This window comes from Zingiber officinale, chromosome 5A (genome assembly GCF_018446385.1).
Source record: "Zingiber officinale cultivar Zhangliang chromosome 5A, Zo_v1.1, whole genome shotgun sequence".
NCBI classification, from domain to species: domain Eukaryota; kingdom Viridiplantae; phylum Streptophyta; class Magnoliopsida; order Zingiberales; family Zingiberaceae; genus Zingiber; species Zingiber officinale.
Genome location: NC_055994.1, coordinates 75,320,885 through 75,392,973, shown reverse-complemented (window position 1 = coordinate 75,392,973; position 72,089 = coordinate 75,320,885). Strand labels below are relative to the sequence as shown.

The window sequence follows — 72,089 nt, the reverse complement described above, 5'->3', positions numbered from 1 at the left end:
ATTAAATTAAAATCACTTTAACATTTAAATTACATTAAAATTAACAACCTAAATAATAAAATAAAATTTGAACTAGCTAGATAAAATTGAGTTAACAACTCTAATTAGACCTAACTTAAGCTTAATCATAATTCAAAATTAATAATGACTCATACTTTTTGTAGGAATCCAAGTGGATATTAAATAGTAGTTGTTCCAAACACATGATTGAGGATCATACCAAATTTACTCAATTAAAATTCAAAAGCTTAGGAACTGTTACCTTTGGAAACAACGACAAACTTAAGGTAATTGGGACAAGTAATATTGAACTTAAATATGATTTTGTTATCAAGAAGGTATTACTTGTTGATGATTTTAAATTTAACTTAATGAGCATTAGTCAATTGTATGATTCTGGTATAAGGTTAAGTTCTTATCCTCTGAATGCCTGATTAAGCACACAGACAATCCTAATATAAGACTTAAAGGGTTTAGAAAGGATAATATCTATACAATCAACTTAACCAACTTTTCACTTAAGTGTCATTTGACACAAAAAGAGGAAATCTAGTTATGGTATAGGAAATTGTCCAACACTCACTTTAGAAACTTCACCAAACTAAATAACTTAGTTAAAGGCCTATCAAAATTATCTAATTTAAATGCAATAATTTGTAATGCTTGTCAACAAGGAAAACAGTCTAATTCAACCCATGAATTGACAATCAAACTCAAACCAACTTTATACTAGAGTTATTACATTTAGACTTATTTGACTCATATAAAGTGAACTCAATTAATGGTAGCCTATATTGCCTAGTAATAATCGATGATTATTCAAGATTCATTTGGATAAAATTCTTAAGAAACAAAAATGAAATCTTTAAAATATTCAGTAATTTTTGTAAATAAACTAAAAATGAAAAAAAAATAAAAATCAAAAGAATTAGGAGCGATAATGGTGATAAATTTAAAAATCATAAGTTTATGAAATTTTGTCTAGAAAATGACTATCACCAAAAATTTCATGCCCTAAAACACCCCAATAAAATGGAGTAGTGGAAAGAAAATATAGGATCCTATAAGAAGCCACTAGGATAATGATTAATGAATATCAACTAGCTAAATACCTTTGGGTTGAAGCTGTAAGTATAACCTGTTATATCCAGAATAGAACAATAATTCATAAAATACATAATAAAACTTCCTATGAAATTTATAATAATAAAAAACCTAACATTAATTATTTTAAAGTATTTGGATGTAATGTCTACATCTTAAATATAAGAGAACATTTAAGAAAATTTATATCAAAAATTGAAACTAGGATATTTATAGGGTACTCACTAAATAGTTGAGTCTACCGATTTTGCAACAAAAGTACCTTAAAAATTAAAGAAACAATAAATGTAAAATTTAATAAAACTAATAATTCTAAAGAATCTAACCAAACTTAAACCTAGTTTGAACCAATCGACTTTGTTAGATCTAGCTCTGATCAAGGGGGAGATAGTGAAACCCAAAACCAATTAGAAGAACAAGAAAATGAACCAACTCACCCAGAAGAATACCAACCAACACAAACTAAGTCTAGAACAATTAGAATTAGCTTAGATCATCCGGTGGACAAAATAATAGGAGACCCAGATCTAAGGATTCAAATTAGGTCAGCCTTTAGAAATCGAAGTCAAATTTCCTTAATTTCTAACATTGAACCCAAAACTATTGAAGAATCCTTACTTAACCCAGATTATATCTTAGCTATCCAAGAAGACTTGACTCAATTTGAAGGAAGTGAAGTCTGAGACTTAGTTCCATTATCCAAAGGTAAAAAGTCTATAGAAACAAAATGAGCTTTTAGAAACAAACTAAATGAAAAAGGAGAAATTGTAAGGAATAAAGCTATGTTAGTAACTAAAGGGTTTAGTCAAGTAGAAGGACTCAACTATGATGAAACATATGCCCCGATAGCTAGACTTGAGTCTATCATAATGCTACTAAGTTATGCAGCTCATAAAAGATTTAAACTTTATCAAATGGATATAAAATTCGCCTTTTTAAATGGGCAAATCAAGGAAGAAGCCTACATAGATCAACCACCGGGGTTTAAAAATTTAGATCATCCTGACCATGTGTTTAAGCTAAAGAAAGCACTATATGGTCTCAAACAAACTCCTAGGGCCTAATATGAATGATTATCCAACTACTTAATCTCTAAGGGTTTTAATCAAGGTCGAGTTGACTCAATCCTATTTGTAAAAACTCTTAAAATAGACATTTTTATAGCCCAAATATATGTAGATGATATAACTTTTGGATCAATAAATTTTGAATTTCTACAATAATTTATTACCTCAATAGAATAAAAATTTGACATGAGTCTAGTAGGTAAACTAACCTATTTCTTAGGTCTACAAGTTAAACAAACAAATGAAGAAAATTACATCTATCGACAAAAATACACAAATGAATTACTTAAAAAGTTTGGAATGAAAAATTCTAAAGAAATAAAAATATCAATGGCCACTAACATAACTCTATATAGTGATCTAAATACAAAAACAGTAGATCCAAAATATTATAGAAGTGTCATAGGTAGTCTATTATACTTAACTACAAGTCAACCTGATATTTTATTTAAAATTAATATGCTAGATTCCAAACCTATGCTAAGGAGTCTCACCTATGGTAAAAAGAATCTTTAGATACTTAAAAGGTGTACCCAATATAGGAATTTGATACCTAGAACAACTAGTTTTGAACTTATAGGCTACTCTGACACAGATTATGTCGGTTGTAAATTAGATAAAAAAAAAAATACAAATGGTGGATGTCAACTACTTGAACCATCACTTGTCAGCCAATTTGGTAGAAAATAACATTATATTGCTCTATCTACTACTGAAGTAGAGTATATAACCATGGGGAACGTGTAGCATAGTTTTTATAGATGATGCACATTTTAAAAGATTTTAGCCTAAACTATAAAAATGTAAAAATATTTATTGATAACATCAGCTCAATCAATTTAACAAAAAAATTAGTGCATCATTCAAGAACCAAATATATTGAAATCAAACACCACTTTATCAAGGATCATGTAGCTAAAGGGGATATTGAACTCAACTACGTTGATTCCAAGTCAAATCTATTTGACATCTTCACCAAACCTCTCCCTAAATCAGAATTTAGTAACTTATGTCGACAGTTAGGAATGTGCATTATAGGTTAGGACTCAAACTCTTATTTTGCTCTTTAATTGCATGCAACCTTCAACTTCTAGGTCACTCCTATTTTTACTTTTCTAAAATCCCCATTTTCTAGTATTTCAAAATCTGTTATGGACTTAGCCTTGGTTTTCCCTTAGACAATATGTTCCTATAGCTTTAGCAGCCAACATCTCACAAGCACATTATGTTTACTTTGCTTGTGTATTCAAAAACATAGAATGGTGTGAGATGCTTAGAACTTTACTTGGACTTCAGATGCTTATTGTTAGGGTCAATTTGTAGCTAGAGGGGGGAGGGGTGAATAGCTTGTCACATTCATTTTCTTGATGCTTCGTGATGATGTGCAGTGGAAAAGAAACACGAAACACACTTACAACGTTAACATGAAGGATTTACTTGGTATCCACCTCAAGATGAGGAGACTAATCCAAGGATTCACACACGCAAGCACTCTCTACTAATAAAGAAATACTCCTTCTCGGTAACTACCAGAGGTAGAGAAACCTCGTACAATACTTACACAACATATAACACAACGCGAGAAAAAAAATACAAGTACATAAAGGAAAAACTTCTTGCTTGACCTTGTTGTAGTTAATCGCCTCTTGAATCTTGGAAGTGCAATAGCACCTGTCCCCAAGAGCTTCCAAGAACTGGCGGTGAGTGTCGGAGAAGATCACGTGAACTGGAGAAGAAAGGTTTTTGTGTTTGAACGCTTCATCGCCTTTATATCCACGCTTCTAGGACTTCCAATCGATTGGGGCTCCTCCCAATCGATTGTCATGTCAGATCCCAGCGATCTCGGCCGTCCAAAACCTATATCATGTGCAACGGTTGTATTCTAATTGATTAAGTAATCAATTAGGGAAGCTTGAATCGATCGGCTAATCGATTCAGAGTGTCTCTGTGCTCTTTGCTGGAAAAGCCTGAATCGATTGACGGATTGATTCAGCTTTCTTGCGTCACACATGATTTCCAGCCCCCAATCGATCGGTTGATCGATTGACAGTGCCCAATCGATCGGATGATCGATTGGGGAGGCTTCTATTTGCACGATAAACATCCCCAATCGATCGACTGGTCGATTGGGCTGCTGTTTATCGCAACACTCTCCCAATCGATCATCTAATCGATTGGGCTTTGGTCGAATCGAAAGCCCAATCGATCGGCTGATCAATTGACCACCCTTGACTTGCTTAACTCAAGCTCAAGGGTCTCCAAATCCAACATCCGGTCAACCGTGACCTATTGGAACTCCTAGTGCCTAACATCCGATCAACCTTGACTTGTTGGGACTTCTTCACCAAGTGTTTGGTCAATCCTCTGACCCACTTAGACTTTTCTCCTTGTGCCAAGTGTCTGGTCAACCTTGACCCACTTGGACTTACCGTCTCATACTGAATGTCCGATCCTCCATGACCCACTTGAACTTTCACCAAATGTCCGGTCACCCTTGACCCATCTGAATTTCCTCATGCCTGGCTTCACTCACCAGGTCTTTCCATCTGCCTAGCTTCACTCACTAGGACTTTCCTCCTGGCTTCACTCACCGGGACTTTCCATCTACCTGGCTTCACTCACCAGGACTTTCACCTAGCTTCACTCACTAGGATTTTCTCACTGCCTAGCTTCACTCACCAGGATTTTCACCTACCTAGCTTCACTCACTAGGTCTTTCACCTGGCTTCACTCACCAGGATTTTCAACTGTTTGGCTTCACTCACCAGGACTTCCCCTTGCCTAATCTCCAGTTAGGACTTTCCCAGTCAAGTATCCAATCAACCCTTTAACCTACTTGACTCTTCTTCACATTAGATTGGTCAAACCTTGACCAGAGGTAAATTGCTCTAACAATCTCTCCAATCGGATAATTGCTCCTACAATCTCCATGTATTGTCAAACATCAAAACTCAAGCTTGAGCCAATTCAAGCTCAGTCAACCTGGTCAACCTTGACCCAGGGATATTGCACCAACAATCTCCCCCTTTTTGATGTTTGACAATACCTTTAAGTTAGGCTAATCCCGTAGCCTCAACTTTTTCTTTATGCCAATGAATGAATGAGGGTTTTCTTCATTCTCTCCCTTTCCAAGAGGTCAAACTCCCCCGTTGGATAATGAAGTCATAATTTAGACCCTACATTCTCACCCAAACTTTCCTAGAGGGATAAAGGCCTAACTTAAATCCTACATTCTCCCCCTATTGGCACACATAAAAAACTCTCCCCCTAAAGAGTTACTCATACGTTGTTCACAACTTTACTCGTTGTTCACAACACCACAATGAAGATCTCATACCCTTCATTGTATCCAATACTCACCCTTGAGCATTAAACTTATTCACAATATTCATCCTAGAGCATTCATCATTCCAATAATGAAGGTCTCATACCCTTCATTGTAGCCAATGCTCACCCTTAAGCATTCACAACTTAACAACGAAGATATCCACTCTCCATTATTTTTCAATGCTCAACCTTAAGCATTTACTCTAAAGAAGGTTAACCACCTTCCAAGGTGTTTAAAAAATAATTTTTATGTCCTTAAAGAGTAACTCCCCCTAAAGACATGCTCCAAAATTCTGTCATTGCACCAACAATAATTTGGAATCCCTAAACCTTTAGGAGACCTAAAAACTTGAAGTTTTGAGGTTTAAGTATCAATATTTGAATATAAACCTCAACCTAACTTCAATCTAGTGGTCCTTAACCATTTATCCTTGTTTTCATCATGAAAACTACCCTTAAATTTATATAAATATATTCCAAGGAGTTTAGAAGTGGTTAAAGGGACTAAAATTGGCTTAAAGTGCTGAAATCAGGATTTCCCAGCTAAAATCAGCCTTTTCAATCGACTGGGTTGGGACTCAATCGATTAGCACCATTTCAATCGATCCACTGATCGATTCCACGAACTTCTGTTCGCTGAGAAAATACTTGAATCGATCCACTGATCGATCCAAGCAGAAATGAATCGATCGGTTGATCAATTCAGTGAGCTTCAACTCATGGGAAACTCATCTCAATCGATCGGCTAATCAATTGGGTTTCTAAATTTCTGAAATCCAATTTCAGCTGAAATTCAAAAATATCCTAAAAATTCTATAAAATTTTAAAAATTATAAAAATTCTTGTAGATATTATTTAGGGTATATACTATCATGAAAAAATAGTTTTCTAAGAAAATACTTCATATTTTCAAATATTGACACAAAATTGGAAACTTGTAAAAACTTTAATGTTTCTTCCAAGTTTGTGTTTAACTTTTCAATGATGATTACTATCAAAAGATAGTATTCACTAAGATTTTTTAAAGTATATTTAAAATATTTTTCAAAATTAATTTCCAACCATGTTCTTTAGGATCAATGCACATGACTTGTACATTAGCTTTCCCAATGATTGGAGTACACATAACTATGTGTTTTGATGAAATAAAAACTCAAATAGATACACTAAATCAACATCTTGAGTCTTGTTTATTATCATATCATCTCACTTATATCTAATATGTACTAAAACACATACAAGTCACCTTATAGTCTTTGTGAGATGTAGATTTTGGTTTTGCCCTAAACTAGGAATCATGCATATCTATCTAGGCATTTTAGAAATTATGAACATCCACATAGGATATTACTTGTTAGTAAATGTCATTGTCTTTAATTACAAGAAAATTAAAATAATGTATGATGAGTTATGGCATACATCAAAAGAAATAATTTTCAAAAGAAAATATACTATAGCTATATGATGTATGTATGACATGACATAATATTTTTATTTATTTTTCATAATAAACATGAATGTAAAATATGATATCATGACATATGATGGGCAAACAATCATGGCAAATTAGCATAAATAAAATATACCTAGATAATCTATCTAAGTATCCTTAATCCTTGCTAAATCTAAAATTGATCCTAGATTTGCCCTCATTTTCTCAAGAAAATGCCAAAACCTAACTTGGCATTCTTTTTACTCTTGATTTGTTGTGCCAAATAAAATTAAGTCCAATTCCTCAAATTTTGGCATATTTTACTCTTCCAAAGAGTAATCAATATATCCTTTTCATTTTCAAATATTAATAAAAACCTTGAAAATGTCTTTAAGTGATAACTTTATCAAGGTTGGGTTAACCACCCTTCCTATTTGGAGTTGACGCTCTCTAAACCCATCTAGGGTGTAGAAAATATGCTCCTCAGAACCCAAAATCTATTGGTGTTTCCTATCAAACTATTGCACAAATAACCATTACCTTTAGTTAAGTATTTGTCCTAGGTATTAAGATGTTCGGCTGGGGGGAGTCACTGAGGTTATCTTCACATGTTATTTGTCTGGGCTAACGGGTCATATCATCATATTGATACATACCCTATTTTCATTCATTTCAATTCAAGGACTTCACTCATAAATCTTTAGATATGCATTTATTGTCAATATCTATGAGTTGCTGTTAAGTTGGATATCACTGACCTTGCAGATTTGAATTGATCCTCAGAAAAGTTTTGTTCCTTAAATCATATTGTGTGCAGTACATGGTTATCTCCTTGCTCTTTCTAAAACTATTACACTATGCTAAGCATTTGTGTATTACATACATGTCTGAAGCATTCTTGATTTATAGCTTGTTAAACCTATAATTGGAGTTTGCTAGGTGGATTAGGTACGGATTTTCATTTAGGTAGTATGTTACATCAATAATGTATTTTTTTTTTAGGAATTCATGGATAATTATTGTTAGCATGCTTGATTAAGTATAATTTCAATTGTTTCCTTAGAATGTTCAGACTGTGATGGTCCAAATGAATTCATTACATGTAGGTCGGGTTAATGGTATCATGATCAAATTGGTTTGCCTGATATCATAATTTCATGAGTAGTATTAGGTGTTTATTACGGTGATTCAGGGAAGTCCCAGATTTAGTTCTATGTTTTAGCTATTACTTGCTGTAAATTTCTGTTGTCCTGCACATAAGTGACATAGAGTAACTTGCCTCAAGGAATGATTAAGGTTTTGGATTTCTTCATTATGGGCTTAGCTGTAGTCTTACCTGATATTTGTTGTTATATGTTGTTGACTTGTCAATTGTTGTTCTGTTATTATTTGTTATTTGTTTTAAGTGCAGTTACACATACTGGAATGCCAATTCAAATGAGTCTAATCAAGTTGTGTTTCCAATTGTGACGCTTTAAATGTGTATAGCTTAGTATAACTAAGTGAGATTGGTAATAAAATCATCATGCGTAAATAATTGTTTAGTTAGAAGTTGCTTATGCATCTCCAGCTGTAGTAAATGGTTGATACAAAATTTTAGTGCAATGTTCCAATCAGTGATGCTTAAAATTTGATTACGAATGATTTATGCTTTCATGTACCCATCTGTACGAACTACTATGAGTGAATTAGGTCATGGTATATGTATTTGTCCTAAATGCTATAATAGAATCATGCTACCATATTTAGACTGAGTAAAAGGTTATGAATGATAGGCTTGAATGGTGATAGAACTGAAATATTATAAATATGTTTTGAAAATTTTCCTAAGTAAGGGTAACTAGATGAATGTGGGGTTAAGTGGTTACCATTTTTGACAACTAAATATGGTCTTAGTAACAGATGCAATTAGGAAAGGTTGCCTGAGATAACATATACACGTTCAAAGGATATTTTATGGAATGATTGGAAGGGTATGATTTAATGATTAATAGCGTGAAAAGGAAACAGTGGCTTAGGAAGACTGGCAAGAAGATTCAAATCACCTTAATTTTAAGTATGGTAGGGAAAGATTTATTTAGCTTACTCCAAATAAGCGAGACGTTTCGTTAGTTGCGACTATCGTTGACGATGGGAGTGTGCATCTTTCTTGATAGAAGAAAGTGACGAATCCCACCTGAGTGATGTTGGGGTTTGATCTCAAGTGGTTGTGTCGCAATACCGAGACCCTTATCTATTGAATTAATTGGCATCTTCATGAAGTAGCAATATACTCTTGTTTCACCTCCTTGTAGAGTAGAGGTTCACATTGCGACATTGTAGCAAATAAAGCAGACATAGGTTCTTATCAGGTGTTTTACCCATGTTCAAGTTTGTGTACGATGCAAAATCCTCTATGTGGGGTAATATATATATATATATATATATATATATATATATATATATATATATATATATATATATATATATATAAAATAATGATATGTTGCATAATTTTTTCATACACTCCTTGCGCAACTGCCACTATGACAATCCCAATCAGCATTTTTATTTTTTTATCATCTTTTTTATTTTTTATTTTTTACCATCTTCTTTTAATTTTTTTTCCCAAACAGCCTCTTCTCGTTTTCTTTCCTCTCTCGACGCAGCCGCCGCCATCCTTCTGGTTGCGGCCATCCTTCGGCGCTACTTGCCCAGAAGTGACCCAGAACTAGGTTTTCAACGCCATCCTTCTTCGTTGCTGTCGTCGTCCTGGAGCAACTAGCGTACTAAGATTTCCTTAAGACGTCGTCCAACTCTGTCCCTGTGAGATCTTTCAAATTAAGGTACGAGGAAAGCTTGCTCATGGAAATTGGAATGAACACTTTATTGTAACCTATATATTTATATGTACACTTTATTTTAATCTAACGAAACAGCATGCTCATGTAAATTGGAATGGACCAAGAATAACAACAATACGACGAATTTTGTAGAGAATTTAGTAACGAAACAACGGCTATTGTTTGTGTTTTGAGGTATTACTAACTTATACTAATGATTGACACTGTTTACTAGAATGAACAATAAGTCAATTATAACTATTTTGTTTCTTTGCTCATATTTTCCTTGAGACAACAGATTACTTATGTTTCATACAATATAAATCATGAAGTATGTCAACCATTTTTGGGGTTCTGTAATTTGGACCATTCAGATAACAACCATAATCTCATCTATGGTGAACTTGAAGTTTGCCTACCTCATCAAAGGTGAAACACCATCCTCTTTGTTAGCAATAATTTCATCCATTTGTGTTCCATCAATTCGTGGTTGGCTTAGTTGGAGGAGAATGCACATAAATTCTTTGTCGGTGACATTAAAACTGAAGCCTCTATCGATGTCATCCCCTTCCCTTGTTTCATAAACCTAAAATTGAAGGAATCATCCTTGTACAAAGTTTGTAAATACTGTGTGCAAATGCACACGAGTGAAATAGAATAAAGTTTAGTTTCTTCTATAGTTCCATATTTTTCTTGGCAAATCAACTGTCCAAAAAAATTTATCTCACAAAAAGAATCATTTTGTAAACAGTGAAATGAAGGCGATTTCTAATAAAATGATTCATGAGATATAATCATAGTTGTTGATATATAAAGTGATTTCTTTGACTTTATCTGATTAGTAAAATGCTTCATGAGATATAATCATAGTAAAATGTTGATATATGGTCTGACTAGTTCAACCCAATCATAGTCTTTTTTTATATTATTTTTTCCAAGAGTCTAGTGCAGTCTTTTTTTATATTATTTTTTCCAAGAGTCTAGTGCAGGTACTAAAATTATCACCACTTCTCACTTTTTCAAAGATCATGTTTTAGTACTAAAACGATACATTTTGATGTCACATTATTGCCACATGAGAATATTGTTTTATGCCTATTTGATTTAGTATACTTTTGTGGCTATACTGTTATATGCAGAGCTTCACTTCATCTGGCATTCCCAGTAATGGAAGAAAATGATGGCGAGGCCCAAATATATATTCCCCAAGTTGCAGATGATCGAAAGCCAAAAATTGGAATGAAATTCTCATCATTAGAGGAGGCATTTTCATTCTATAATCAATATGCACGAGAAGCCGGATTTAGTGCTAGACTAAATAATAGCAAGAAAAATAAGATGACAAATGAAGTTGTCTGGAAACAATTTGTATGTTTTAAAGAAGGGCATACAGATCAAATGTGGTGGAATAATCATGCAAAAGGTGATCAACAGACAAGGAAAAGAGCACGTGGCGAAGTTAGAACTGGTTGTCAGTCAAAGATTTCACTTGTCAAGGAACAAACTGGATCTAATTGGGTTGTCAAAAACATCATGGAAAGTCATAATCATCCACTCTCAACTCCTTCAAAGGTACATTTGCTACGCTCACATCGTAATGTTTCGGTAGCAAAGAAAGCATTGACTCAACAATTTTCAGAGGCCAATGTGCCAACTTGTCAACAAATGCGATTATTAGAGATAGAGTATGGAGGTCCTGAGAGGGTGGGTTGCACAGAAAGAGATATTAGAAATTTTGAGAAAGAACTAAGGGATGAACAAAAGGATATCGATGCTGAAACACTAATTGAGTTATTTGCATCTGAGAAAGAGAAGAATCCAGCTTTTTTCTTTGAATATGAGACTGATTCAGATAATAGATTTAGCAGGTGTTTTTGGGCAGATCATGTATCAAGGACGGCATACAATGTATTTGGTGATGTAGTTGTATTTGATACGACATATAACACCAACAAATATGGGTTGATTTTTGCACCATTTGTATGAGTTAACCATCATCATCAGACAATTGTTTTTGGTTGTGGCTTTATAAGTGATGAGAAAACTGAGTCTTTTGTTTGGTTGCTTAACAAGTTCATAGAAGCAATGTCTAAAGGTGCACCAAACGTGATCATCACTGATCAGGATCCTGCTATGACGAAAGTAATTGCCTAAGTTTTCCCTCAAACAATGCATCGATATTGTTTATGGCATATACTAAACAAATTCCCAGATAAATTATACCTTTGACTTTTCGTGACTACTATCAAAGTATCAAAAAATGTCATTGGAAATTCTACAACACTTGATGAATTTGAGAATTCATGGAAAGAGGTTATCAAATGTGCTAACTTAGAGAAAAATGATTGGTTATCATTGATGTATGAATTACGACACAAGTGGGTGTCAACATATTTTAGTCATGTATTTTGTGCTGGAATGTCAAGTAGTCAGAGATCTGAAGGCTCACATGCATTTTTCAAGAGATATGTCTCAAATAAGAATTCATTGATGGATTTTATCACTCATTTCAATAGGGCACTGAGACATCAAAGACACAATGAGTTAGTTGCTGACCATATTGATATGAATGAGCATCCCAGAATTAAGACAAACTGGCCAATGGAAACTCAAATGGTTAAGAAGTACACGAAAAAGAAATAGATGGAGTTTCAAAGTGAAATGACTGAAAGTCATGGTTATTATGTCCAACAAGAATCTATAGGAGTTGAGTCAGTGGTTTACCGTGTGATGAATTTTCAAAATTGTTCTTCCTCCAAACCAAGGGTCCTCACGCATGACAAACAGAGGGACTACATATCCTGTAGCTGTAGGAAATTTGAGTTCGATGGCATTCCATGCAGGCATATGTTAGCTTTTTTTCGTATCAACCAAGTGTTTCATCTACCTGATAAGTATATACTCAAACGATGGACACGAGATGCAAAGGTTTGAGCAATATATTCATTGGGAGAGCAAAATTTCATTAATGATCCAGAAAGGATTTTAATGTCAAGACACTCGAGGTTATCCAATAAAGTTTCGATATTAATTGATGATGCATCTTTGACTGATGAGGGGACAAACTTCTTGGATGAACAATTTGATTTTATCTACAGCAAAATTCAAGAGATAAATATTAGTAAAAAAACATGCGACAATAGAAGTCAAAGGAATAAATCCATGGATGAAACTCTTATTATTATTGATCCACCTTTAGTAAGAACAAAAGGATGTGGGAAGAGATTGAAATCATCAAAGGATAAGTCAACCTCAAAGTCCCGGTTATGTTGTGGATGCGGGTATTGAGGTGTGTCACATGACAAGCGCAATTGCCCAATTTTACAGCAAGGGTATGTGTCGATTAATTTTGTATTTGTATGATAATTTTATTTGCAAAGAAATTCTCTAATACAATTTATAAATATGATGATATGTCTTGTCAGATCAACTATAGATAATCATCATAATAGCGATAACGATACATATGAAGAAGAATTGGCAGATATCGATGGTAATATCAAAGTTTTATTAAATTATAGTAGTTGATTGGTTGAGAAATTGAAGTTAATAATTGTCTTTATTATTACAGGTTCTAACAATATGCGCTAGGATGAATGAAGGTTTTTAAAAACATCAACAAATCACCCTGTAAGTAATTTATCCTACAATTCTACTTATGATTGTTAAACTACATAGTTGCTTATGCTTGGCATTTGAGTTGCTTTTATTCTGTATCAAGAAAGTGCTTGGATTATTACGTTTTTCAAAATTACTTCACCTATTTTCTGCCCTTTTATGTGAAGTCTCCAAGTTTCGAACTCTACTTATTATATAACATGATTGTTATATATATAAAGTTGAATATTATATAATTATATGGCGTGTTCATCTCTATTCCACGAACCTCTTAATTGTGATTTTTTTTTTTAAAAAAAATGTCTAATTCGTCTGATTTGTATGAATCATTTAACAACTCTCAACAAGGCGGCTTGGTTGACTTTGTTGAATTATTTATATTGTATGGGGCATCTTTTAGCCTATTGAGGATAGAAATATGTTTCTTTTCCAGAACACTCGTTAGGATTATATAATATGATTTCTTTTATAAAACTAATGTTTCATGTTTCTTCTTAACTGTCATTTTATTTCATTTCACAGGAATCAAGATTTGCATATGGGTTGACGATTGCATCAACTTCACTTTCAGTTGTAATATGAAATTTCTTTGTGAACATGTTTGGTGCCTAGATTTGTCACTCAAATATACTAAAAAGCGACTCATGAATATTGTGGTTTACATATTTGGATTAAACATTTTCTTCTATAGATGATGCATCGTGCTCTTTCATGTTATTTTTTTGTTGAAGTTTTAGATGACTTGTCATGCTTCTGAATTATATTTGCATAGTTTAAAAATCAAAATATTGTTTTAGAAGTCTATGAGTGTGTGATTCAAATTTATTTAGTAAATAAATATTGTGTCATCCAAATTTATTCAGTAGATAAATATCAAATAATGTCTGGATATTTAAATCAAATTTATTATATAACGAACAACAATAACAAAAATTGTTTAAATGATTTACTATTATAATTTTATATGAACACACCTGATATAATTTTTTTTTTACATAAAAAACATTTCATCGAAGGCTTAGATGAAATCATGTGGTGTGCTTTAGTGCCACCGATTAGGTCCTCAATTGCATGGTTTTGTTGAAAAGTTACATCCTAAGGGTCTCGAGGGGCTCTGCCGAGTTTGTTGATCCAAGTTACCAAAAAATACATCTTTTTCAATCAATCTACTAAAGATCAGATAGCATTTTCTAGGTTACCACTACTTGTGTACATGTCAACCATAGAATGAAAGAATCACCAGCTAGATCATTCTTCAAAATATGAGCATGAACTTGGGATCCACAACTGCTATGTCTCAGGCTAGTGCAGGATTTTAACATACTGATGTATGTATAATTGTAAGGAACCATATTCTTTGTTAGCATGTGTCTGATAAAACAATGAACTGGCAGGACTCGTCTAACAACCCCGTGCCACTGCTGCCTGAAATCCAAGTCTCCACAAACTGAATAAGATTTCAGACAGGAGGTAAGAGCAAAAGCGTTCGGCGAGCTCCATCCGTCACCATCTTGTAGAACAATATCAAGGATTCTTTCGCGCGATCCGTACATGCATACGCTGACATGAGGGTCGTCCACGAGACATCATCGCGCTGAGGCATTTCGTCGAACAACGATCGAGCGACTCCCAAGAAATCGCATTGTGAATAGAGACGAAGCAATCATTTCCACATATACGCATCGGCGTCGAATCCGGACCTCATCAAGCGTCCTGTATGGGCTTCCCATGGGTGAGGGATCTACTTGAGGTGAGGGTCGGCGTCTGATGGCGGTGGCGGCGGCAACGTCGAGAGAGGAAAGAAAATCAAAAGACTCGGCTTGTGAAAAAAATAAAAAATAAGAAAAAGATGGCACTGAGTCGCTTCTGGGCAAGTAGCGCCGAAGGATGGCGGCAACCCAGAAGGATGGCGGCGGCTGCGTCGAGAGAGGAAAGAAAACGAGAAGAGGGTGTTTGGGAAAAAAACTAAAAAAAGATGGTAAAAAATAAAAAATAAAAAAGATGATAAAAAAATAAAAATGCTGATTGGGATTATCATAGTAGCAGTTGTGCAAGAGCGTATGAAAAAGTTATGCAGTATATCATTATTATTATTATTATTATTATTATTATATATATATATATATATATATATATATATATATATAACTATTAAGTTATGGAAACATATGATATTCCATTAAGCTGGGAAATTAAGGGGGTGTTTGATTTGTACTATTTTCATTTTCATTTTTTGAAAAACGTACATTTTTCGTTTTTCAAAAAATGATTTTTCTGTATTTTTCATTTTCTTAGAAAACGCTCTCATATTTTTTTAAAAATGAATGTGGAAAATGCAAACCAAACGCGTTTTCTATTTTCTCAGAAAATAAAAACAGAAAACAGTTGGAAAACGCAAACCAAACGCCCCCTAATTAATCTTAATTACACTAATCATCTTAAGTTAGGGTAAATAACCTAACTATAAGGTTTCCCCGATTCCTTCACCGTCCTCTTTCTCACCATCTCCACCAAATCGACGACGAAGTATTCCGGCAGACCTTGAGCTCCAGCTGGGCGCCACCACACACGGGCGAGTTGCTGGAGATGGCGTGAGCAGACGCAGAGCTTGCGGCGGTCTTTACGGCAGCGCAATAATCTTGGGTGAGAGCTTCCGGCGATTGTGCGACGAGAAAGGCAAGTACTTACCCTTATGGTTTGGCAAGATCTGTAAGGTATGGGGTAGGAACGTAGATGTTGTGAAAGGTTCATCTATGTGCATGGATCGGCGGTATGGTTCTCGATTGGCTTTTTCCCTGAAGAGTAGTTCTCGGATTGATGTTTTGCTTGAATCATTGTGCTTCTGGATTTGTTTTGCCGATATATTCAATGTTGCTGGAGTCGGTTTCCTTGGAGTGTTTTTTTCTCGTGGCTTTCTGGTGTACGAATGGGCTGCAATCGGTTGTGGAACCGAATTCTACTGTGTTGATAAGGTTTCAAGTTCCAGCGTGACACATGTTTATCTAAATGCATGATTAAGATGTCAACTGGTGGATTGAGTTATATTTCAAGTTTTCTTGCGAATTCTTAGTTTCGGTTTGAAGTCCTGTGAGATTCTTGATTCGATTGAGTTAATTGGTGATGTTCTTGCTTGGTGACGGAGTTTTGAATACGGTTCTGTGATGGTTTTGACTGTATGAAATGGTGTCTGATTTGTCTTTCCGTTGCACGGTTTGGTTTGCTTGAGTTATTGATAGTCTGGAGTCTTGGATTTTGGACGGCGAAGCTCGGGTTTTCTTGTGGTTTTGGAATCACCGATCGGATTCGAATCTGGAGTCAAATTGATGTCATTGGGTGTGTCTGTGCATGGCTGCAGTTGTCGTTATGTTTCTCATTTGGCTGCGGATATTGGGAATTAATTGGGAGATTTGTAACATGATTCGTTTGTAGATTTGTTGCCTTTGGGCAGTTCAAGATTTTGGTGCAGAGTGGTCTGATTTGAGCTTTGTTGATGGCGATCATGTTTTCTTATCCAAGTCGGTTGCGGGTTAATGTATAGATTTCGTTTGTTGTGATTTGTGTGCAATATGGTTTCGCTCCTCATGAGGTATTTGAATTTTCCTGCAGCAACTCTGTTTTTCCCATGTGGATAAATAGGACCGGTTTCTGATTTACATTGCAGCAATTTACTTAGGTGCTAAATTCCGGTTTTATTCTATACTGGTACTGTTCATGTTTAATTTCAATTGCGATGTACAGATGATGATCATTACATATGGACTTATGAATGGAATGGGTTATAGATAAGTAGGAAGCTCTTCTTTAAATATTTGTTAGATAAGCATGATTGCAGTAAGAATAGAGTCCATTTTTCTTTACTGTGCATGAATGACTGCAAGGAATGAACTGTTCATGAGTGACGGTAAAGAATGATACTGTTCATGTATGACTGCGAAGAATGAGCAGTATACTGCTCATGTATGACTATATTGAATGATAAGGATAGTTTAAGTTTATTTACTGTGGCTAATTGGATGAATATGAGCATATGTGGTAGCAGTACGGGATGGGTGACCGGGGATGAGCTCCGGGGAGGGCCCATCCAAACTTGACTGATAAATTATATGTGGTAGCTTCGGCTATATGACTGACTGCATGTTCTCTTGGAGGTATCTCTAGGTTCATGGGACTGTTGACTGACTCTAAATGTGGTTACCGGATATGTAACATATTCACCTTATTAGCTACGTAGGATCATTGTTGCATGTTATATCTTTCTTATGTCGTACTTGGTTGTGCTATGGTGTCTTTAAAAGGCTTCTAGTTGCTATTTCTACTACTTTATGGATATCTTCATACTCATATTGGTCTATACTTACTAGGTCGTAGACTCACCACATTTATATTACAAGTGAGGATGACTTCCAAGATATGCCGGAAGGCCCACGGACAGAGTAGACGAGGAGGCGGGATGGATGCATGGTACTGTCCTTTGTCCGGGAGTGCGGAGCATATTGGATTCCCTGCGAGAGTTATTTTCATTTATTTGTCATTCGGGTGGGGAATGTTTGAGGAGTTTATGTTCATATCGATAAACATATATTGATACAGTCATGTCCATGGGTTATGATAATTTCTTTGTTGGTACTGCATTACGATCATTCAAATAGTAGTTGATGAGAGAGATTGGTAAAAAAAAACAAAAACAAACTGGGGATCTTTCAATTGGGGCTCCTCCCAATCAATTGCCACATCATATCTTTGCGATCTTGGCCATCCAAAACCTGCATCCTGCGTAACGGTCTATTGACCAATCGATTGGGGAGGCTTGTATCGATCGGTCGATCGATTCAGAGCACCTCTATGCTTTTTGCTGGAAAAGCCTGAATCGATCAACGGATCGATTCAGCTTTCTCGCGTCACACGCGATTTCCAGCCCCAATTGATCGGTTGATCAATTGGGGAGGCTTCTGTTTGCATGATAAACACCCCTAATAGATCGACTGATCGATTGGGCTGCTGTTTATCGCAGCATTCTCCCAAACGATCAGCTAATTGATTGGGTTTTGGTCCAATCGATCGCCTGATCGATTGACCACCCTAGACTTGCTTAACTGAAGCTCAAGATTCCCTAAATCCAACATCCAGTCAACCATGACCTGTTGGAACTTCTCTGCCTAGCATCCGGTCAACGTTGACCTACTGGGACTTCTTCACCAAGTGTCCGGTCAATTCTTTGACCCACTTGGACTTACCGTCTTGTGCCAAGTGTCCGATCCTCCATGACCCACTTAGACTTCCACCAGATGTCCGATCACCCTTGACTTATCTAGATTTCCTCATGCTTGGCTTCACTCACCAAGTCTTTTCATCTGCCTGGCTTCACTCACTAGGACTTTCAATCTGCTTGGCATACTCATCAGGACTTTCCATCTACCTGGCTTCACTCACCAGGACTTTCACCTAGCTTCACTCACTAGGATTTTCTCACTATCCGGCTTCACTCATTGGGACTTTCACCTGCCTAGCTTCACTCACTAGGTCTTTCACCTGGCTTCACTCACCAGAATTTCCAACTGTCTGGCTTCACTCACCAGGACTTCCCCTTGCCTAACCTCCAGTTAGGACTTTCCAGTCAAGTATCCGGTCAACCTTTTGACCTACTTGACTCTTCTTCACATCAAACTGGTCAAACCTTGACCAGAGAGAAATTGCTCCAACAATCTTCCAATCGGACGATTACTCCTGCAATCTCCATATAATGTCAAACATCGAAACTCAAATATCAAGACTCAAGCTTGAGCCAACTCAAGCTTAATCAACCTGGTCACCTTGACCCAGGGACATTGCACCAACACTTATATCAGCGCATCAACATAAGTTTGGGCATTAAATATCAAAAATACATTAATCAAGTTAAGTCTTCCATTTTTAACTGCATACTTGGCTAGATTGGCATACTTAACTTGACTAACAAAGTGAACGCTACTATCTTCTGGTAGTTAGTTAGTAACTAAAAGTTAGACATTTAAGAACTATTATTGGATGGATAATATTTTTAAAGTAATATCAGATTAAGGGGGTGGATCTGTTTGGATAATTTAAAAATAGTTTGAAAGATACTTTTTAAACTTTGCTTGAAAAATATTTTTAAAATTATTTTTCTAATTTATTTGAAAATATTTTGCAAAATTCTTACAAAGTTTTAAAAAATATTTTGAAAATTATATGTCTGAAAATTACCTTGAAAATATTTTGAAAATATCTTGTAAAATGCTTTCAGAACTAGATTTCAAAATATGTTTTGAAAATACTTTTATACTTTTTAAATATCAGTTTTGACAATTACTTTGCAACACAATTTTGAAAGTCCTTTGAAATACTTCCTTAATAATTTAAAACTTATACTTTAAAAAATTACCTTTCAAAATACTTGCGAAAGTTTATACTTAAAGATTGTCTTGGAAAACACAATTTGAAAATAGCTTAATTTTAAAAGTGACTTTGAAAATTCTTCATTTACTTCATGACTTCTTTTATAACAAATTTTAAATTACTCAAAACAAAACTCCTCTCTAAAATAGACCTGTAATTTTTCCTATTAAAAATATTACCTTTGAAGGGTTTATTACTTGATGTGCTTACTTTATCTATTTACCTGTAACAAACGGAGTCTTTGACAACTCCTACTCCAAATAACTCCTTGTGTCCGTGTTTTGCTTTTCTCTACTAACTATTTTTAATTTTTCCATTGCACTTTGATTTCAAAATGTTAAAAAGATAAGTTTTTAAAAGTCATATGATCCACACCCCCCCCCCCCCCTCGTATGTGCGCACCGATTTTGCAATACACAGTCCGAGAGTGGTATAAGGCAATGTGTAATATACTATCATCACCAGAAAACCAATCAAATTATTCATTGAGAGCGCGGTGGAAGTTCATATGGAGCCTAAACATACCTCCTACTATTCAGATTTTTTTGGTGGTGCCTATCGAAGGATATTATCCCTACTTCATCTAACTTAAAACAATATCATGTGTCATGCTTGGAATCATGCTTGCTGCGTGATTTTCATCAAGACAGTACATTTCATGCACTATTCCTCTATGCTTCCGTAAAGAAATGTTGGAAGAAAACCAACCTCTGGAATATTGTGTCAACCCTCCAAGGCACGAACACCTTAGATGGTTGCCTCTAGATCCAAGCCAATATAGACAAAGTGACTTTGAGAGGCTGGCAACTTGTGCATGGGGCATCTAGCAGTATAGAATGGAAACCATATTTGGGAATGACGAGAAAGAGCTAAGATACAACTTGAGTTAATGTGATAGACTGTTGTGTGATTACCAGGAGTATCTAGAATGAAATTATAATCTAAGCCCACTATCTTGAACCAACCAGAGTCTCCACTTGGGATGACCCCTGTTGGATAAACAATTTGTTGCCGAAGATTTTGGGGACTTAGCTGAATTTAAAATTACACAGAATTTAAATTCAACTTACAATAGAGATGATCTGAGCGGATAATCTCAGGCTGCCAGCAGGGCCTGGTTTCTGCTACATGCCGAAGAGCAACAGATCAGACTCAGTCGTTGAGTGGGCAGATCTGCAGAGCAGCAGGTCTGTGTTGCCTAGACGAGCAAATCGAGGCCTGCGATTGACGCAGTTTCCTTGAAACAGATTCGCCCCACTTCCGGCTGTGCTTCGAGGCTTACTAGGGTCGTTTGTTTCCCAGGATGTAACAGTTGACCGTGAATCCCACCAAGCACTGGTGGTCACAGCGAATTGAGAGGCACCCGATTGCTATCACGGGTACTCTACCGAGCAGGAGTTGCACGACAGAGGAGGAGGGAACACAGGTGGAAAGTTTTTGTTGCTTTCTGTGTGTCTTCTGCCTGTGATCGCAGTCTCCTCATATAGGAGCTCAGATCAACGACAGCATTAATGATCGATTAATGACCATTACTCGCCGAGCAGTGAAACGCTCACCGTTTCACTCATCATTACTTGACTGTTTTGATTCTTCATTAATCTCAAATTTAATGCATCCATTACACAGCATCAAAAGGTTTACGTGACAAAATGTTGATTGTTCTACTTGGGCAAATTTTGCCCTGACCGGTCTGGTGCGCGCACGTCGTGCCCGCACACGAGTCAGCATAGTTTAATGCAATCCGAGCCCTAGATTCTCACCCCCCCTGCGCACCCACGCGTGAGAGAGAGTCTTTTCCATGCATTTGTTCATATCCTTAATGCATATGAATCAATATAAACCAATCAACATGCCATGAAACACCCAATGTGAGACTAAAGTCTCATTCATAATAGAGCTTCTATCCTCTTCCTTCTCTTTTACATTCACACATATTCAACAACCTCGTCATCGAACACTCTACAAGTAAAAGTTGATGTGTGTGTAAACAAAAAATTGAACAAATATAGTGGGAGGGGTGGTGAGAGATTCTTAAGGAAGTAAACTTTATGCTTTTGGGATGAGCATTCTAGCATCATCATCAGTGACAAAGATAAACTCATAGTCATCCATGAAAGAGTGAGGTTTGCTTATTCATGAGGGCTGTAAAGATTTCGAATTGTTTTGACTCATTAATTGTCGTGCAAGTAGTCAAGGGGTTGATGAGTACCTTTATTACACATGATCTCATATTAAATTTTATAGCACATAATATTGTTAGTTTTGTTTCTTTTTCCTCCTCTCCACTTGTCTAGGAGAGTAAAAATTTTCATATTTGGATAGAAATATTGTAATTTAATATTTACCTCTAATAAAAATTACAATTTTCCTCACACAAAATTTGGATAACTAAATGAGTAACGAAAGTAAGTTTTTAATGAAATGAATAACTATTAAATAAAATAAAAAAATAAGACCTTGTTTTATATGGTAACTAAAAATTTGTTTTATTTTTTTCGATTTTAATTTTTAATATTTAAAAAATAATAATTCAACCACACAATACCTAATCGTTTAACATTTATTCGAGCCGTTGCCATCCTCGCTTATCGGAATATTGGACGCTCAATCCAACGGCGAAGGCGGCCAGCTAGACGAAATGGGCGGCCAGATGCGATTGGGCGGTGGAGGATAGCAGTGGAAGTCACAGTGGGGTCCATCTCTAGGTATCTTGATATGGGCCTTTATTGGGCTCATTCATTTGCCGTCAGGCCCACTTTCTGGGATCACATGTTCTGTTGCCGCTTGACGGGATCTTCTGCGACCGCTGATGACGGGGAAAAGAACGCGATGGTTTGTGCTTCAAGATTCGGTTTATCACCCTTTGGACGGTCAGGATGCATGCATCGTAGTCTGCGACTTCTGGGGTCCGTCCGGTGGGAATGTTCTATAGGAGCTGCCGACGATGGGACCCATTCATGCAGCTTTCTACTGCTGTCGCGTGTGATGGAATCGGTGCATGGCGTTCCGTCCATGGCAGGGGATCCCCAGAATGAGAGTGGAGAAATATCAAACGCGTATAAATCGATGCCTGTCTTTTACACCGAGGAATCCAACGCGACGAGGAGCAATCAAGGTCAAGGTGTGGATTTCTACTCTAAATTCACCATTTTGATTGATCTCTTTCTTTTTACCAAATGCTGGAACGTACGAATGCTTTTCGATTTGTTTTGTTGGATCTTGGTTACTTTGACTGTTTAACTAGTAATTGCAAATGCTTCGTAATTATCGCTTTTGTTCTTTATAGCAGTGATTTGATGCGCTCTTCGATTTTCCCCTTCGTTGATGTATTTTTAGATGAGATATATCCTGCAGACCTCCGTTACCTCTTTTATCTACTAAGAGGTAAAGATTGTTTTGATGGAATTCGCAAAACATTGACCGGAAGCTTCTTTTCGTGTTTCTTACTTATCGATTCGGATTCAATGAACAATCTTCGTCGTTGATTAAGTGAGAGGATCACTTCTAACTATAGTGGTTGATTGCACCACTTCTATAACCATTTTATGGATTCGGATTCAATAAAGATTTTTTTTTTTGGCCACCACTTCTAACTATAGTGATTGATTGCAATGACGATAAAAGTTTCCCTTTTGCTATTTTAGTTTAAAAAAAAGGACTTACTATGTGATGACACTTGTATAAAATGGTTTTGGCACAAGAATCACTAGCTTGCCTCCATACATTAGGTGAACAAAATCTAACTTTGGGATTTGCCTTTCATAGATGTCGGCTTTCCAAGTCAATGGAGTTAGAAAAAAAAATCAAAAGTATAATCTGGATACTACTTGGGAATTTTATTTTCTTTTGGAAAGGAAAAAAGAAGGGAAAGGGAAATGGGAGTTAAGAGCAAAAACAACTTCAATTTAAGCATATTCAAGTTGCAGCCAAATTCTAGGAGCTCTGATTTGAATTTTAGGGTCCATTTACTCCGAAGGATAGAAGAGTGAATGGATGGAAATGTGAAAAAAAAAATGAGTGGATGTAAAGACAAGCACCCAATGGAGTAAAGGGACCGTTAGTCTCAGGATAGTTATCTATTTCGCTCTCCAATGCATCTTTTATTTGGAGCTTGTGTTATTTTTCTTTCTTTCTCTCTTTTTTCTTTTCGTTCTTCTTTTGCTATTTCAGAATGTTTGTTCTCCAAATGCTACAACTGAATACCAATATTGATTAGGAAAACAGGTGGAATAATGGATAAGAAAGTCTGTAAGGCAGCTGTTGAGCCCATGACAATCTATGTGTGGGACATGGATGAGACTCTTATACTTCTGAAGTCCTTATTAGATGGAAAATATGCTGGGGTTTTTAATGGTGTGAAGGATGCAAGAAAGGGTGTTGAAATTGGCAAGCAATGGGAGAAACACATTCTTAACATTTGTGATGAATGCTTCTTCTACAAAGAGGTTAGTTTGCTAAAACTACTCCCACCCTTGTTTATTATGTTCTATAGGCCTTTCTATCTTTTTGGGTGAGCTTTCAAACAGGATAGAGCCTTTTATTTTCCTTTCACCTTGTTCATTTTGTTGGTGTAATTTCCTTTGCATCAAAGTTGACCGGTTTGAGTTGGTTCAAACTTGAATTTTAATGTTTGACAATATATAGAGATTGTTGGTGCAATTGTTCATCGGGGAGATTGACGGTCAAAAGTTGACCAAAAGAGTTAAGTAGGTCAAGGTTGGCCGGATACTTGACTGGGAAGTCCTAACCGAAGGTTAGGCAAGGGCAAGACCAACGGAAAGATTGACAAAAGAAGAAAATCTAAGTGGGTCAGTGTTGACCGGTGTGGAAAAGTTCTGGTGAGTGAAGTCAGACAGCTGAAAGTCCTGGTGAATGAAACCAGACAGTGAGAAAGTCTTGGCAAGGCAGTTGGGAAGTTCTAGTGAGTGAAGCTATGCAGATGGAAATCCTGATGAGTGAAACCAGTTGGAAAAATTCTAGTGAGTAAAGTTAGGTGGTGAAAAGTCCTAGTGAGTAAAGCCAAGTAGTGGAAATTTAGGTGGATCAAGGTTGACCAAACACCTGGTGTTTGGAAGTCCAAGTTGGTTGTGGAGGACCATACACTTGGCAAGAGTGGAAATCCAAGTGGGTCAAAGGACTGACCGAACATTTGGTGAGTGGAAGTCCAAGTGAGTCACGGAGGACTGGACAAGGTTGATCGAATATTTGGCATGAGGAGAAAAATCCAAGTGGGCCAAAGGATTGACCGAACACTTTGTAATGAAATCCCAGCAGGTCAAGGTTGACTAGATGCTAGCGAGGAAGTCCCAACAGGTTATGGTTGACCGAATATTAGGCAAGGGAACCCTAGACTTAAGTTAGGGTTGAACCAATCGATCAGTGAATCGGTTGGGAGTGTCATCGCGAAGAGACATGGTGAATCGATCCACTGATCGATTCAGTCAGAACTCAATCAATCAGTTGATCGATTGGAGTTGGGTTTCTCACAATGATGCAAGGAGAGTAGAATCGATTGGTTAATCGATTCCAAGAGCTCTCGAGCGAACACAGAAGCCAGCTAGATCGATCGATCGAGCTTCTCTAATCGATTGGATTATGACCGTTGTGTTGTTTTGTATGGGAATCTGACATGGCAATCGATTAGGATTAAGCCCAATCTATTGGGAACCCTAAAGCGCACAGATAAAGGGTGTTATCACTGCAGCTCTTAGAACCTCTCTCCGAGATCATCTCCGCCATTGTCGCCAATTCTTGAAGCTTCTTGGAGACAAGTGTTGTTACACTTCCAAGGTTCAAGAGGTGTTTACAAGCAAGAAGAGATTTTCCATTTGTATTACTTTTTGTTTGTATTGTATTATTGTTGAGAGCTTGTACGAGGTTTCTCTACCTCCAGAGTGTTTCTGAGAAGGAGTTATTTCATAGTGGAGAGTGTGATTGGCATGAATCCTTAGATTAGTCACCTCATCTTGAGGTCACTATCAAGTAAATCCTTGTGTTAGCATTGGTGAAGTTTTCACTTCAAATTTCTACTGCAAATCATCTTCAGCCAAGCGAGATGAGCTATTCACGCCTCCTCTATCTCCTAAAGTGCCCCAATAAGTGGTATCAGAACGATGCCGCTTTTCACCAGACTCATTGCCGAAAAGGGTAATGAGCTAGAGGAAGAAGAAGAACAAGTCAAAGATTTCATCTAGAGAGCTCAACTTCAAGATGGATTTATGAGATGAACTCAGATATTATGCTAGAGCCCCTCCTCCATTCATATCGGCAAGCTTTAATCTTTGGAAATTAAAGATCAATTTTTTTTTGATGATGGAGATAGAGCAATGGTTTACTCTAATGGAAGGCTCTCAAGCTCCAACAAATGACAAAGGCAAGTTCATCAAGAAGAGCAAATGGAGTGAAGAATAAATCAAGAGAAGTGAGGCCAATGACAAAGTGACCAAATTATTGGTTAATTTATTGCCAAGCAACATCTTGAGCAAAATTAGAAAGTATGAAGATGCGAGGAGCTTTGGAGAATTTGCAAAGGTTTATAAAGATCCATCCACCTGTATATCAAGACATCTAGTTGGGAGAATCAAGAAGATTCGGAGGTTGAGAGATATTCAACATATGAAGAGACTGAAGAAGATCCATCCTTAAGAGAGTGCAAAGATAAAGGGGGATACCCTTTGTTTCATGTGCATGAGAATTTGGAGGTTGAGGAATGCTCAACGTCTGAGGAAGAAATTGAAGAGGCATCCACCTCAAGAATTGAGGGGAGCATAGATCATCAACACCGGAACAAGAAGAAGCTTCAATTTCCGGATCAATTGATGAAAAACCAAGTCCCTCCCCTATAAGCAAAGCTATAAAGACTTTAATTTGTAAAAATAAAAATAATATCATTTGCTTTGAGTGTAGGGTAAATAGACACTACAAGAGTAAATGTCCAAAGTTTACCAAGAAGAAAGGTCAAGTGACACCCAAGGCTAAGGAGAAGTCAAAGAAAAGACAAGCCTTGATGCGCAAAGGTAAGGAGCATGTTATATGTTTTCTTTGCAATCAAAAGGGGCATTACCGGAATTAATGCCCAAGGAAGAAGATTTCGGTCAAGAATTAAGAAGGAAGCTTAAATTAAGGGGAGCTTCCAAGAACAAAATTAAGGTACCACTAGTTAATGGTACTTATGTTAATCATGATAAGAAATATGTTAGAAATAATTTTTATCATTTTAATGCTATTTATCATGAAAGTATGAAGCATGATAAAATTAAGGAAAAATATGTATCATATCATGCTAGGACTACCTCACCTAAGGATAGGAAGGAAGAAAACAATCTAAGCAAAAATTATAAGAACTTTAGATATAGGCCTAGAAATAAAAGTGTCTAATGCAATCAAGAAAAATCCAAATCTAAGGATTTAAGGATGGAAAATCATGTCTTGAGGTCAAGACTTGATAAATTAGAAAAGACCCTTAAAAGAATGAAAAATGTCTTTAAAGGGTCAAATGGATAAAATCTAGGAAGAGATAAATAATAGTCATTCAATGGTCATAGAGGTTTAGGATACAAATCTAAAACAAAAAGGATATAGCTTCATACCATAGAGTTCCATATAGTTATGGAACTAATCCTAGGTCTAGGAGTCAGATCAAGGTGACAAGGGATGTTATCCCTAGAAGTAACCTTGAAAAGACCAACGTGACCAGTGAGAAGCTTAAAAAAGTCACTAAGAAAGTCACAAGGGAAGTTATCCCTAGAGTTGACCTTAGGGAGACTAGTGTGACCGAGGCTTCTAAGAAGCCTAGGAAGGTCATTAGGAAGGTAACTAGGGAAGTTATCCCTACCGAGTACCTAGCACATCCAAGGAGTACCAATAGATTTTGGGTTCCTATAATTGTCCATATGGGAGATTGGCGGTCAAAGGTTGATCAGAAGAGTCAAATAGGTCAAGGTTGACCGGATAGTTGATCAGGAAGTCCTGACTGGATGTTAGGCAAGGGACCAACCGAAAGGTTAGCAAAAGAAGAAAATCTAAGTGGGTCAGTGTTAACCGAACATTTGGTGTGGAAAAGTCCTGGTGAGTGAAGCCGGACAGCTAGAAAGTCCTAGTGAGTGAAACTAAGCAGTGAGAAAGTCCTGGTGAGTGAAACAAGTTGGGAAGTCCAAGTGAGTGAAGTTAGGCAGATGGAAATCCTGATGAGTGAAACCAGGTGGAAACATCTAGTGAGTAAAGCTAAGTGGTGAAAAGTCCTAGTGAGTAAAGTCAGGCAGTGAAAATCCTGGTGGGTCAAGGTTGACTAGACACCTGGTGTTTGGAAGTCCAAGTTGGTCGTGGAGGACCGGACACTTGGCATGAGTAGAAATCTAGCTAGGTCAAAGGACTGACCGGACATCTAGTGAGTAGAAGTCCAAGTGGGTTAGGAGGACCGGACACTTGGCACGAAGAGAAAAGTCCAAGTGGGTCAAAGGATTGACCAGACACTTGGTGACAGAGTCCCCGCAGGTCAAGATTGACCAGATGCTAGGCATGAGGAAGTCTCAACAGTTCACGATTGAGCAGATGTTGGGCAAGAGAACCCTAGACTTAGAGTTAGGGTTGAACCAATCGATTAGTGGATCGATTGAAAGTGTCATCGCAAAGAGGCACAGTGAACCGATCCACTGATTGATTCAGCCAGAACTCCATTGGAGCAGGGTTTCTCGCGATGACGCGAGGAGAGCAGAATCGATTGGTCAATCGATTCTGAGAGCTCTCGCATGAACACAGAAGCCAGATTGATCGAGCTTCTCCAATCGATTGGATTATGACTGTTGCGCAGGTTTGAATGGGAATCCGACATGGCAATCGATTGAGAACCCTAAAGCACACAAATAAAGGGTGTTTTTGCTGCAGCTCTTAGAACCTCTCTCCAAGAGCATCTTTTCCATTGACGCTAGTCTTGAAGCTTCTTGGATACAAGTGTTGCTGCACTTCCAAGGTTCAAAAGGTGTTTACAAGCTATAAGAAATTAAGCAAGAAGTGGTTTTCCATTTATATTCTTGTATTTACTTCTTGTTTGTATTGTATTCTTGTTGAGAGCTTGTACGAGGTTTCTCCATCTCCCGAGTGTTTCCGAGGAGTTATTTCATAGTAGATGTCTGAGAGGGACGAATCCTTAGATTAGTCACCTCGTTGAGGTGGATACCAAATAAATCAAGGCATTAGTGTTTTGCTTTGAGTCTTCCACGGCAAATCATTATCGACGAAGCGAACGGAACTAATCATCCCCCTAGCTCCCGAGGTGTCCCAACACATTTCAGTGTGCTATTCCAATTAACTCGCTGTTCCTCCAAATGTTTTGTGTCACACATTTTGATGAATGTTGGAACTGCATAAATCCAAGATAATTTAGTAATTTGAATTGCATAGCAGTCTTGCTCAATGTTATCTTCAAATTAACATGCAAGACATGTGAATCATATTTACAAGTAGATTCTTAACTAGCTAGATGGCTATGCCACATTTAGCAGCTACCACTTTTCATGAATTACTTGACCTGAGTTTAAATATTTCACTGTCTGAATGTCCCTTGCATTTGCTGCTATCTATTTACCCGTGCATTGCCTTGCAGATTGAAAAAAACAATGAACCATTTCTTGATTCTTTGATTGAATATGATGATGGACGGGACCTATCTGATTATGACTTCAAGAATGATGGATTTAGTTTTCCTTATGATGATTCGAATAAAAGAAAACTTGCTTATCGACATCGTTTGATTGCAGAGAAGTACTCACAGGTACAGATAGAACATAGCTTTTATGTTTCAATTTTTCCCATGTGAAGCAATATTGTGTTTCTTACAACAGCAATGCCTATGTGAATGCCTAATTCCCAATATCTCTTCTTGATTGCACATAATTTTAATATTTCCATGTCTTATTTATTTACCTTTGAAAGGTCAGGATTGTCCAATCATTTGTTCATCCAACTTTTCCTCTGAATTCTTTTTGGCCCTTTAAATTGACAAATCCTGCGACGTGCCTGTATCCCTTGCAAATTCTTAGAAGCCCGTACCAATTTTGGCATGGAACTGTCTTTGAGATTCAACTATGCATATATCAATTTCTAGGTTATTATGAAATAAGTCGGGACCTTCATACAGCTTTGGTGTTATCATTATTTGTTCTGAAATTATAAGCTCTAGTATGGTTTTCAGGATTTGTGATTCCTCTGTTGTAGTTTGTCAGCTTAGTGTAGCATTGCTGCTGCTTTAGTGACGTGGCTTTTCTTAATAACCTTTCCAAATAGATACAAACAGTGGCATAGCTAGGATTTTCAATTAGGAGGGGTGATTTTAAAAATATTCAAATATAAGTGTAGATCGATTTTCACTATCCAAAAGTCTAAATTTCAAATTTAAGGAGCTGAAATGAACTTAAATTGGAAAGTTTTGACCATAGCCTTGGTTTAGTTGAAACAACAATCCATCGATCCCCAAAGTTTATCTAGGACTCAAAGTCGAAAAATCATTTGTGATCTCCAAAGCTTATCTGTGACCCAAAGTTGATGCTGTGTTTCTTGTTTGCCAGAGAAGAGAAAGGAAAAGAAAAGATAACTCTTATGCTTGAGGAGAGAAGAGAGGGAAAAATTGTAGGTTTACTACCGTTGAAGAAGAGAAGGAGAAGAAACAAATGGGGAAGAAAAGGAAGAGAAAAATAAAAAAGAGGGATAGGCAAAGGGGTGGCATATGGTACAACGGGGTGGCAACGTGCGTACGGAGAAGGGAGAGAAAAAATGAAATAGAAGGTTTATTGAAAAAAAATATCTTAATTCATTTTAAATCGATCGAACCAACCTTAAACTTAGTTCGGCCATAACTTGACCAAATCAACTCCAAATCAATCTCGATTTGAACCAACGTAATCTTTATTTCCGCATCTATCCGTTGGATTTAATTCGAACCGGATTCAATTTTAATTTAGTGATCTCATTTATCGTCCTACAATTTAATTCATCCGTTTATTATTATATATATATTTTTTTAAATTCAATACTTAATATTTCAAGTCGCGATATTTCTTAATAAAAGTAGTACCAATGGATAACTTATAAAAACTTTATGAGAATTTAAGAATAAATTATGAAGAAAGAATAAGAGTCAAGTCAAAAAATGAGGATTTTGAATGGATTATTTTTTAATATATACTATTTCACACCATGGACTTCTCTCTTATACTCACTTTGTATTACGATATATATATATATGTTTTTAGTCTCCAAGTTATTTACTAAGATGTGTGGATGGGTGTTGTTAAAAGGAAAACAAAATCTCGTGTCTTGGATACCACGAGTTAGACATTTTATAGGAAAGAAGATATACAATATAATTATAGAAATACCTCTATATATATTTACATATTCTAACACTCCCCCTCAAGCTGGAGAATATAGATCATATGCACCAAGCTTGTTACATATATAGTCAATTCGAGGACCTCTTTAGTGAATATATCTGCTAGCTGATCATGTGAGTTGACAAAACTAGTAGATATTTCTCCAGATATGACTTTCTCTCTGACAAAGTGACCGTCAACTTCAATATGCTTTGTCCTCTCATGGAAAACTGGATTTGAGGCAATATGCATGACAGCCTGGTTGTCACATATGAGTGACATTTGTGTAACCTCTTTTTAACCTTAGTTCCTGAAGCAACTGTTTTAGCCATATAAGTCATAGCTCGATATTCTGCCTCTGTACTGGATCTTGCCACAACATTCTGCTTTTTGCTTTTTTCAAGAAACAAGGTTACTTCTGATAAATATACAAAACCCAGAAATAGATCTTCTATTAGAGAGAGATCCTGCCCAATCTACATCAGAATATCCCACAACTCGAATATGTCCTTTGTCTTCATTATAGAAGACCCTTTCCTGGTGCACCCCTGATATATAGAATAATGCAAGTCACGGCATCCCAATGTTCAGAGAGTTGAGAAACTGACTTACTACACTTACTACAAATGAGATATCCGGACGAGTGATAGTAAGGTAGCTTAGTTTTCCTACTAATCGTCTATACCGTTCAGGATCTGAAAGAGGCTCTCCCTGATTTGGCAGGAGCTTAACATTAGGATCCATGAGATTGTCAACTGTCTTTGAGTTTAACATTTATGTTTCTTCCAGAATATTCATTGCATACTTCCTTTGGGATATGATGATCCCATATTTAGACTGTGCTACTTCTATCCCTAGGAAATATTTGAGTTTGCCTAGATCCTTTGTCTGGAAATGTTTGAAAAGATGTTTCACTTGTGAAATCCCGAGATGATCACTACCTGTGATGACAATATCATCAACATAAACCACTACGTAGATGCAATCAGTAGATGAGTGGCGATAAAAGACAGAATAATCAGCTTTACTCCGAGTCATGCCAAACTGTTGAATTACAGTACTAAATCTACTAAACCATGCTCTGGGTGACTATTTGAGGCCATATAAAGATTTCCGCAAACGACATACAAGACCAGAAGACTCCCCCTAAGTAATAAAACACGGAGGTTGCTCCATATAGACTTCCTCAAGCAGGTCACCATGTAAGAATGCATTTTTTATGTCCAACTGATAAAGGGGCTAATGGCGAATTGCAGTAATGGATAGGAATAAATGCACAGAAGACATCTTGGCAACAGGAGAAAAAATGTCCCCATAATCCAATCCAAATACCTGAGTATAGCCTTTAGCGACGAGACGAGCCTTAAGCTGATCAATCGTGCCGTTTGCACCAACTTTCACCATAAACACCCATTGACAACCAACCACTGACTTCCCAAGTGGTAGAGGAACGAGGTTCCAAGTCCCACTGCTCTGTAAGGCACTCATTTCATCAAGCATAGCCTGTTTCCATCCTGGATGGGCAAAGACATCACCTGCAGTCTTTGGAAGAGAAACAGACCACAAGGAAGAAAGACAAGAATAATAGGAAGGAGAAAGACGATGATAGCTCAAAGAAACATAATAAGGAGAAGGATTACGAGTGGAACTCATACCTTTTCGAAGTGCAATGGGAATATTAGACTCAGGAGACAGGACTGGAGGAAGAGTTGAAGGACTTGGCTCCAAAGATGTGTCTTCGACAGTGTCATTGCAGGGCGGAGGCAAAATAGGACAAGGGTGACGCTGATAAACCTGCAAAGGAGGAGACAAGGCTGGGGCTGATAGAGACTCCTCCGGAGGACAAAAGATAGTCACTGGTGCAGTTGGAGAAGGAGAAAACTCGGATGGAGATGTGTGAGGCCCAAAAACTGCAGGTGTTATTTATTTGGTTTATTCAGGATTTTACCTTCTGACAACCAGACTATACCTTGTTCAGGATTCATGATAGAAATGGGGAAAAGATGAAAAAATCAATTGCACCTGCTGAATAATGTGATTAAGTTTTCCTATCTTTTCTATATGAATGGTTAAGCTTTTCAGCAGTGGAATTACATGAGTTATACCGCATTGACTTTCTCTTATCAGTTTTAGATGCATAATGATTTTCCTCCCTTTTTTTAAGTGACATGTTTAAATTTGTAATCCTGGATTTTGGTTTGGACTTACAATTATTGTTAAATATTAATCTTTGTTTATTTGTTAATGCTTCAGGGTTTACCTAAGTTACTTGACCAACACTTGATTAAACACTGGAATGATCTATACAACTTGACTGATTGCTATACAGATGGATGGCTTTCTTCAGGTAAATGCATTGACTAATACTTATTCACTTGGTCTTGGTTTTAAGATTCTCTTATGATAGATCATCTATAATATTAGGCCTACATCCTTCTTGCACGACGCGGTAGTAATATTTGTTTCTGGGGCCTTCTACTCATTTGCATTTTAACTAGATGTGTACTTAGTGTTGTATTAGTACCTTTTTCATAATAATCATTATCTACAGGAATCAAACATAAACTTAAATCTTGGACTTGGCGCCATTAGGGGATATGTGTCTTTGCTTTGCTATTGCTTTTGCTCAAATAACTCATAGAGGACAAATAACTTTGCTATTTGCATTAGGGGACTTGTTGAATCCCACATTGTAAAAGAAATTCTCCTAACATTTAAACATTTAAGAAAAATCACTTAAGATTTTGTTGTTACATCCTTAATAGTAAACTCATAAGCTTAGCATGATGGAAGAAGGTGAGTAGCATTGCACTTTCTTGAACTATATAGAAAATGTTGGACACTTCAATGTAGAGTCCTAGAATTTATTGTTAAAGTTCTTTTACATTGAGCAATATTAGCTGAGCTTTATAACCATGTGCTATAACTAAGTTATGCACAATAGATTTACCAGTATTCTAGTTGCCTTTAGGAATTTATATGAAATCTCGGTGATTGAGGTGTAGTATATCTTTTGCAACACTAATTATTTCTTCTAGCTTCGATTTTAAGGACTTGGGTAAATCAGTATGTTTTAAGGTCATCTAAAAATGGATAAGAAAAATATATTGTTGTTGGATAAGTTATTTCCTATTGATTAACTGCTGAATATGTAACTTACATGCTCCAATATAAACATTTTTCAAGTATATACTGCAGGCCCTTAGACCATTAAATATCTCCTTATATGTAGTATATCTTTTGCAACACTAATTATTTCTCCTAGCTTCGAGTTGAAGGACTTGGGTAAATCAGTATATTTTAAGGTCGTCTAAAAATTGATAAGGAAAAAATATTGCTGTTGGATAAGCTATTTCCTATTGATTGACTGCTGAATTTCTAACTTACATGCTCTGATATAAACATTTTTCAAGTATTTAGTGCAGGCCCTTAACCATTAAGATCTCCTTATATATTATGCGGTTCTATTCCTTGATGTCTTCTCTTTGCTGTGTTTTTTGATTGCTTGGTAAATTTCAATTTTGTTGCAGCACATTCTCTCTTGGAACAAAGTATGGGAAAAACTAACTCAGCAGAAACTGACATTCAAACCGACTTGAATCCAGCTGGCCCCAGTACTAACAAAGGCAAAAGTGTGAATGTCCTTGTCACTTCAGGATCGCTGGTTCCTAGTCTTGCCAAATGTTTGCTTTACAGATTGGATGATGTTATCCCTGCTAAAAATGGTTTGTCTTTTCTCATCATTAGTTCTTATTTATTGCCTTTTTAAGGCAGTCTTGAATCAATCCATGCCATAGATCTATTTTGAAGCTTTGGAGCAAGCAATGTGTATGCTAGATATGTCAATGCAGATTCTTATTCTAATCTAAATAGCCATTCTTTTAGTCATGCAATTTGTTTAATTACTGTATTTGTGTTCCTAGCTAGTTCCTCTTTTATACAACGAGCAGGACAAATATTTTCTTGTCGATGACTGATGAAACTATTTTTTCACTCCAGTTTACAGCTCATGGGAAGTAGGGAAGCTTCAGTGCTTTTCATGGATCAAGGAGCGGTTTAGGGGCCTGAATGTCCGCTTCTGCGCCATCGGAGACGGGCCAGAAGAATGTGCAGCTGCAGAAACAATGAGATGGCCATTTATCAAAATAGAACTGCGACCTAGTTGCCCTTATAGGTTCCCAGGTCTTACTATGAAAATCGTTCAGAGTCGAATCGATGCAATTTACGGCCTTCCTGATGACGAAGTGGAGGATATTTTTGCTGTAGAAGATGAAGTGGAAGACATGACAGACTGAAGTGGCGGTGCATTAATTATGCCAGATCACTCCTTGCAGCTCGAGAGCTAGTAAAAAATCTTGTGATCCTTTCAGTTGTTAATTCTCTTGAAGAATCAGGCCATCCGACTATCCATTGTCCTTGTCGACTTGAATGAATGAATGAACGAACGGCAGAATTACAAGCTTCTTCGTGCAGGAATTGTGTTGGAGTGCTTCTTGTATAGATATCATGCCATTGTGCTCAGAGCATATTTGTACTCGATTTTTCATGCTTTGGTGAATGATGCATATGGTCACTTCTACTTCTGTATCTGAGTTAAATTATAAAAAATATAAAATTTAATAGGCAAAAATTAAAAGGACGCTTTAAATTATACAAATATTAAAAATGACATCTCTTAAAGCAAAAAAACCGAAAAAAAAAAAAACAGTGTGCTCCATCTAATATTTTATCTTCAAAATACCTCTTATCTAATATTATTGTAGCAACTATCAATAGTTGTTACAACATATAGCAACTATTTCGTAGTTAATGTATATAGTAGTTATGATTAGTTGTTATTGCTAGCGTTGGATGCACAACATATAATCTAGAGTTTTGATACATGATTAAGATTAAAGTTAGATTAGTTGTGATATAATTAGTTAGTAAAACTAGGCAATGACAAAATCCTAATAAGTAAAGTTAGATAACTAAAATTTTGATTGGTGGCCAAGCAGATAAATTCCTAACTAGAGGCCAGATAACTCAAGTATAAGGGATTAAGCTTTGATCTACAAATTTCTAACAATAGGCTAAGTTATTGAAATCCAAGTGACAAACAAATTTCTAACTGGGTGTTAGGTAAATCAAGTCCAAGTGTACATGTTGATTGCTCGGCAAAACCAAACTAGTCAAGTGAGTGCGAGTAACTTCACATTTTATATCATCCTCATTACGTGTAACAATTGGAGGGAATCATGTTTGATGGTTCCAAGCAACCGAATGGAGTTTGGGGTGACTAACTGGTGATAACTCTCAACAAAAGGATTTCAGAGAGTCCAGACAATCATAGTTAGGTTAAGGCAACTAGAGTGTGTTGGAGATTGAAGCAGCCTCTAGGTGATCAGGATATGACATTATCAATAATCCGAGCAAGGCGGCCAACATGAAGTTTGAGCTCTACCCAAATGACTAGAGGATATATAGGCAATCAGAGAGTTTCATTAACGTTATCTTATGGATAGATATTGTAGCCACGCCAGCACCTCTACAGGTAACCGAGAAGGCTTCAAGCGACAGGAGGAGTCCTATATAAAGAGTTTCGAGACAGAACTTGAAAACCACTCAAACAGAAATCATTATCCTTATTCTTGTGCTCTAAAGTGCTCTTTCACCTTTGGTGTTGTGGCACACTATGACACACGCTTCATTTCTTATCAGCAACATCTTGAGTAATAGTTTCATTTATTTTTGTATTGCCTTATTCATTTTATTGTGCTTAAACTTTTTAGAATTTTTTTCTGTAAGGTTTCTCCACTTAGAAGAAATTAAAAATAAGAATCATATTTTATAACTGTTTCATGTCTATACTTCTAGCTTGGTTAATCAACTTACATACTTAAATTGTTAGCTAAATTTATTGCTTTTGTCTTACTTGATTAAATCAATCTAAATTAATTTTATTTCCGATATGCTAATTCTGATTGATTCAACTACTTTATTTACTATCTGCTCATTCTAAAAATTCTTAAAGGCTATTTACCCCCCCCCCCCCCCCCCATGCGTATTGAGATCAATCCTATAATTTAATATCAGAGTGGGTTGAGCTAATAAAAACTTGGATAGTTGCATGTCTAGGCTGGATTTTTGTACCCGGTGCATCTAATCAAGTGGAACTAGTAGAAATTATTTCATGCCTCATTCTAAACCAGTTAGACCAAGACGTTGTAGTAAAGTTGATTTAGCTCATGTTTCTTAAAAAGGTTTTGTCTAAGGAAACTATCATTGTTCTGATAATCAAAAAGACCTTGTGTCTCGCCATGACTTAGAAGTTGATTTCAAAAACTCTCACTAAATTTGTTCAAATCAAAACTTAAATCTAACATAGGACAAACTTTGTACTTTGAGAAAGGAATAAACAATTAATTGATTAATAATCCGAGTCTAGCTAAACCCAAATCCAAACTCTAATTACAACCATACCAAACTCATACCCTATCCTAGACCTTAATACAATTCAAACAAATAATTGTTTATAGATATGTTTTTGCAGGTAGAATGCAACATAATCCGCTCTCCTTTAATAATCACAAATTTTTTGCCAATTAGAAGATATTCTTAAAACCAACTCAGAATGCTGAGAAAGTATTTAAAATTGGAATCAATTTACCAAGAGACATAGAAAGCAAGTTATGTGGGTTCGAATCATGGACAAGCAGCATGAAACAAACAACTTAGTCAAATGCCAAAGCAATAAACATAATTCTTTGCAATCTGACTTACCCTCAAGTTGAGAAAATCAAACCGTTTAAAGATGCAAAAGAGTTGTGGGAGAAGCTAATTACAAAAATGAAGAGGCTGAGTCAATATGCCACATTGCACTCATCACCAAGTCAGACTTAGAAATTTTGACACATTAAACTCAACACGAATAGATGTTAGATAGTGACTACTCTAGACATATGATTGGAATTAGGAAATGTTTACTTCACTTAAACTCAAAGAAATGGGGACAATTTGCTTCGAAAACAACGGGAAGCAAAAGATACTCGAGTCAGGTAACATTATTTTAAATTCAAAGTTATCATTAAAAGAGTTTATTCGTAGAAAACCTAAGTTTTAATTTACTTGACATAAGTCAATTCTATGATACCAGATATAAAGTAGAATTCTTGTCTAACAAATGTCTTGTTAAATCTACCAAAGAATTTAAATTAACTTTAATAGGAACCAGAAAAAATAACATTTATATCTTTAGTTTACATTCTTCCTCACATGTTTTATTTCACAACAAGAAGAAACTAGTGTACACTCATGCTAGACACTTGTTAAAAATCAATAGAAACAATTTAATCAAAGGTTACAAACCTTAACTAAATCAGATGACTTAAATTGTGATATATGTAAAAAAAGGGTAAACAAATATGATTAACCCATAAATCGACTAATTCAAATCAAATAACTCACACACTGCAAATATTTGACTTTCTGCAACGTGCAATTTTGTTATTTGTAACACGCATCGCATGCTGCACAATTACAAGTTATTGAAAGTCATAAAACATTGACAGCGCACAACGTGCGCTTCAATTAAGAGCTTTTGCAACATGCATTTGCGGTTAAGGACATTGGCAATGTGCATCGCGCTACACTTAACAGCATTCATTGCGCACGGTGCACATTAGAGTTAAAATACCATACAATTATCATTAATATTTATTCAAAATATGTAATCTAAATTTAAAATTGAGACATTATCACAATTCATCTATCACTTAAAATAAAAAAAAAATATTAAAATACAATTAAAATGTGAATACATAATTTTTATTCATTTATTTATCATTTTACAAAGCTCACAAATATCTCTAAATTAACTACAAAACAACAATAAAATATTTCACTGACAACAATATTCTCATACTACTTCAATCTGATATGCATCAAATAGTGTTCCACTAGCCACCAGTTTCGTGTTGTTCTCAAGACTTTCATCTTAGCCTTCATCTTATTTAGGAGTTTCTCATTGATCTCTCCCTTCAGCATCTCTACCTTCTCCTACAAAACCATATATGATAAAATAAGTAGAATTTATATCAGTCACATAAAACTATAAACTCAAATAAAGAGAAAATGACTGTGCTTCCTATTGCATTCTCAAGAAAAAATATTTCTTTATTTGATCGAATTAGGTCCACCTTCTCTAAAAAAAACTCTATCAATCCAAACTTTCTAACAAGATCCACCAAGAAAAATACCTCTTAGCTATATTTTCTTACAAAATAACATAAAAAGATTGAAATGCATAAGTATATTTTATTAAAGTAAACTACGATTTTAAAAAGAAGACAATATTACTTGAATTTCATATATAGATGTTTTGTTATGTTTTTTTTCCTCATTTTTCTAATACATACCAATTTGATTCATCAAGAAAAAATATTTCTTTATTTGATCAAATTAGGTCCACATTCTCTAAAAAACTCTATCAATCCAAACTTTCTAACAAGATCCACCAGAAAAACATGATGCCTCTTAGCTATATTTTCTTACAAAATAACATAAAAAGATTGAAATGCATAAGTATATTTTATTAAAGTAAACTACAATTTTAACAAGAAGACAATATTACTTGAATTTCATATATAGATGTTTTGTTATGTTTTTTTTTCCCTCATTTTTCTAATACATACCAATTTGATTCATCAAGAAAAAATATTTCTTTATTTGATCGAATTAGGTCCACCTTCTCTAAAAAACTCTATCAATCCAAACTTTCTAACAAGATCCACCAAGAAAAACATGATGCCTCTTAGCTATATTTTCTTACAAAATAACATAAAAAGATTGAAATGCATAAGTATATTTTATTAAAGTAAACTAAGATTTTAAAAAGAAGACAATATTACTTGAATTTCATGTATAGATGTTTTGTTATGTTTTTTTTCCTCATTTTTCTAATACATACCAATTTGATTCATCATTAGTTCAAGAAAACATATTTTATAAAGTAAAATATACTCTATAATTGAAAAGACACATCTCATAATCATGTGAAGACAAACATGTTGATTATGTAAATACACAACATGTACACAATGCGAATCAATGCATCCCAAATTACAATCGCTTTAACTTCAATAGTATATATCTGCAGATAAAATTCAAAAAGATCAAACAATTAAATTCTCCAATTATAGGAAAAGTGTTCACTTGAGTCTCCAGTCAAAGACTAGCCAATGATTAAGAGAGATGAGAATGTAAGCCTTAGTAAAAAAAGTTTACCTTCAGTATGATGTTTTTTTTTCCCTTCTTTGCACAGGGAAACTAAGAAAAGATGTATGTGATATAAACCAACCTCTTCAACTTAGTGGAATTGGAATTCAATTCCATTGTTTGGTATAAAATTTTGATATGGAATCGCTCAAGAATTGAATTCTAATTCCATGAAATAGTGCAAAAGCAAATCAGACCAAAACTCATCTAATTTGGATAGGGAATTTACCCTGAAGAACTAGAATTACTTAAATGCCCCTTTTAAAACTCTCTTTTTTTTCATCTGCCGACTGCTTGCTCCCGTGCGCCGTGTGCCAACTTCTTCCCGTGCGCTGGATTGATCAAGAGTGGTATGCTAACATTCTCTTTGTTATTAAATGGTTAATTATGAGGATAAAATGATAAATGTATAAGAATGGAATTCAATTCAAATAGATTCCAAATTAAGGAATTCAATTCAATTATGTTATTCACTAATCCATTCCAAACATAGGAATTGAATTGAATTCCTGCTGGAATTCAATTCAATTCCTTCACTTAAGTTGTTTCCAAATAGGGTGTTAAAGTTCCTTCGTTATGATGGTTGGTTATTTGGTGTCATATATATATTTTTTACACCGATCTAATAGAAGTGAAAACAATAATTGATATGCTAAAAAATCAATAATGTGGACAAAATTAAGCCTTTATGGTGTATAGTAGCAAAAAATTCACGTATATTGCACAGAAGTATGCAAACTAACTCTGGGCAGGATAGAACCGACATCATAATCTATAAGAGAGTCTAAATCATCAGCCAACAAAATGGACAAAGAATTCGTAAGCTATTGATAGAGAAACACGCAGACCAACAACAGCCAAATTTGCATCAACCTTCATTCTGTCAGCACCAGAGGCAACAACAACCTTAAGTCCTCTTCTTTTGCACTAACATCGAGTGCATCAAACCAATAGCTTAATCAATTTAGTTATGGTTAAAAAAATTGAAGAAAAAAATGATAAAGGGAAACCTACTGTCACTTAAATTCATGAGTTCAAGAGCTCCAGAAAATTCAATTCCAACCTCTGGCTTCGCATACTGCAATGTTGAACCCTTTGAAAATAATTATCTATGCTATTTGGTTCAAGCAATATAGAATGATCATCTGTTAATACCTTAGCAAGATAAATTTTGAAAAAGCATTTTTTAGATCGAACCCTTTCACTCCCAACACCTACATGAAAATTGGTCTCATCTAAACCATTCGATAAATACAAAAAATTATGGAAACAAGGAAATCAGATCAATTTTATGTTAATAAAAAAAGTTCCGAGAAAAAACAATCACATCCTAACGCCATAAAATTTGCTCTGAGAGAGATCAACAGGGAAAAGGAGAACTTTACCTGTCCCCATGAAGGGAATGAACTGATCGGTGGTGACAGAGATGCTCGCGAACCTCCTGCACGCGAAGCGATCGCTCGTTGTTTGGCGAGTCAATGACTGCCTCGTGCGCTGGTGAGGTAGTGACCGCCTCATGAGCGACCTCCGTTCATTGCCTCACGGACCACCTCACGAGCAACTAGCGTTAGCTACCTCCTTGTTACCTGCCCCTTCGTCGGCGGCTTGTCGGCGATAGAAAAAGAATGTGGAGAGGAAAGGAGAGACGTTGAGGGAAGGCTAAGATTTTAGGTTAACAAAAAAAAAATGGAAAGATCGCGGTGAGTAAATTTCGAGCGCATTAAAAAAAAATTCTTTTAACAATGGGCAAAAAAAATTCTTTCGATAGGCAAATAGCACGCTTTTGCGCCGGTTAAAAGTTTATTTTTACCGACATATTTTTAACGACGCGCAAAAATACACTGTTAATTAACAGCATGCATTGCGGGCTGTCAACAATATATTCGATAACGTATTATTTTTGTGCGCGTGTTGTTATTTATAAAAATATAATACTATACACACTTAATTAAGCGTATTACCTTAATTATCCCTTGTTAATGACCCGTTGTGGAAACTCTTATTTGTTGTAGTGACAATTTAGAAAGAGTTAATATGGATCTATTTGAAAGTAACAAAAGTAAATCATTAAATGAAAGTCAATATTATCTTTGATGAATTTTTAAAATTTACATGGACTTATTTTCTAAAATAAAAAGATGAAACCTTAAATAAACTTATTCAATTTATTAAATATACAAAAAAATCAAATAAATATTAAAATTAAGAATATTAAAAATGATCATGGAGGAAAATTTGATAATCATGAGTTTGAGAAATTTTATCTCGATAATGGCTAAAAACATGAATTATCATGTCCTAGAACTCCACAACAAAATGATCTAGTTGAAAGGAAAAATTGAATCCTAATAGTAGTTGGGACAATATTAAATTGGTTTAGTTTACCAAGTGATTTTTGGACATGTTCAAAATCAAATTCATATTAACAAAATCCAATAAAAACATTTTATGAAATATTCTTAATAGAACACCCTCAATTAAATACTTAAAAATATTTGGATGCGACCTATATCTTAAACATTAAAAATAACTTACCAAAATTTATTAGTAAAATTGATGAAGAAATTTTTGTAAGGTATGCCACAAATACTAGGGGATATAAGATTTATAATAAGAAAATTGTTAAAATTGAAGAAACCTCAAATACAATCTTTCTTTAATGAAGAAAACTCAACCAAAATCAACCAATCTACTCCATTAGAAATTGATAAAGTGGTTAATAATAATTCAAAAGAAGTTATACATGAATCAGATGAAAATCAACGTCGAACTCATGTTGAAAATCAAACTCTAAGCACATCCAAGATTAATACTAGTCATCTAGTTAAATAAATCATAGGAGATCCAAACTTAGGAGTCCAAACTAGAACTACTCATCAAAACTTAAGTTAGATAGCTTTAATATCCAAAATATAACCAAAGAACATAGATGAAGCTTTACTGGACCGAGATTGGATAATTACTGTGCAAGAACAGTTAGCCCAATTTGATCAAAATCAAGTTTGGGACTTAGTACCAATACCAAGTGATAAAACTGTTGTAGGAACACAATGGGTTTTCGGGAATAAATTAAATGAAAAGGGAAAAATTACTAGAAATAAAGCTCGTTTTGTAGCTCAAGGATTTAGTCAAGTAGAAAAATTGAACTATGATGAGGCATATACCTCAGTAATTAGACTTGAGTCAATTAGGATGCTATTAGCCTTTGCTGCTCATAAAGGATTAAAATTATTTCAAATGGATATAAAATTAACATTTTTAAATGACTTTATTAAAAAAGAGATATACATAGCTCAACCATCAGGATTTGAAAACCTAGATAAACCTAGCCATGTACTAAAACTCAAAAAAAAACATTATAGACTAAAACAAGTTCCTAGAACTTTGTATGAAAGATTGTCAATCTACTTAATTTCTAAAGGATTTAGACAGGATAAAGTTAATCCAACTCTATTTATCAAGATTCGTGCTAAAGATATTTTAATTGCTCAAGTTTATGTCGATGATATTATTTTTAGATCGACTAATAGTTCATTTATAAATGATTTTAAATTTATTATAGAAAGTGAATTTCAAATGAATATAGTAGGAGAACTTAACTATTTTCTAGGGTTACAAGTAAGACAAACCAAAGTATATATTTATGTCTATCAGAAAAGGGTTGGAAAAGATTAGCAACCTCAATGGCTCTAAATGTAAAACTAGATAATGACTCAAGTGGAAAAAGTATTGATGCAAAATACTATAAAAGTGTTATAGGTGGACTCTTATACCTATACAGCTAGTTGACCACATATATTATTCTCAGTAGGCATACGTACAAGATTTCAATCATGTGCTAAAGAGTCACATCTAGTAGCTACTAAAAGAATTCTAAGATACATAGGAACTCAAAATGTAGGACTATGGTACCAAGAACAAGTAACTTTAACTTGTTCTAACCAGCTAGTTATGATCTAACCAGTTGCGTCAAGTTTGCTGGCACAGGATACTTGACAAATGGAAAAATCTAGTGAGTGAAGCTAGGTAGTGACAAAATCCTAGTGAGTAAAGATAGGTAATGTCGAAGTTCTAATGAGTATACTAGACAACTAAAGTTTTGGTTGAAGACCAAGAAAATAAATTCCTAACTAGAGACTAGATGACTTAAATCCAAGTGATTAAGGCTTGATAGACAAATTCCTAGATGGAGATTAGGTGACTTAAGTCCAAGTGATTAAAGCTTGGCAGATAAATTCCTAGCTAGGTGCTAGGTGAATCAAGTCCAATTGTGTGGAATTAGCTAGAAGTTTATTACTTGGCAAAACTGAACTAGACGGGTCAAATCCAAGTAAGTACGAGTAAATTCAAATTTTATATTATACTCATTACGTATAAGAACTGTAGGGAAGAATGTTTTACAGTTCCAAGCAACCAAATGAAGTCAGGGCAACTGGCTGGTGATAACTTTCGATGAAGGATTTCAGAGGGTCCAGGTGACTGTAGCTGAGTCGAGGCGATCGGAGCATACAAATGAATGAAGTAGCTTCTAAGCGACTAGGAGATACATTATCAGTAATTTGAGCAAGGTGGTCAAGATGAAGTTTGACTTCTGCCCAGGTGATTATAGAGCGTACGAGCAACTAAAGAGTTTCGTTAACATTATCTTACAGAAAGACATTATAGCCACATGTGCACCTTTACAAGCGACTAGGAAGGCTCCAAGCGACCAAAGGAGTCTTATATAAGAAGTTACGATGCGTAGATTGAAAATCACTCAAACAAAAATCATCTACTCTTGTTTTCATGCTCTCAAGTGTTCTTTCTCTTTTAGTGCTGTGATATGTTGTAACACACGTTTTATATATTTCTGATCGGCAACTGTTGAGTGCTACTTGGAATTCCATTCTGTTCCCCTGTACAAAAATTTGTACAAGTACAGAACTTTTTCTAGCAACTCATGTGTTCTTCAAAAGTTAAACTTGGATTGCAAACGAAACTTAACATTATTAATCCAAGTTTAACTCATGTGTCCTTCAAAAGGTTAAACTTGGATTGTAAATGAAACTTAACATTATTAATCCAAGTTCAATCCATTAGTTCTTCAGAAGTTAAACATATTACAGAAGTTGATTAAATATCTATTTCAAGGATTGACTTCCAGGTCGTTGATGAGGCACTCGACCTTCTTGGTTATGGGATCATCCACCACTTCATAAACAAAGTCTTTCAAAGAAATTAAATATTTAAACTCCTCACAGTAAACCCTAGGTTTAACTAAAGAGACCTCAATCGAAGCACAAAATCGAAACACAAAATCGAAGCACAAAATTGAAATATAAAATCGCTAGCCTCTTGTGTTGGTATTTCGGGATCCATTCAAAGAAAAACTAAACTAGTTCGCAGCGAAATAAAGAACTAGTTGTACCTTTCCTTGTAGCTAAAGACCTATTGATCTTCTGCTGCATTCCTCTCCTCTTCTTGGACGTCGTGTGGGCGACGATCTACCAAGACGAAGACACCCAACTTTCTCCTTCTTTTCCAAGCTTTCGGCCACCAAAGAATACAAAGTGAAGATGCCTCGTTCTTCTTCTTCTTCTCCTCCAAGCAACCGGCCACCAAAGTAGAGTCTTCTCCAAAGGGACACTGACCCTAATGAAGAAGAAAGGATGGATGCCACCGGCCTTTAGGGAAAGAAGACAATAGAAGAAGATGGAAGAAGGGCCAACCACACAAGAGAATAAAAGAGGAGCCATAGGTTGTGTTGTGTTTTTGGGCACCTCCCTCCTCCTCTTTTATAATCTTTGCTAGCGGCTAATAAGGAAAATTTTCATTAAAATTTCCTTTTATTTGCTATTGTAGATGGTTACAAAAAAGGAAAGATTTTAACAAAATTAAAATCTCTCTTTTAAATCATTGCAAATAGCTATAAAAGGAAAGATTATAACAAAATTTTGTTTTAAACAAAATCTTCCTTTTATTCCTATAATAGTTGGTTACAAAAAGGAAAGTTTTAAACAAAATTAAAATCTCTCTTTTAACCATTGTAGATAACTACAAAAAAAGGAAAGATTTTAACAAAATTAAAATCTCTCTTTTAATCCATTGTAGAAAGCTATAAAAGGAAAGATTATAACAAAATTTTGTTTTAAACAAAATCTTCCTTTTATTCCTATAATGGTTGGTTATAAAAAAAAGGAAAGATTTTAACAAAATTAAAATCTATCTTTTAATCCATTGTAGAAAGCTATAAAAGGAAAGATTTTAACAAAATTTTATTTTCAACAAAACTTCCTTTTCTCTTCTTGTATGGCCGACCCCATGCTTGGGCACCAAGCATGGCTTGGCCAGCCCACATCTTGGGCACCAAGAGGGCTTGGTCGGCCCCTTGCTTGGGCACCAAGAAAGGATGTGGCTTGATAGAGACCGAGAGGAAGAATTGATTTTGGCCCCCGATGAAATTAAGCTTCCCGTGTTCACCCCGAACACCCAACTTAATTTTATCAATAATAATTCATACCACTAAAGAATTATTATTGAACTATCGCACCAATCCCAAATTATATTTTGGGCTCCTTCTTATCATGAGTACATTAATCTCCCTGTGTTTAAGATATCGAATGCACATTAATTAAATGAGTTACTGACAACTCACTTAATTAATATCTAGCTCCAAGAGTAATACCACTCAACTTCATTGTCATGTCAGACTAAGTCCACCTGCAGGATTTACATGACAATCCTTATGAGCTCCTCAAGGGGACATCATCAACCTAGATAACTAGGATACGATTTCCTTTTATAATCAACAACACACCATATAAATAATATTATTTCCTAACTTATTGGGCCTATTGATTTAACGAATAAATCTCACTCATTAATAAATTAAAGAAATAAATACTAAGTATATGTGCTTGTTATTATATCGGGATTAAGAATACGCACATCCATAATAACAGAGGTTATGTTCTTTTATGCAGTCAGTATAAAAGGAAACAACCTCAAATGGTCCTGCTCAATACACACATAGTATACTAGTGTAATTTTATAGTCAAGATAAACTAATACCAAATTACACTACAACCATTCTAATGGTTTGTCCTAATCCATCTTGGTTGTGAGCTACTATTTATAATTTATAAGGAACTGATAACATGATCTTCTGTGTGACACCACACACCATGTTATCTACAATATAAATTAAATGGACAACTGTATTTTACTAAATGCAGACATTTGACCAATGTGATTTTCATTTCAAAATAAATGTTTATACAAAAAGCTAGGCTTTTTGTATACATCCTAACAGCAACATCTTGAGTTACAATTTCATTTATTTTTGTGTTGTCTTATTCATTTTATTGTGCTTAAACTTTTTAGATTATTTTTATGTAAGGTTTCTCCACCTAAAAGAAATTAGAAATAAAAATAATATTTTATAATTGTTGTATGTCTATACTTCTAGCTTAGTTGATCAACTTGTTGGGATATGTCTGATGTGGTGTGTGCTAAAAATATGTTTCGTAAATATGCACAGCGAAAGACTTAACAATAAATAAACTAATTTATTATATTACACACATCACACGCATGCAAGATACAATCGCGCACACAAGATCATAAAACAAAATTAAATCGAACAACAATTATTCTAGGTACACCTTATGGATGACTTATAACGAGAATGGCATCAACCTTTTGCGACGTTATCGAACCTCACATCTATTCGTATCCACGCCAAGCTATTCAAGACAACTTCAAGAGAACAAGCTTCGCATTCGGAAGGTATTATCCATGAGCGAAGGAGAAGGATCAAGAAGAAGATAAAGAATAAATAAAATGAAAATCTTCTTTCTTTTGGGTGGCTCGCGGCAACAAGAGGAGATCCTCTTGTTGTGGTCGGCGGCAAGAGAGAGGAAGAGGGAGAGAGAGGTTTTGGATTTAAGTTTCTAAAACATAATCAAGTCAATAATGAATTGTATGTCTTAATCATATCAATATATAATGTTCTTTAATGAGTTAGATTAGAAAACTTAAATCCAACCAATGATGCCTTAACAAAAAAATTAGCTCATTAATCTCTTGGTTTGATTCACAACTAAATCAAGTTAGTTCATAGTTAAACCAAATTGGTTCATGACTAAACTAAATAGGGTCTAACTCTTTCATAAGAGATGTTGTTGGATCGAGACGCGCTAGAGGGGGGGTGAATAGCGCTCGTGGCTATTTGTTCGATTATCGGAAAACTATCGGAGTAATTAAAATGCAGCGAAAAAATAAACACAAAGACACAAAGGGATTTACTTCGTTCGGAGCCTAAGGCGACTCCTACTCGAAGGCCCGCGATCCTTGATCGCTTCCGGTGGGCAACAACTATAAGCTCGATAAGAATTACAGATTACAAAATGTAACAACAATTAGAATAACTTTGTACCGACAACTTAAAGAAGAGAAAAACGAAGCTCTGGGTCGTCGAAATGTTGCAACAGCACTTCGGAATGACTTTGTTAGCAGCACGTTGAAGAAGGAAAGCTCAGAACTTGATTGTTTGAGATGCTGGTCGAACCCCCCTTATAAAGGGTGTTCAAGGCGCCTTGAAGGCTGTTCAAGGCGCCTCCATGCTGCCTAGTCTTCCGCGTGGATTAGATCTGAACTGGTCGAACTTCATCCCTTGGAGGCGTCTTATACCCTTCTCAAGGCGCCTTCCAAGGCGCCTTATACTCACTCCAAGGCGCCTTCGATGAACTTTCGCAGCCAGCTCAGCTTTTGCACCCGAGGCGCCTCCAAGCTCCATGGAGGCGCCTCGGACACTGTTCATCCGAGGCTTTAGGTTGCTCCTTTGCACCTGCAAGATACGTTAGTCCCAAACAATATCCTGCAACACAAAGTTAGCACAATAAACATGATATATGAAGTATAGCACGGACTGTCTGGACTGACGGGTTTCCGCCGGAACCCTAGGTTCAACTGCGCCCTGTTCGTTACTTACGGGAACGTGTCCTCACCTACTCCACTCGGAGATTTTACATTGCCGATCGATCCTCCGGATCGATCGGACTTCTCAGACACTCGATGCTTCCGACTTCTTTGGACATCCGCTTCCCCGGCTAGTCCAGTCTTTCACCTGGTTCGCGACACCAGGACTTTCCACCTAGGGTTACCGCCCCCTAGGACTTTTGCCTGAAGACATCGATCTGCCAAGACTTTCCGCATAGAGTTACCACCCCCTATGACCTAGGGTTACCGCCCCCTAGGGTTTTCCCTTTTCCTAACCGCAGCTAGGACTTTTCTCCACCTAGGGTTACCACCCCCTAGGGTTTTCACCTGCCTAACCGCAGTTAGGACTTTCCTGAAATACTCATTCAACATGTTAGATAACAGAGAATCTTAACTTTGAATCCCTTTGCCATTATCAAAACTTAGGTTCGATCGTCGGATGCTTCCTGCACCAACAGATGTGGCCCATCTGCGCCTCCGTTCCAACAAATATTTTCATATTTATCTTATGTATGGTCCAACCAAAAATTTATCTCTTAATCTAAGCATTCTATTCTCTAACTTATTTTACGTCTTTTAGAGACTCGTAGTGCATGTGATCTAATAAGTTCTTGATTTATCTTAGTTGTCCATAATTAATTACTTAATTATAGAACAATCATGAGTGACAGCTAGTAATACATCATAATCTCCAATTAACCAAAAAATCACAGTTGATCTCAGGACTAATTTTGAATCCTTCAGGAGCTACAATAAGTCATGCCTCATTTCTTTCACTCGTCTTATACCCACTTGGTTCAAAATATGGTCTGTGTTTGCCCCCGTCACACCTAACCCAAGTAATACTTCCTCGTTATGCAGATTCAAATTACTCGTACATGTGTTCAAGAGTCTCATACACTTAATATGTGATGCTTTGACCAAAGAGTTTGAGTAATAATTCTAACAAGTGGTTATTGGGTATATGCCTCCTCACAAGGAGCGGTGAATCCTTTGTGGGCTATCCAAACACCTTCAGACACTTTGACTTATATACAATCATCTCGGGTCCACCCCTCCAAGAGATACTTGCTTAAGATTTCAAAATATAAGTCTTCATGACCAAGATGACTTGTATACCTCAAGTCAAAGGAAATTTACACTCGAGCTGCAGTAAAAATAGGGATGTAAATGAACCAAACGGTTCGCAAGCTATTCAGAGCTCGATTCGGTAAAAAACTCGTTCGAGTTCGTTCGTTTATCTTATCAAGCCAAGCTCGAGCTCGATAGTTTTATCGAGCCGAGCTCGAGCTTAAGGATATTCGGCTCGTGAGCTCACGAACATGTTCGTTTATAGGCTCGCGAGCCAAAAAAACGAGCTTTAAAACGAGCCTTAAAACGAGCCAAAAATGAGCTCTAAAATGAGCCAAAAAATGAGCTCTAAAACGAGCCTTAAAATGAGCTAAAAATGAGCTCTAAAACGAGCCAAAAATGAGCTCTAAACGAGCCCAAAAATGAGCCCGAGCTCGCTTAACGAGTTAGGCTCGTTAACTTTGATAATCGAGCTAATAACGAGCCGAGCTCGAACTGTTCATGAGCCTGATAATTCTAAAACGAGCCGAGCTCGAGCCTTGTGATAAAAGCTCGATTCGAGCTCGAGCCGAGCTCGAGCCTGAATATAACTTAAACGAGCCGAGCTCCAGCCTAATACTGTTCGGCTCGGTTCAGCTCGTTTGCATCCCTAAGTAAAAACTTCACAGGCATATCCATATATGTAGAGAACCATATGAAGTTTTACAGTAAATCACTCCAATGAACTAGTTATAATAATTAGCATCCACGTTTAACTCTTAACATCCCAATGTCTCCAGCTAATGAGAAACAGCTGCTTGGCCAAACTAAAAAGTATCATCTGTGCTAGCCTTACAGAATTGATGATGTCCGAATGCACCAATTCGACGACTAGAAAAATTCTAATATGTTCATAATTGCACATGTAAAGATAATCATTAGTTATGATCCAATCACAAATTCTCTCATACTATGAATCGTAAAGTGGGCATTCAATAAATTTGTTTAAAACTATTCAAATGTATAATATACACTCAAATAGTGAATCTATATTTATCAAATAAATAGTAAAATCATAATGCGATTGTCTTATGTAATCCATTAAAATCTAACACAACTTGCATGCATAAATTTGTAGCTAAATTTATTGTCTTTATCTTATTTGATTGAATCAATCTAAGTCAATTTTATTTTCATTGTGCTAACTCTGATTGATTCAACTACTTTATTTACTATTTGTTCATTTTAAAAATTCTTAAACGCTAATCACCCCCTCTAGATTTGAGATCAATCATATAGTTACAATGTGTAAAAGTTATTATGTAGCTGTTACAAAGTGTAGAAGCTACTAAGTTGTTGCTACAACTATTTTAAAGTGATCTTACTGAAGTTTAAACAATTATAACCTAGTTGGTTAAAAATATTTTGATATAATAGTACTTAGGATGTGTTTGGTTCAAGGTTATTGTTGATAACCTTGGTTAGCTATTCAAGGTTATCAATAAAAATCCTGTTTGATTTAGATAATGAGCTATTTCTGAGTCATAATGCATGCTTGACATATCAGCAACATGCCATGTAACTCGGAATGGAAAAACCTCGAAAAAGTGAGATTTTTCTTGATTCCGGGGTTAATAAATTTTTTTCTCCAAAATTATCCTCTGATACTTATCCATTAGGACAAAAATACCCCTAACAATTTATTAAATGTCAATCTATCCATAAATAAATTATTGTATCCCAGCTTTCCTAACTTACAATCGTAAAACCCACTTGTGAAGCCCTAGCAAAGGCATTTGAAGTGCTCCTATGAAACCCTACTAGTGTTCGAAGGCGTCCCCACTCCGCGAAGAACCCTAGCGGTGTTCAACTTATGAAGGTGTCCCACTGGCAAAGGTACGACTTTTCTGACTCATGATCACGAAGTACCCTAGCAGCATTCTTCACATGTATTTATTTGATGAACAATAATATTTTGGTATTTTGTTTATCCAACACAAGTATTTATTTGATTTATGTGCAACAAGATTGTCTTACTATTAGATTTGATCTAGGTAGGGGCTTCCTTCCCCCTTCGCCTTCGGCTTTCGATGAAAACATCTTCCGCCTTTGGCTTCTGCCTTGCCCTAAGTGGGTGCCTTAGTTGACAATCTGACCCTTGCTTTTCTTTAGCTAAGGAATGCCAGCTACCTGACCTGACTGAGATGCCCTAGTTATAAGAGTTGCAACATTATCAAGTTAATTTGTTTTTAACCTAACTTAGCTGCCCTAATACGTTCACCATGATGTAACATAATTTGTATTATCCTAATACCAAGTTTTATTTTGGAACAGAAGTCTTGTTTGAAATAGAATTTGTAGGTTCTATTCAATATTATTTCTTTTTTTTGGACTTTTAACTAGTTCGACCTCCTATTTTAGGATTTTCCACCTTGCTAATTTACTATTTGGTTAGTTGCCCTATTTACATGGTAAGCTGATATAGCTCGGTTAGTAGTAAGGCTAGAGATGAAGATGATTTCTATACTCATTATGCATATGAAGATGATATAAAGTAAGTTAGTTATGCTTTTATTGTTGACAATTGTCGTAACTATCAAGAGAAGGAGTGCTAGGTTCAGGAGGATCATATATATTATATGATTATCAAGCATTGTGTAGATATAATATTAGGTCTATAAACTTAAATGAGATGATTTTTCATAGTGATCAACAATGTATCGATAACTATAGGATAGATATATGGTCTTTAGACAAATTTGTTATTTACTAACGACTGATGGAAAATTGAAAGGAATAAAAAATATGTCAATTAGTGAACTTGTAATATATTTTCTTCATATTATTGCACATAATTTGAAGAATATGGTCCTAAAACATCAAACAACTAGATCCGGCGAGACATTTAGTAGACAATTTTATTTAGTTTTGAACTCTATTATATGGTTACGCGACATTTTGCTTAAGAAGACAAAAACAATGAGCGGTGGAAATGCTTTAAGGCACAAGTATATAATTTCTAAATATTTATTTTTTAATCATTTTAATGTACACAATAAAATTATCATCCCCGGTCACATTATTATTCACACTATCCCCTTTATCCCTTATCTGTTGTGGGATTTCATTTGAATCTAACGAAACTTGAATAGCTGAATTTGTTGCTGGAGCAGAATCAGCCATATCCTTTGAAGATTGAAAGAGAAATTATCCTATGAAATTAACATATCTTCAAGATCAAGGAATAAATTTTCTCAAATAAATTTCATGGAAACAAACATTACTCTACTTAAATGTGCAAAACTATAAACTCGAAAAGTTATCAAAATCAATACTATTCCATTGAAAATAATATCTAATAGATTCTATTTCTTCGAGAAATAAAATGAACAAGCAGATTAAAACAAAAAGAAGTAATTTCTTCTAAAAGAAAAATTAAAAAAAAAACTAAGAATGATACAGACTACTAGAGTAATTCTATACTTCAACAAAAAAAAACAGAGAAATGTTGAGAAGAGAAAAAAGAGACTTACTTTTTAGATTTCCTCTGATTAGAATGTTGAGGGCTTGAGGTAGAGAAAGAAGTTCATGTGTGGTCTCCACTCTTTAGATCCCGAGTTACCGGCCACTAGAAGCATGTTCACACGATCAACTTCTATTTCATCAAGAAATAAAATGAATATACAGATTAAAACAAATAGTAAGTAATGCTTTCTAAAAAAAGAAGCAAAAAAACTAAGAATGATGCGAGAGCAATCCTATTCTTTAACTAAAAAAATAGAGATTATGAAGAGAAAGAAGGAACTTACGTCTCAGATTTTCCTTGATGAAGAATGTCAAAGCAGACAAAGAAGATTGCGTATGATCTCCACTCTTTAGATCCCAAGTTCCCAACCACTAGAAGCAGGATCACATGACCTCGAGTCCTCAACGTGATTCTACTCTCAACTTTCTATCGTCGACTTATCGCCTTCAACCTCCTTCCATTCATTGATATTTATAGCGACGACGTCGAAGGCTCGAAGCAGGGCTATCTCCTTCCACTCGTTGATTCTTGCAGCGGCGACATTGAAGGGAAAAAGCTCGAAGAGGGGCTAGGGTTTGTAAACATTAGGGTTATTAGATTATATACGGTTAGTAGAAAGGTACAAATACTAATGGATGGGTAATCACTTAACCCTTTAACCCATTAACCCAATAATTGATTAGAATATAACCCATTAATCATTATTCATTACTCAATTATTAAAAAAATAAATATATAATAAATTAAATAAAAGCTCGTGAGCGGCTTGCGAATACTCAAACAAATTATTAAGTATTCGAATTCGGCTCGAAAATAGTATCGAACATGTTTGAGTTCGGCTCAAGCTCGATAATTTCGAATGGGAATCAAATATTATTCGAACTGGCTCGAAAAGCTCGCGAGCCGGCTCGATTCGTTTGCACCCCTAGCCTAAAGGTAAGGGTAAGACCCAAGCCAAAGGAAAAGGCAAGACTCATGCATTAAACCCAAATGTGGGGTTGTTAAGGAAGGAACCTGCTTCCATTGTGATGAGATCGGACACTGGAAGATGAATTGTAAGTTATACCTAGAGGAACTGAAAAGGAAGACAAGTGAGACTTCTGCCTCAGGTATATATGTTATAGAAGTCAATTTGTCTATTTTTTCTTCACGGGTATTAGATACTGAGTGTGCATCTTACATTTGTACTAATGTGTAATGGCAGAGAAATAGTAAAATATTGACAAAGGGCGAAGTGTACCTACGAGTAGGCAATGGTGCAAGGATCTCAGTAGGTACGACTATATGTATTTGATGAGACACAAATCAGAATTCTTTGAAAAGTTCAAAGAATTTAGGAATGAAATATAGAACTAACTTGGTAAGAGTATTAAGATGCTTTGATCCGATTGAGGTGGGGAATACCCTAGCCAAGAGTTTCATGATCATCTGGTTGAGTGTGAGATCATATCTCAACTCACTCCGCCTGGAACACCACAATGGAATAGTATATCAGAAAGGAGATATCGTACTTTATTAGATATGGTATGATCGATGATGAATCAAACAGATCTTCCTATTTCCTTCTGGGGGCATGCTCTAGAGACGACCGCTTTTACACTTAACCACATTCCATCTAAGGTCGTAATAAAGACATCATATACGATATGGACTGGGAAGAGTCCCAAAATGTCTTTCATGAAGATTTAGGATTGTGAGTCTTATGTTCGACGACAAGTCTCAGATAAACTAGGATCCAAATTAGACAAGTGCTATTTTGTAGGACATCCCAAGGAAATAAAGGGATATTACTTTTATAATCTCATACAAGACAAAGTGTTTGTTTCCATAAATGGTGTCCTTCTAGAAAGGGAATTTATTTCTAGAAAAACTAGTGGGAGTAAAGTCAATCTTGAAGAAATTCAAGATACACAAACTAGCACCGAAGCCTTGATAGAAATTAAACATGTACCACAAGATATTGTGGATCATGATTTTGTTACACTGTAAGAAGTTGTGGAGCAACAACCTATTCAAGTAGTACAAGCTCTATCCAGATCTGATAAGACCTATTGTTAACCTGAGAGATATTCTTTTCTCTTGTCTGACAATAGTGATGTAGTACTAGTTGGTCTCAATGAGCATACATCTTATCAGGAAGCTGTATAGAGTCCAGATTTTGAGAAATGACTATATGTCATAAGATCTGAAATGGAATTCATGTACACTAACCAAGTATGGACTTTGGTTGATCCACTTGAAGGGATCAAATCCATTGGGTGTAAGTGGGTCTTCAAGATGAAGACTAACATGGATGGTCATATATATACCTATAAAGGTAGATTGGTAGCTAAAGGATTCAAGCATATTCATAGTATAAACTATGATGAAACTTTTTCACCAGTTACGATGCTAAAGTCCATTCAGATCATGTTTGCTATTGCTGCTTACTATGATTATGAGATCTGGCATATGGATATCAAAACCGTATTTCTTAATGGAAATCTACTCGAGGATGTGTATATGACACAACCTGAGGGTTTTGTAGATCTAGAGCATGCTGGAAAGGTATGTAAGTTGCAACATTCCATATATGGATTAAAGCAAACTTCTAGAAGTTAGAATCTTCGATTCGATGATGTAATCAAAGCATTTGGTTTCATCAAGAATCAAGATGAACCTTGTGTCTACAAGAAGATTAGTGAGAGCACAATCATCTTTCTCATATTATATGTAGACAACATACTTCTTATTGGAAATGATATCTCTACTCTTCAGTTAGTGAAGACTTGGCTCGGAAATTGTTTCTCAATGAAGGACTTAGGTGAAGCAACCTATATTTTAGGCATCAATATTTATAGAGATAGATATAAGATATTACTTAGTCAAAGTCAGAGTATATATATTGATAAGGTTCTTAAACATTTTGCAATGCAGGATTCCAAGAAGGGATTCCTGTCAATGTTACATGGTGCGAGTTTTTCGAAAATGCCCCTCTTTTAAGGAAGCAAGGGACCGCATGGATCAGATTCCTTATGTATCTGTTATAGGGTCTATCATGTACGCTATGCTTTGTACTCGCTTAGATGCTTCATATGCATTAAGCATGATGAACATATACTAGTCAGATCTAGTTGAAGGTCACTGGACAACAGTCAAGAATATTCTTAAGTACTTGAGAAGAACTCAAGATTATTTCTTGATCTTTGGAGGCGATAAAGAGCTTGCTGTAATGAGTTACAACGGTTGTTGTAAAGGGTTATAGTAGTGCAAGCTTCCAAATTGATAAGGACGATTCTAGATCACAGTTAGGATATGTATTTTACTTAAATGATGGTCCTAGGTATTGGATACTACAACGATTCCATCTTATTCAAGGGATCATCAATATATGAGATGTGAGGATATGTAGAGAACCGAACAATGGTAACATTACGGATCCTTTGACCAAGGCGTTGGCACCAAGGAAGCATGATTGTCATACTAGGTCAATCGATATTAAATATTTTAGTGATTGACACTAGTAACATAAGGAGAATGTTAGTGTAAGCCCTAAGAGGCAATCAAAAGTTGATTGACTTAGAATATTTTGTATCATATTTCGTTATTTCATTAAAGGGCAAAGGTTATGTTTATTATATTTATTTTAGTTCAGTACCGAATGAATAAATATAATAATGTCCTAGGGTAATAGGTTCTAGTCTACAACATATCAATTGGCTGAATTGATAGTGAGATATTGTAGATATATAGAATATTACTCTTAATTATTCCTAGCCAAACATTAATATACAAGGACAATATTAATGCGCTGAGACTAGCATGTAGGTCAACGGATAACTTAATCTTATAAGTCATAGATATGAGATATTAGGTTACTGAATTGACCTGCCATGAGAATATTTCATGGATCGTTATTTGAGTGTTATAAACATTCTCATGTGACTATTGGTATAAATACTCTTTTGACCTCAAGTCATTACAGTTCTCTACATAAGGAGTTGTGTACTTTGGTATCGTCAAGCGTCACCTGTAATAGGGTGGATTATAAAGTCGATCACTGGTATGCAATGAGTTATGCGGAGGGATGTGAGTGATGTAGATGGGATCTATCCCTTCTATATGGCGGAAGCAATATCTGTGGGCCCCTTGATTAGTATAACACAAGAATACATGGCAATGCTCAAATGAGTCAATATGAGATATTGAACTTATTTATTTTGAGTGTGTCTACTTGGAGATCAAGAAACACAAAGATTGATAAGAAGATGACACAGTCTATGCCTCATTGATCAATCTAGATATCAAGGATAGAGGGACCGAGTCATGCAAGATAATAGCCACGGACAGGTTAGGTCGGATATTGACTTTCTCGTCAGTTGGGTAGCAATGATGCATTGATAGATGTCACTCATTGTTTATATATCTAAAATATTGATTTGGATACATTGTCAACGTTACAAGAGCTTATTGTGTCACACCAAAGAACATGTTAATTTAGAGATAGGTATTTTAGTTCGACTAAAATACTGATGATCTTAAGATTAATGGGTTAATCTAAAGTGTTGGTGTCTTCTCTGTAATGATTGATATCTAGTGCTAGTGGGAGATTATTAGTGATCCGGCGGTTAGAACACGGGACCCCATAGCGAGGGGTCAACGTCACGTGGAAGTCAAAGGGCCAGGTGGTCCATCGGAGAAGGGTGAGCCGACCGGACCCAGGAGAGAAGGGCAGACCGATCGGCCGACCGGAGAAGGATGAGTCAGCCTCCCGACCGACCGACCGATGAACATCCGATAATAAAAAGACGCCCTGACAGGGATCGGGGTTCCGACGCTCGATTGAACAGTAACGAAGGGCCGAGCGGACGTCATGATCGTCCGAAGGCAATGTAACATACTACTAGTAGTCCCTACATAACATCATACCGAAGATCTCCCCAGCATGCCGATGGAGAGAGAAGGCCGGACGTGAAGTAAGTGTCGTCCGGCCAGGCGTAAGCTAGGCCATACTCCAAGTCTGACAACGAGGTGTTCTGTTGTCCCATCGAAGACGTGCTTGGACTGTAGCAGTATGGCGTCAGGTAAGCTTTCTGATAGACACATACCGAGGTATGGGCTACGGACACGTATGCGCCTCGGTGGATGTGTAGGAGCTCTTTCACCGCTCTATATAAAGAGCCTCATACTTCGCCGGAGGTACGCGGGGGGGACACCTTTGGAGCGTCGGAGGGTCGCCGCCGGGAACCCCTTCCCGGCCCGACTTCTGTGCAGGTTCGCCGGAGGTTCGTGCAACCAGTCGAAGATCCACGTCAGCAGCCGGGGAGCGCCACGTGCCCAACGTCCGCTGATTCAGCATTCGGACAGGATCAATTAGTATTAGCCCTATGAGCCATTTATGAGATACTAGACTTATTGGGTTATTAGGTTAATGATTAATCCAATATAATAATCCAACTCATTAAGAGGAAAATAAAGATGTTTAATCTGAATTAGACTCATTGAGTTAGACTCAATTGGATCTAATTATTAGATTGAGTCTAATTTAAATTAAATTTATGAAGTCAATTTGGATTGATGTTCATGAAGTCAATTGGAATTGATAAGGTTTAATAAGTTAGACTCATTGGGTGAACTTGAATTCACCAAGGAAGAGGAAAGATATTTTACATGATTTGATCATATAAAAGAAGAAGACTAAAAGACTCTTTGTGGAAGATGAAAAGCCTCTAAGCCTCTTTATGAAAGATGACAATTCATAAAGGAAGATCAAAAGGCACAAGGACTTTTGGTATTCTATGAGAATATAAAAGGTGGTGTATTGATGATTTTAGGTGAAGAAAAAAAAAGAAGAGAGAACATGAGATGTTCATTTAGTTTTCTTCTCCTTCCTCCTCTTCTTCCTCTTGGTTGTTCCTTCCTCATGGCCGAATCATCTTGTGTGGCTAGCACCACAAAAGTGGTTTTTCTCTAAAGACTTCGTTCGTGTGACGAACGAAGGACGTATTCATGTAGATACCATAGAGGCGTGGTCGCTTGATCGTGTTGAGATCTGCATCCAAAGAAAAGTTGTTGTCGGGATTGCGAAGGGCACGCAACAAAGGTATATCTCTCATATAAAACTTAGTATATGTAATTTTATCCTTCACATGGATCTTTTGGGAGAGGATCTAGTTAATTTTTCCGCCGCGCTTTCTGCATGTTTAACGCACTAGAGCCCTACAGTTTTGACATTTTAAAAGTTAGATGAGTTATATTGATAGATAAGTCATTTTATTCTATTAAAACTCAATGTAGGATTATTTCTGCTTGTTGTATTTTTCATAATTTCGTAAGATATGAAATGATAATTGATCTGATAGACACTGAATTTGATACCCTTGAGTCAAATGAAAGTGATGATGATGATGATGATTTGATTAGAAATTGTGAGACTAGTCCTACTTGGACTGAATGGAGAGATAAGCTTACGGATGATATGTTCACGAGCCAACAGAGCTTTTACTTATTTAAAAGTGATTCTTATAGATATTATTTTGAAGTTAGTGAGAAGCTAAAGTATGGAGAGTTTGAAAATAGAAGTCAAAAGTTAATACAAGGTAAAGTTTGTGTATTTGATGAATAATTGTTTCCTAGCTTTTTTAATTATCTAAATATAATTTTGATACACCATTAATAATAACGTGTTTATATAATTATTATTATATTTTGAATATTATATTAATTTTTTATAACATGAATGCTTGAAAAAATATATAAAATTAATAAAAATATAAATATAAAAAAATAACAAAATTTATATAAATACATAAAAATACATATAAAAAATTATGGAAATGCAAATTATATAAAAATATAAAATATTATTTAAAAAATACTTATAATAAATATGATTATTATTTTAAGTTAAAAATGTGGTGACAATTATGTAAAATGATAAATTAATTAAGGACGTAAATGCCAACTTTTAATTTTAGAATTTAGATCATAAATAAAAATGCAGAAGCAAGACAAAACATTTAATTTTTTGTTTTTAACTTTTGAGTAAAAGTTATAGAAGCTGAAGTAGAATTTGACATTCATGAACACTCAAAAGTACTTCTATGCAACTAGAATCTAAAAAACACTTAGTAGAAGTTCAACAAAATACTATGTTAATTAAATATAATATTCTTTCTTGAAATTTGGGTTTTATTTCCATGTAATTAAACTGTTTGATTATGTAGTTTTTGAGTTTATTATCCATTTGAATAATTTGAACAATTTGATTAAGTTTTGTATATTAGTTATTTGGATAGTTTAATTACAATTTTCAATGGAAGGAAAAAGAAAGAAGAGGCTAAAAGTAGTAGCAATGGCCAAAGATATACTAACTTCACAACCAGTTCTATCAACCCTAGCTGAACTAGTAGAAAGTTCAATTCTAACGAAGTTCAAAAGAAAAACTCAAAATACCAAGCACTTGTGGATATGTTCGAGCATTCAGTTAAAATCGAACTAATCGTACCAAACAAATTAAAAATTGAATAAACCCAAAAAATTTTGAACCAACCGAATCGATCAAATTTTTCTACAAAAACTAATCAAACCGAACTGATTAAATATCGGTTAATTCAATTTTTGATTGAACTAATCTAATTAATTGAAATTTTAAAGCCAAATTAATCAAATTTAGATTTTATTTAATTAATTATATTTTAAAATAAAAAAATAATCAAATTAATATCCTTATTTGATTTATTCAGTTTAATCAAATTACAAATTTTAAACCCAAATTGAATCGAATTAACAAAATATCAAACCAATTTTTTTAACAAAAAATTAAAAATTGAATTAACCGATCTGAATTTCTAAATTCAGTCGGTTCAGTTTGATTCATTCGGTTTTATCGAATTTTTGCTTACCCCTACTTGTGGATAAAACAAGAGGATGTTACATTAATTGACTGCCTTATTGAGCACAGATTCAGCTTGGAAGAGCGAGAATGATTTTTAAACTAGGTACTTGTTGCATTTGGAGAAACTCATGACTGTTGAATTGCCATCAAGCAATCTGAAGGCTACCCCTTGTATCGAGTCAAGGTACAAACTACTGAAGAGACAATTCTATGCTATCAATGAGATATTGAATCATAGCAGTGGATTTTGATGGAACTATGTTGAGAAGTGTATCATTACAATAAAAAATGTCTTCGATGATTGAGTTAAGGTAACTTTTTCTATTTTTGTGTTTTTTCAATTCTTTGATGATTGTGGTTTTTTTTTGCTAATGATATATTTTTAATTTAGAGTTATCCAGGTGCTATTAGTTTAATGAAGAAAGAGTTCCACCACCTTGAGGACTTGATGTTTGTGTGGGGGAAAGAACATATCACATGTTAGAATTTGAGGGATATCCTAAGGCAATCACCTTATGAGTTTTTCTATTTATTTGATGAGTATAGATTCACTATTTGAGTGCATATTATATGTTTGATTGTCTTAAACTCATTTACTGAATGTCTGTAATATAATTCATAGCATGAGAGAATTTATGATTGGATTACAACTAGTGATTATCTTTACATGTGTAATTATAAATATATTGAAATTTCTCTAGTCGTCGAATTTATGCATTTGGACATTATCAATTTTGTAAGACTAATATACTTCTTGATTTAACCAAGTAGCTATTTTCTCACTGGCTGGAGATATTGGGATGTCGAGAGTTAAACATAGATGTTGGTTATGGTAACTAATTCATTTGAGTGACTTGCTATATATATATATATATATATATATATATATATATATATATATATATATATATATGTCTGTGAAGTTCTTACTATAGCACGAGTGCAAGTTTCCTTTGACTTGAGGTATATAAGTTATCTTGGTCATGGAGACTTACACTTTGACATCTTAAGTAAGTATCTCATTGAGTTGTGGACCCGGGATGATTGGGTATAAGTTGAAGTACCCGAAGGTGTTTGGATAGCCCACAAAGGATTCACCGCTTCTTACGCGGAGACGTGTATCCTACGGTCACTCGTTAGGATTATTACTCAAAGTCTTTGGCCAAAACATCACATGTTAAAAGTGCGAGACTCTTGTATACACATATGAGTAATTTGAATCCGTAGAACGAGGAAGTATTACTTGGGCTAGGTGTGACGTAATCAGCCTAGTGGGGACAAGACACATAGACCATGTCCTGAACCAAGTGGGTATAAGACGAATGGAAGGAATGAGGCATGACTCACTATAGCTGTTGAAGGGTTTAGAATTAATTCTAAGATCAATTATGATTTTCTGACTAATTAAGCATCATGATGTACTACTAGGTGTCACTCATGATCGTTCTATAATTAAGTAATTAATTATGGATGACCAAGATAAATCGGGAACCTATTGGTGTTGGTTGCTACTCGGAAAACCTAATGGTTCCATTGTATAAAAATTTTGTACAAAGGTCTGAACCTTTTCCTAGCTACCATGTGTTCTTTTAAATTAAACTTGAATCGCCTGCGGAACTTAACACGTTTGATCCAAAGTTTAATCTATTTGTTCTTTTAGGTTTAGACTCGGATCTCCTGCGGAACTTAACACGTTCGATCCAAATCACCTAGGTTATTAATTTCATTAAATATTAATTTCCAAAATTAGCTTCCAGTACTGACGTGGCGAGACACATGACCTTCTTGGATATGGGAACAACCACCACCGACTAGACAAAGCCTTTTAAGGAAAGTTAATATTTAATTTCCTTAAATAACTTTAGGTCAACCGAAAAGAACAATCAAATCACAAGGAAAAGAAAAAAAACAAAAGAACACAACATCAAAAACAAATTCGAAATACTAGAATCGCATGCCTCTTATATTTGGTATTATTTCCAAAAATAACTAGTATGATGCGGAAAAGAAAAATACTAGTTATACCTTTTAGAAAGACCTCTTGATCTTCTATCGTATTCCTCTTCTAACCTCGGACGTTGTGTGGGCAACGATCTTCCGAGATGAGAACCACCAAGCACCTTCTTCTTCCTTACAAGTTTCGGCCATCAAAACTTCTCCTAGGATGAAGAGGTTCGGCCACCACCACCATGCTCCAATGGATGCTAGAAACAAAACTTTCTTTCTCTCCTTCTTCTTCTTCTTCTCTAAACTTGATCCGGCCACCATATGAATCTCCACAAGAAGGATGAGGTTTGGCCATCAAAGAGAAGAGAGGAGGAGAGGATGGCCGACCACACCAAGGAAGAAAAAGAGGGAGAAAATAGAATAGAGTTGTTCACAATGAAGCCTTCTCTACCCCCTCTTTTATAATCCTTGGTCTTGGCAAATAAGGAAAATTTAATAAAAACTTCCTTAATTCTTTTGCCATTGAAAAGGAAAATTTATTTAATTAAAAACAATTTTTCTTTTCAATTTACAATGGTCGGCCACACCATAAAATTTCCAAGCAAATAAAATTTTAAACACAAATTAAAACTTCCTTATTTGCTTCCGGAAATTTATAAAAAATTTCTCCAATAATTTTTCCCTTCATGATTGGTTAATAAAAAGGAAATTTTATAAATTAAAATCTTTCTTTTAACATGTAGATAAAAAGAAAGTTATCTGTAAAAATTAAAATCTCTTTTAATTTACAAATAAGGAAAGATATTAAATCTTTTCTTAATCTTTTGTAGAAACTAATAAAAGAGAATTTTTAATTTTTAAACTTTCTTTTAAATAATAAACATGATTAATAGGAAAGTTTTTACCAAAATTAAAATCAACCTTTTAATCTACAAATAAGGAAAGAGATTTAGCTCTTCTCTTAATCTTTTGTAGAATCTTATAAAAGGAAAGATTTAAATTTTAAACTCTCTTTTAAATCATGTTATCCACATAAGAAAAATTTTATAAATAAAAATCCTTTTATTTAAATTTGGGCCGGCCACACCAAGCTTGAACCCAAGCTAGGGTCGGCCACCTTGAAGCACCCATGTACCAAACTTTGGCCGGCCCTAGCTTGGTCTCCAAGCTAGCTTGGCCGGCCCCTATGGAATGGGTAAGAAGGTGGGTATAGGTGTGTATAGTACTTTATAATTAAGAGGCTACGATAGGGACCGAGAGGAGGAATTGGTTTTGGTCTCCCGATAAAATTAAGCATCCCGTGTTCGCCCCGAACACAAAACTTAATTTTATCAATAATAATTCATTCCACTAGAGAACTATTATTGAACTACCGCACCAATCCCAAATTACATTTTGGGCTCCTTCTTATTATGAGTGTGTTAGTCTCCCTGTGTTTAAGTTGTCGAATGTCCACTAATTAAGTAAGTTACTGACAACTCACTTAATTAATATCTAGCTCTAAGAGTAGTACCATTCAACTTCATCGTCATGTCGGACTAAGTCCACCGGTAGGGTTTAACATGACAATCCTTATGACCTCCTCTTGGAGACATTCTCAACCTAGATCACTAGGACACAGTTTCCTTCTATAATCAACAACACACACTATAAGTGATATCATTTCCCAATTTATCGGGCTTATTGATTTATCGAACTAAATCTCACCCATTAATAAATTAAAGAAATAAATATCAAATATATGTGCTTGTTATTATATTAGAATTAAGAGCACACACTTCCATAATAATTGAGGTCTTTGTTTCTTTATAAAGTCAGTATAAAAGAAACGACCTCAAATGATCCTACTTAATACACTCTAAGTGTACTAGTGTAATTATATAATTAAAATAAACTAATACCTAATTACACTACGACCTTCCAATGGTTTGTTCCTTTCCATCTTGGTCGTGAGCTACTGTTTATAATTTATAAGGAACCGATAACATGATCTTCTGTGTGTGACACCACACACCATGTTATCTACAATATAAATTAATTGAACAATTACATTTATCACAAATGTAGACATTTGACCAATGTGATTCTTATTTCTAGATAAATGTTTATACCAAAAGCTAGGCTTTTAGTATACATCCTAACAATCTCCCACTTATACTAAAAGACTAAGCTGCTATATCTGCTGTCATACATCTGATTTCCAACTCTTCAATATGCTCATCAAAAGCTCTTGCCTTAAAGGCCTTAGTGAAAAGATCTATAGGTCATCATCTAATGTAATATAGGCAGCAACAACTTCTCCTTATTTATACGATTTCTCGTATTGGGTGGTACTTGCGCTCTATTGTGTTTACCTGCCTTATAGACTTATGGTTTCTTCAAGTTTGTTACTGCACCAATATCATTACAATGAATTGTAATAATCTTTGGATAAACCAAAAATCATATCTAAGTCCATCTTGAGGTTATTGAGTCATTTAGCTTTTATGGCTACCTCAGAGGCTTGCCATATACTCAGCTTCTATGGTGGAGTCCAGAAAAACACCTATGCTTATCACTCTTCCATAGTTATGACTTTTCCTCCTAAAGTAAACACAAAACCCCGAGGTTGACTTATTATTGTCCCTATCTGATTGGAAGTCAAAATTCGTGCAACCCACATGGACCAAATTAACTGCCTTGTAAGCTAGCATATAATCTCTAGTGCCTCTAAGGTACTTTAATATATGTTTTACTGCAGTCCAATATCCTTGTCTAGGGTTACTTTGATATCTGTTAACTATGCCCTTGGCAAACAGATTTCTGATCTCGTGTATAGCATACATTAGGCTATCTAACTTTCGAAGCATAAAGAACTGCCTATATGTCCTCAATCTCCTTTGATGTCATCGGAGACATCTCTTTAGATAAAGACACTCCATGCTTAAAAGGTAGAAAACCTTTCTTGGAGTTTTGCATGCTAAAACGAGCTTGTTATATAAAGCTTGAGATAAGCACAACATTCTTTTCTTGCGAACCTTGTTCCCAAGAATATGTGCTTATTTTCCTAAGTCCTTTATAACGAATTGCTTGGACAACCATACCCTTACTTCCGATAACACTTTGATATTGTTTCCAACTATCAAAAATGTAATCTACGTATAGTACAAGAAATACCACCACGTTTCCATCACACCTTTTGTATACACAAGACTTATCCGGTTACTAAATAAATCCATAGGTCTGGATAACTTTGATAAACCAGATGTTCCAAGACCTTTGAAGCTTTGTCTCAGTCCATAGACTGATTGAGCTTGCACACAAGATGCTCTTAGCCCTTTGCAATGAACCCTTCTGGTTGCTTTATATGGATGCTTTCTTCAAGACTTCCATTAAGGAATGCTGTCTTGACATCCACTTGCCAAATAGATAAAAGAATCCAGATAGACTTAAGCATGGCTACCAATGAAAAAGTTTCCTTTTTCATCAAGCCTTGCTTTGAAAGTTTCTACCTTCCTGTCTATCCCTCTTTTCCTATTATAGACCTTTTTATACCCAAAGGCTTTTACACCATTTGGTGGTTCTACAAGCTTCCAGATTTTATTAGAATACATATATTCTAATTCTGTTATTCATTACTCTTTGCCAAGATGCTGCATCTTTATCTTGGAGTGCTTCGTCATATGTCCAGGAATCAGGTTCATGTCCTCCAGGGATCGAGTCCAAAAACTCTCCCAAAACATGAATCTTTTTAGGTTGCCTAACAACACTCCCACTACGATGAGGCACTTTCTACAATTGTGTATCATTTGTGATACGTGTTACAGTTTCTTGTGATATTTCATCTTGTACAGTTGGTACTAGGTTAGACATGTCCTTTATTATTTCCTTAAGAACAAATTTACTTATGGGCACGTGATTTATTACATAGTCCTTTTCTTAAAAATCGGTCATTGATGCTAGCAATGACCTTCTGATTTTTAAGAATATAATCCTACTTTCATTTCTCTAGTATAACCCACAAACAAGTGAATTCCTGTCCAACTTATCATTATCTCTCTTCAGCATATGTGCTGGACTACCCAAATCCGAATATGCTTCAAAATAAGCTTACGCTTATTCAACAATTCTATATGAGTAGAGAGTTCTGACTTTGGAAGGTACTATGTTCACTTCCGTTTCCAGAGTATATCCTTAAAATGAATTTGGTAATTTTCCAAATAACTCATCATCAATCTACTTATTTCTATAAGAGTCCTATACCTTCCTTTTTCTACACCATTCTGTTGGGGTGTACCAGGTGCAGTTAGTTGAGATTGAATCCCTGCTTCTGATAAGTGACTCCTAAATTCTCCCAAAGAGGTACTTGCCACTACGATCTCACTGTAGTGTCTTGATACTTTTACTTTGACTTTTCTCCGCATCAGCCTTGTACTTTTTGAACTAATCAAAAACACTTAGTCTTGCGGTACATCAAGTAAATGTATTTGTATCTTGAATAGTTGTCTATAAAATAGATGAAATATTCGATACTACCTCTTGTCTGGATAGTCATAGGATCACACAAATCAGAATGAACCAATTCCAACATATCTTTGACTCCATACCCCTTAGACTTAAAAGCTTCTTGGTTATTTTTCCTTCCATGTAAGACTCGCAGGTTGGAAAGATTTTCACTACTAATGAACCCAAAAGTTTATCAGCTACCAATGAATCCTACTCAAGTTAATATAACCTAGCCTTAGATGCCAAAGATATAATTGGTTCATTTCCGAAGGTTGCTTCATCTTAAAGTTAGAAGATGTGTTATAATTTCCATTTATTGTATCGTGGGAGTTATTGGATTATAAATTGTCAACCAACATACCAGAATAGATAACTTCTCTATTTTTCTTGATAACAGCTTTGTTATCAAAATAGACACAATATCTATTCTATAATAGTTTAGAAACTGAAATCAGGTTCTTTCTAAACTTAGTACGTAAAGACAATTTCTAATAATCCATATTTTATTCCTATTAAAGGATAAACATCTCTCACTGCAACAGCTGCCACTTTTACAGCAGTGCCCATGTGGACGGTGTTTTGATTTTCATGTAGTTGCAATGAATTGCGGTCATGATTAATGCCATCTGTATCTACACTCCAGGTTCTGGTAGATAACACCACTAAACATGTTTCAACTAATGAATTAAATACACCTATATTGTTCTTTAGTTCTAAAAAGACAGACTACCTTAATGTCCAAGTCCTATTTTCAATTTTTATAATCGGGACTACTAAGTCTTTTCTATAGTATAACAACTAGGGAATTGACAAACATTTTAAATCCTAAGAATCACAAAAATATTTGGTCAAGATCAATTCCTTAAAATCCCCATGAATTTTGTATGCCACGATAGTGTGGACGTATACAAAATCAACGAAGAGATTTTATCCATTAATTTTATTATCTCGTCAACTTTACTTTATGACGAATAAAATTAATAGTTGATCTTTCTTTGATCAAATATTTGGTCAAAACTTTTGAATTTAAAATAACATTGATTCCTCAAACAATATTATTTAAATTCACCAACACCTCAAACACCGTGAATTTAGCATGCCACGATAGTGTGGACGTATACAAAATTAAACATTTGTAAGAGGAGGGGTTTACCCATTAATTATCTTGTCAATAAATCTTTATAACAAATAAAATTACCTCAAACACCGTGAATTTTGTATGCCACGATAGTGTGGACGTATACAAAATCAAACATTTGTAAGAGGGGTTTTTAATTTTATTATCTTGTCAACTTATTTATTTGACAAATTAATAGTTGGTTTTCTTCGGTTACACAAATAATAGTAGTGACTCCGATGGGGAGGATACTATTAGACGTGCCTAAGTGTATACCATTACTTGACACTAAGTCCATTAATAAGATTGTGTCCCTTCCTATGGGGAAGATCACACGCTCTTAATTAACTTTCTATAGTCATCCAAAATGGAAGTTTAAGCTAGTGATCCGCAAACAAGCTCATCCGATATGGAGGAAGGCACTCAGAGCCAACGCGCAAGCTTGTTGCATCACTTATAAACCAGTAATAGAGACCGTGGAATTTATTTAAAAATAAATTCCTCTCCCACTTAGTTATTTAAAGTGAGGAATTTTGACTATGCTAGCCTACTTAGCATGCATACTAGCAAGCACACACAACACAACATAAAAAGTAATAAATAGAAAAACTAATTTTCAACTATTATGACTTTTATCTATTGCTGTCCTCCGTGTGTCGCCAACCCTAGCTGCTGCCATCTTTGGCCACCGCCACCGGGTCTAATTGTCGCATCCATCTTGCTCCTTGTTCCGCTGTGCCTCTGATCCTCAAAAGGTTCCACGCCTTGCAAGATTCGATCTGCGACATAAATAGAATTTTACATTTTTCGATCCTATATTCCTCGAAGGAATGTACATGTAAATTAGATCGAACATAAAATAAAATTTACATCCATCGATCCTATATTCCATAAAAGGAATGTACATGTAACTAGATCAAAAAATAAAATCCTAATAAAACTAAATACATCTCCTGCTGTATTTTATAATACAATCATGCACACACATAAATGCCCTTGACATGTCCAAGGGTCCAATCACACACATAAAAACTATAAGCCATAATAGTTGGATCCTGCATCCACAAAGTTAGCACATCCTACTATTATCCTGCCTAAATTATGTATGACATGTGCATAATTAAACTAATACCAAATACACAGAGGCAAAACCCTAGCTCTGATACCAATTGTTGGTTGCTACTCGGAAAACCTAATGGTTCCACTGTACAAAAATTTTGTACAAAGGTCTGAACCTTTTCCTAGCTACCATGTGTTCTTTAAAATTAAACTTGGATCGCCTGCGGAACTTAACACGTTTGATCCAAATTTTAATCTATTTGTTCTTTTAGATTTAGACTCGGATCTCCTGCGGAACTTAACACATTCGATCAAAATCACCTAGGTTATTAATTTCATTAAATATTAATTCACAAAATTGGCTTCCAATACTGACGTGGCGAGGCACATGACCGTCTTGGATATGAGAACAACCACCACCGACTAGACAAAGCCTTTTAAGGAAAGTTAATATTTAATTTCCTTAAATAACTTTAGGTCAACCGAAAAGAACAATCAAATTACAAGGAAAAGAAAAAAAAAATAAAAGAACACAACATCGAAAACAAATTCGAAATACTAGAATCACATGCCTCTTGTATTTGGTATTATTTCAAAAAATAACTAGTATAATGCGGAAAAGAAAAATACTAGTTATACCTTTTAGAAAGATCTCTTGATCTTCTATCGTATTCCTCTTCTAACCTCGGACGTTGTGTGGGCAACGATCTTCCGAGATGAGAACCACCAAGCACCTTTTTCTTCCTTACAAGTTTCGGCCATCAAAACTTCTCATAGGATGAAGAGGTTCGGTCACCACCACCATGCTCCAAGGGATGCTAGAAACAAAACTTTCTTTCTCTCCTTCTTCTTCTTCTTCTCTAACTTGATCCGGCCACCATATGAATCTCCACAAGAAGGATGAGGTTCGACCATCAAAGAGAAGAGAGGAGGAGAGGATGGTCGGCCACACCAAGGAAGAAAAAGAGGGAGAAAATAGAATAGAGTTGTTCACAATGAAGCCTTCTCTACCCCCTCTTTTATAATCCTTGGTCTTGGCAAATAAGGAAAATTTAATAAAAACTTCCTTAATTCTTTTGCCATTGAAAAGGAAAATTTATTTAATTAAAAACAATTTTTCTTTTCAATTTACAATGGTCGGCCACACCATAAAATTTCCAAGCAAATAAAATTTTAAACACAAATTAAAACTTCCTTATTTGCTTCCGGAAATTTATAAAAAATTTCTCCAATAATTTTTCCCTTCATGATTGGTTAATAAAAAGGAAATTTTATAAATTAAAATCTTTCTTTTAACATGTAGATAAAAAGAAAGTTATCTGTAAAAATTAAAATCTCTTTTAATCTACAAATAAGGAAAGATATTAAATCTTTTCTTAATCTTTTGTAGAAACTAATAAAAGAGAATTTTTAATTTTTAAACTTTCTTTTAAATAATAAACATGATTAATAGGAAAGTTTTTACCAAAATTAAAATCAACCTTTTAATCTACAAATAAGGAAAGAGATTTAGCTCTTCTCTTAATCTTTTGTAGAATATTATAAAAGGAAAGATTTAAATTTTAAACTCTCTTTTAAATCATGTTATCCACATAAGAAAAATTTTATAAATAAAAATCCTTTTATTTAAATTTGGGCCGGCCAC

The 72,089-nt window shown here is 35.3% G+C and overlaps 2 protein-coding genes across 7 annotated transcripts; one reads left to right on the top strand and one right to left on the bottom strand.

The window, feature by feature from the left end:
• The first annotated feature begins 15,826 nt into the window (after positions 1–15,826).
• LOC121980612 (eyes absent homolog) lies at positions 15,827–35,733 on the top strand. 4 transcript variants are annotated; one of them, XM_042532718.1, is made up of 7 exons: positions 15,827–16,046; positions 17,732–17,831; positions 24,001–24,229; positions 29,386–29,553; positions 33,404–33,497; positions 34,681–34,875; positions 35,150–35,733. In XM_042532718.1, the coding sequence occupies exons 2-7, from the start codon at positions 17,767–17,769 to the stop codon at positions 35,443–35,445; spliced, it is 1,047 nt and encodes a 348-aa protein (XP_042388652.1). In that variant the 5' UTR covers positions 15,827–16,046; positions 17,732–17,766; the 3' UTR covers positions 35,446–35,733. The 4 variants fall into 4 exon arrangements, with proteins under 4 accessions (XP_042388652.1, XP_042388650.1, XP_042388651.1 ...); XM_042532716.1 differs by lacking the exon at positions 17,732–17,831 and having other exon boundaries at positions 15,833–16,046; positions 24,009–24,229; XM_042532717.1 differs by lacking the exon at positions 17,732–17,831 and having other exon boundaries at positions 15,833–16,046.
• A 3,172-nt stretch (positions 35,734–38,905) lies between these two features.
• On the bottom strand, positions 38,906–42,147 carry LOC121980611 (protein SUPPRESSOR OF QUENCHING 1, chloroplastic-like). Of its 3 annotated transcripts, XM_042532714.1 has the most exons (4): positions 41,791–42,127; positions 41,561–41,619; positions 41,420–41,483; positions 38,916–39,187 (listed from the first exon to the last, which is right to left on the bottom strand). In XM_042532714.1, exons 1-4 carry the CDS (start codon positions 41,921–41,923, stop codon positions 39,153–39,155), a joined length of 291 nt encoding a protein of 96 aa, XP_042388648.1. In that variant the 5' UTR covers positions 41,924–42,127; the 3' UTR covers positions 38,916–39,152. The 3 variants fall into 3 exon arrangements, 1 of the variants encoding a protein (XP_042388648.1); XR_006111627.1 differs by lacking the exons at positions 41,420–41,483; positions 41,561–41,619 and adding an exon at positions 40,635–40,737 and having other exon boundaries at positions 38,910–39,187; positions 41,791–42,126; XR_006111626.1 differs by lacking the exons at positions 41,420–41,483; positions 41,561–41,619 and having other exon boundaries at positions 38,906–39,187; positions 41,791–42,147.
• Between the last annotated feature and the right edge of the window lie 29,942 nt (positions 42,148–72,089).

Excerpts from the sequence above, each read along its gene's own strand:
- LOC121980612 (XM_042532718.1), top strand. The coding sequence starts at position 17,767 with ATGACTTCCAAGATATGCCGGAAGGCCCACGGACAGAGTAGACGAGGA. Across the intron at positions 24,230-29,385 it reads AATGCTTCTTCTACAAAGAG|ATTGAAAAAAACAATGAACC; the intron begins GTTAGTTTGCTA and ends ATTGCCTTGCAG. Across the intron at positions 34,876-35,149 it reads TGTTATCCCTGCTAAAAATG|TTTACAGCTCATGGGAAGTA; the intron begins GTTTGTCTTTTC and ends TTTTCACTCCAG.
- LOC121980611 (XM_042532714.1), bottom strand. The coding sequence starts at position 41,923 with ATGAGGCGGTCACTACCTCACCAGCGCACGAGGCAGTCATTGACTCGC. Across the intron at positions 41,620-41,790 it reads CATTCCCTTCATGGGGACAG|GTGTTGGGAGTGAAAGGGTT; the intron begins GTAAAGTTCTCC and ends ATTTTCATGTAG. Across the intron at positions 41,484-41,560 it reads TCAAAATTTATCTTGCTAAG|TATGCGAAGCCAGAGGTTGG; the intron begins GTATTAACAGAT and ends TCAACATTGCAG.